Genomic DNA, 72089 nt, shown 5'->3' with positions numbered 1-72089 from the left:
ACAACTGCTGGAAATTGTGGATTTTATATAGTTATGAATGGATTTTTAAGGTTACTGATTTGAATTTGATTTTTTTTGCATAAACAAAAAGCGCTAGATCCGTTATCACCAGAATCATATTCAGTAGTTGTCCAATTTGCCCCATTTTGCCCTATTATCATAGAAAAATGGGATTTAAAATGTATTTATTAGAAACAGATACCGCCATGGAACGATGAAATTTGTTTTAGTTGCAATTGGAAGCTAACAGTTATCAAGCGCATATATGAAATATATTTTCCCTATTTTACCCTACATGCCCCTAAAACTGCTGGATAATTGTGCTCATTCTGCGAATGAAGTGACGTGAGAAAAGTCGGAGTCGTATATCGAGATGAGGAATACCGTCTCGAATGAAGTGACTCGCCGTGTAAATCAAATGGAGAGCCACCTCATTCGAGTCGAGATTGCTCACCTCGATATACGACTCCGACTTTTCTCACGTCACTCCATTCGCAGAATGAGCACAAATAACAAATTTTGTATGGTATGTTGCTGAATGCAAAACATGAAGTCCTGAAACATCTTGGATATATACAAATGTGGTTTATCGATTTATACTAGAATCATTTTCGGAATGGTATGAATAGCTGTCCATTTCACCCCAATTAGCCGTGATTTTTTGTCATGTAATGAATAAATTATTTTGCACTGATTTTTTGTCAGGTAATGAATAAATTAATTTCCCTTATTAGCATTGGTACTGAAACCAAAGTTATCAAAAAGACATATATATGATTTTTCTATATTTTCAGCTTTTGATGGGGAATTAAGGGCATAATAAGCATTTTACGAAATATGTCAAATATGCGCTAAATTGATTGATTGGGGCCCTTTGGTCTTAAAGCACCAAATTATTTATATTTGAGATGCTCGATCAAATCAGTTGTGTGCATATTTGCCACAAATTAGATTACCATTGATGCTTCTAATACCCTGAATTCCCCATTAGTTATATTTTTAACTGTCCTTTCGATTGCATTGGTTTCAGTACCAAAATTTCAGCAATTCGGACATAAGCAAATGCTGGAAATCAATCAATCAATTAAGGCGAAAACAAATCAGGGCAAATTGGGGTGAAATGGACAGCTATTTGTACCTCCCGAGAATGATTCTAAAGCTAATTGATAAACCGTATTTGTACATAAAAAAAATAACAGAACTTCATGTATTGCAACCAGTGACATCACAAAATAATACGAAAAATGTTATCATCCAGCAGTTTTAGGGGCATGTGGGGTAAAATAGGGAAAATATTTTTCATATACGCGCATGATAACTGTTAGCTTCCAATTGCAACTAAAACTAATTTCTACGTTCGATAGCAGTATCTGTTTCTTATAAATGCATTTTAAATCTCATTTTTCTATGATTATGGGGCAAAATGGGGCAAACTGGACAACTACAGAAGATGATTCTGGTGATAACTTATCCAGTGCTTTTTGTTTATGCAAAAAAAATCAAATTCAAATCAGTAACCTTAAAAATCCATTCATAACTATATAAAATCCACAATTTCCAGCAGTTGTTCGGGCATATGGGGCAAAATAAGCATTTCAAAGAATCTTTCATGAATTTTTTTGATTTATATTAACCTCTCATTACACCCGCAGCTATTTTCAACGATCTACGGTCGTGTTAGTTGTTTGAAAGTACATTTTGATTTTCTTTTTGTATGAAAAAAGGGCTAAATGGGGCAAAATGGACCACTTCCCGTGCCGTGCGGTGAATGAATTTAGCACCAATCGATTTCTCGTATTTTTTTACGTCAGAAATGGTCAACTTCACGTACCGAAACCAGCGGCGTTAAAAGATCCGTTTTTTGGGTCGATTTTTCCCACTGTGCACTGGCGATTTATTACAAGGCTGCTCATCTACCAGTGACGCCCCCCCCCCTTTCTACGATGGGCCACCGTCTGGCCCGAATCTGCCGTGAAATCATCATGCCAACGATCACCATGCCGGCAGAGGTCGGAAAGATACATCCGGCGTGCCTAACCTCAATTATCCCACCGGCAAAGGCTGGTCAGAGACCGCAGCGTACCATCCACCGGCCGCGAAAGATCCGGATCGGCCACAAACACCTACAAAATTCCGCAAGTATTATCACCCTAGCTAATGTGACGTCATAGATTAGAATAAACTATGTATTTGTAAAAAGTAATTAGCCTCAGCGGTAGTTAGGTTATTTATGAAAGTCGCCCTGGGTAATGTATATTTCACCAATCTTTATTCGTTTCCGTTCACGTTGTTACTTTCACCCCTCGCTGTTTAGTAGTTCATTTGTGTACATCGATAACACCCCCCCCCCCCCCCCACTTTGTAGTGTTTGTGCAGTTTGGATGACCACTGTTCCATTCAAACAGCATCTTTGGAAACCCAAGCAACACAACTTGTTACATTAATGTATATAATACATGTTTCATACAAACGTCCATGTTTTGTTCTAAATATGGAAAACGTATTTTCGTACACTTATATCACCGAAAAAGCGCAAAAAATGGCGGCTTATAAAACATCTTTGATGTTACCAAAGATGTTTTTCAATACATTATTATAACATAAAATTAAGTATTGAAGATGTTTTCATCAACATCGAAAAAACTTACTTTTTACCAGCAGATAACCGTAACTTATAAAACGCGCACTATGTAAATAAGTATCCCAACTATATTATGATATTTGATAATAACTCAAAAAAAAATCAAGCCTTACATTTTATATGTAACTAGCTGTACCCGGCAAACTTTGTCTTGCCTACTGCGTTTTTTGACGTTTCAAGTTTCCAGCCAAGACCAAGTCCCCGATCAAAATGTATGGAAGATCGATTTCCAAAAACTCTTAATTTTTCCATGTTTTTTGCCTCATAAACCTTCCTTGGGTGAAAACTAACAGAACAAAACTAAGACGGCCAAAATCGGTCCTTCCGTTCGCAAGTTATGCGCGGTCCCACGTATGCCACTGCATTTTTATATATATATATAGATTTTCCATTTTGATGTTTGGTCACTATGGCCGAATTCCATGTGCCATTCAAAATTGAAGGTGAAATAAACACATTCACTTACCCTGAATTCATTCGCTTTCCATCGGATTGAAAACAAAAAAAGAAATTATTTTCATCTCTCTGGTTTATGTGAGATTTCTGTACAAATTTTCAGACATTCAACATGGTGGCTGCTCGACACAGTATCGTCAGGAAGTTTTGGAATATCATTTTTAATTATGTTGCATTATTGACAGGTTTTAGATTAGAATTTGTATTTGTTATCAATTAGGAAAATGTATTACTTCAATAAATTTTTAGACTGTCCCAAATAAATAATTGTTGACAAAAAAAAAACGGCTGTACGTAATATAAAAAGTGCGATTTTTTCTAGCCGGTACTGTGATAAATTACAGTGCTCCAATAGAAATGAACTCAGAATATGAGAAAAAGGTTTAAATTACATATGTTGGACTTCTCAATAACATGTTCGCTCAGTACTACCACAGAGAACAGACGTCCAAGCTCATGTCGTGCAGTTGTGTAAAGCATTGCAACGGTTGTTTTGAAATAACTGGGAATGTGGCCATTACGCGGCGCTGTCAAATTTCGAATCGGGGTACAAATTTGCCGTTGTTTTACCTTTTGGCGCTAGTGTCACCAAGTGTGCACCCTAGTATAGTTGCACCTAAAGAGTGTGTTGGTTTTATTTGGAAAACAATAATTGAATTCTTGTTCAACTTGTTTCTTATTAAAAATAATGAATCTAATTATCAAGGAGTTGCTCAAATTTTGTTGCTGGATTAGTGAAATAATCATAAACATCTTGTTATTTATGCAAATACAGCTCAGAATCTGAGTAGGAAAATTTAAAGGTGCGCTAGTGAAATATTTCTTCAGAAAGCGCCATCATGTTGTCGAAACAAGTTTTTGAGTGGGAAAGTCACCGTCGATGTCGCTACTGAGCTTGTTTTTTCTTTACACAAGATTTTCAAGCAATTTGGTTCGAGCATGTTCGTCTGTTCTCTGTGCATAAAGTGATCACTATGTGATATCCCGCATAACAAATTACAGTTTGTCTGAAACTCCAAACAATACATGACCTTTATCTGTTGTGGCAAGTGTGTGGCAAACAGTTGCTTTAATGTTGAAGAATATGAAACTCAATTTGTTTGACTGTAAATCACGGTATATTTAATCCATACCAGGTGGTAACAATATATTATATTGTACAGACATTTTTAAACGATATGAGTTGTGAGGTATGGTTGCAATATGAAATCACCCTCTGACAAACGGTTTGCATTTATGTTAAGCTACACACTTACACACGTGAATTTCACCACATGTTACTGATGTTGAACAGTATGACATATTGTTGCATGCATCGGTATATGTGAGTGAACGAGAACTAGCCGATGAGATGCTTGCCGTGACAATTTCAATAACAAAGAAGTCTGAGCAAGCAGCGAAAACAAACGCGATTTGGTTTTTGTTTTTGATTTCGTTAATAAAAATCCTGTTTCACAGAGAATCGGTCATCGTTTCCAAGGCGGCCGTCAACGTCTTGTTAGGTAAGTTTTGGCCCAGCGTAAAACTAGTAAGAATCTGAAAAAAGTTTCTTCTAGCCATAGTAAACAACGTTTTCTACCCGAAGGAGTTAACGTCGTCGGAATTAGCTGCCAGCTGTCGAACCCGACGGCATTGCTACGCCGGTCATGGAACATGCATTCCCATCATTAGTCGTATCCACAACACTGTTTGTCCATCCACGGTGAGTAATTTCTACCCGATTTGACCAACGATATTTAACCTGCAACAAAAGGCTCCAGCTCGTGCTCCACTTAGACAACAAGCTGATATCGTCCATTTATGTCTTATAGGCATGTCCTGGAGCGGTTTCGGAGTTCATCCCTAACACGGTAGTGCTTCCAACGCTGGTATCATCATAGTGCAAATCAACCCACCATAGATTCGCGTTGGCCCAGCTCAAACTCTTCCAGAAGAATCCCGGATGCTTTTCTGCTAACCGCAGAAGGCAAGTTAGGAAACATCTAGCGATGATGTTGGAGAAGCTGTGGGACGACTGCGAGAAAAGACGTTTTCTAGCATATTTGATTTTGTTATTTTAATATTTACTTTTTTTCGAAATTAAGTAGAAATAGGAGAAAAACTAGTTGCTTTTTATTATCATATATAAGAAAATTACCAATTATTTCAACTGTAAGAGAACTATATACCAAAAGACTATGGAACCATAATGCACAGTAAAGCAATTATTACACATACAGTGCTTATTTTTATTCCGATTTTATGGGTCAACTATTTTAGAACTGTTTCCTTAACAGTGAATTGGGCAAAAAATGGATAGTATATCGACCTTTTGGCAAACTGTAAACGAAAAATTTTGTTCAAGAAAATGAGCGATTTCTTATTGTAACATAACTTAACCGCCTATTTCACATATTGTAATTTGCTCGAGAACCATCTATCACACTGTTGAAACCGTTTATGGTAGTGTTGACTTATTGTTGCTTTGGATGTTCTACCATACTATTGAGATACTGTAGTGCATAGTTCCGAACAGTATGGTTCATGGTTATGCGGGATGGAACCTGACATTTAAGTGAAGCTCAATGTTGGCTTCCTTCTTCGTAGCCATTCAAACCAAAAGTTAGTTCCGCAGTCGCCAAGCTTATTCCACAAAAAGCTCCATGTACCTCTATGATTATTATCTGTTTAGGAAATTCGTATCCTGGACGACAATGTCGAGTCCTGAGCATCAACAATCGTAAAGCAAAGAATATGTGCATGGGGAGCTGCCAAATTTGAATTGGATTGTATTTTTAAGCACAAGAGATAATACTTCAAGTGTGAGAAGAGACAACGAACATGTTGTACATTATCTATTTTATACATTCAAGAAACGTACTTATAACATACTTGAGATCAAAAGTTTCAACTATGTGCTGCTGATGTTTTGCTTATCATCCATACTTGAAAGGAACCTATCATACAGAAATCTTGTGTTATCAACGTTAAATTTAGGTTACTCTAACTTGAAGTGAGGATGATAAGATTTTTCGGTGGCTTGTTATTGTCGAACATGGTTAAGACTTGATTTCAACACAAGATGTGTAGATATACCATTATAATACTGTTCTACAACATCTTTTTTGAATTTAATTTTCAAAGATGTTTTCTGTGTTACTTGGGAAGGTTTTCACTTTCAGCAGTTCCTACTCATATTTATACGGCTCCGAGGATGGAGTATGAGGGAAAGTAAGCTTTGAACGACCCTGAAATCCTACCCTATGAGCTAGCACGTTACATATCCTTCAATCTATTTTCTCCCTCTTCTCTATGTCTACTAACCAACTCATGTATGTTGATGGATTTATAGCCATTACTTGAATCAGAAACAGGATCAATAGGCCGTTTCCCTTCCTTCCAACTCCACAGCAGAGTGTAAATTAATCTATTATTATAACGCCTACAAGTTCTGCAACCATGCGAACTGTGCCGCACCATCTTTAGAGTGATCAACACACAATCTATCACCTAATACGCCTGGCATCCACAGTGTGTGAACCCTCTGCCAAAAGCTATATCTCAACAACACTCAGACATCCGCATGAACTTGTGCAAATGCAGTAAACTCCATGATCTGTTGGCAACAAGCGATTGCAACTACCACTTTCCTCCCCATCCCCACATTGACCTGCAACCTGACGTAGCAGGCGCAATTTTTGTCTAAAAATGGAAATTCGGTCCCTACATGTTTTCAACGTGTTTTCAGAACACGTTGTTCGGCACGTGCGGTTGCAAGCACCTCCTAACAGGCATCAGAAGGCCACCTTCAGAGACACGTTATCCTCCGTTTGGGACGTTGCCGAAAAAATGGGATTGAGATCGAGACAGGTATACGTACAACTATGAAAAGTTATTTATCATCTATCATTCACCCATAGATTTACCCTAAAACCCGTATATATTATATGCACTTACACTCTATTATAATCCAGTCAACTGTGCACCTTTTAAGCCCCAACTACCGAACAACATTGACATTTGTACTTATTCTACGAATGGAGTGACGTGACGCAGCTCGACTCGCACTGGACTCGAATCAGGTGACTCTCCATTTGATTTACTCGGGCGAGTCCCCTCATTCGAATCGAGATTTCTCACCTCGATATGCAAGTCGAGCTGCGCCACGTCCCTCCACTCGTCGAATGAGTACAATCGACTTATTTGACACATTCAAAGCACTCCTACAGCCGCCACCTTAAAATACACTTCCACAAGGATTACCGGAATATCAACTCCGGGTCTGTACAACGATATGGACATCCGCCACAATCCGTGCGGTAGATAGGGTGGGAACATGTTCGAATCCAGAACCATATCGTTGAAATAGAATTCCATGGGTTGCACCGGACACTCTCCCACCTTGGGCAGATTCGATGAGTTCTCGAAGTATGGATAATATTCGCGCCAATCGTTGTTAAGGAAATCGCACATTTTTGTCCGGGCAATTTTCATCGGGTATTGGTTAAACTGGTTATTGCCCTTGGAACTGTAGGCGCACCTGATGCCCACCTGGACGTAGAAAACGATTTTTAATGAAATTTGATAAACAGCATAACGTCAAAGGCGAACCATTACCTCGAGGTTGTTGTCCGCCACCTCTTTGAGATCCATTATTCCGGCCAGCACCGATATGGTTCTGTTGTACTTCCGGACTCGTAACTTCACGCTGACAATCTCAGTTCCGTTGAGTTGTTCGAATTTTTCGAACATCACATCGAACGATGCCCAAATGGAGCCAATGCTGACTGCTAGGAGTAGGCCACCGAGGGCACTAGAGCTCAGCATGGCTGGTACTGCCGCAGCAAAACGATCAGGGCCCAGCTCAACTGTAGTAATAGAGCGACAGCGTTTGGTCGATTGGTATTTTATTAGATGTGCAGTATCTTGATAGGAGCTGTGCAGTTAATTTATGGTTCGTGACGCAAAGCTATTCTCATGGATATTGCAGTTTCATGCAAAGTTTTGGTATTTATTGGTTACTGAATGCACATGGCTTAGCTTATACAACGAGTTATCTTCTTCCGTGTTGATTAAATTGGCCAATTTGCCAGCTCCAGTCTCTAGAAAGCAATTTGTTAGTACTAAATGTTTTCGCCATTTAACGACCTTTGTTAGACGATAACTAACGCTCCCCATAGAATTGGAACTTGGAATGTACTAACCCTAGCCAAGAAGGGTAAACTTGCAAAACTAACCAATGAGGCATGCTGTATAAAGCTCGAGATCCTAAGACTGAGCAGAGTCCGTTGAACGAACTTTGGAGAACACAGATTGGCGTCGGGCCTAAATCTGCTATACCCTGGTCTACGTGGCGAACACGCTCCTCGTCACCGTGGAGTTGGTTTCCTACTCAGCCCTCACTGTTGTATTAACGAGAGTATAATTGTAGGCAGATTCAGAACACGGGGTTCGAAACCTTAGCATGATTCAATGCTACGTAGAAACCGATGCTGCCGAAGTGCAAGACAGAATAAAAAAACATTTACAGCCAACTTAATGCTGTCGGGGAAAAGATTCCGAAAGGTGATATCAAGATCCTCTTTGGCAACTTCAACGCGAAGGTTGGTTCCGACGAGTCGGACTATATGAGCTGTTTGCAGAGTTTAATGGACAAAAGGTGACGGCACTCGGAAATTCCGGAAAAGACCAAACACTTGGGAGGTTTCGTGCAGCTCTGTACCGTACGGCCATCACCTTTACATCACCTGCAATGCTTGGTCCTGTCTGGGCCTTTACAGACTTATGCCAAGGTTCGAAACACCTAACGCAAGCTTTCGGAGGCAGATAAATGCTCAAACCATCTTGAGCCTTACGGCTACCTCGAGGCTACCTGTACCCTTAAAAAGCCTTTTCGCAGGCTGACGACCGCGATGACCACCTGCACGTCGCACTGTTGTCGTAGTGCCGTGACAAGCTCCTGCACATCTGTGATCTCATCCAGATGTTTTACACTGGAGAGCTACTTCAGCGATAAGACCCCTCACATCAACTCCCTCGAACTTCCTCAGCCAGTGTCCTTCTGTTGCTTAATGATCAATTTACCGGTACGCCCAAGTAACAATCTTAATTCTGTTTGGTTTTATTTGTTTTTATGATAGTTTTATCGGAACATTGCATATTCTAGTTGATCTTATCGGAGTCTCAGCTGAGCACAACTATTCTTCGTCAATATGTGGTTTTAAAAACACCTCCAAGAATGCTTGAGGTTCAGTTCATAAAACCATAAACACAACAAGAACTGTTGAACTTATTTTCAGTTTTTTAAGGTTCTTGTAGTTATCTTCAATCATCCGTTCTTGATCAAGAGTAACTGTTCTCGGATAAGAACAGTTTGGTACATGAAAAATACAACAAAAAACTCAAGCATCAGATTTTGATTCTCATCGTTCCATTATTGCTGCCAATCAAGAACACCTATTCGGAAACCCAACCGCAACGCGGTGCAGTGCCAAGTTCCTCCGGTTGCAGCATTCGAAATGAGGTGGGTATGGTCATCTAGGACGTCGTTTCCCGTGCAATCGGGGTTCCAATCATCGATCTTCAAAATCAACAACTACTTACCTGTTGGAAGTGCTGACCGGAGGAATGAGGCACTGCACCGCATCAAGGCCGGTTATCGAAAAAGGTCTGCCTGGTTGGCAACGGTACCGGGCTGATAAATAAATTCATCGGACGAGATTCACAAAATCCACCGCGGTGCGATAATTTATTGTTTGTTTACAATTTGGCGTACATGTTTTATGACGTTCTTGGCGGAGTTTGCATAAACCTATATCAAGAACGTTATAAACCTGAGTACTCTTGAGTAATACTTCTTACCCTTGCATAAGATGAAATAAATTTAAGGCGTTCTGGATGGAGGCCATTGAGAACGTTATAAATCCTAGTATTCTTGAGTTATGCTTTTAGCTCTGGCATGAGTTGAAAGAAATTTAAGACGATCTTGTGGTGATGTTGATTAAAACCATCGATGATGGACCGACCACCGGCCTAGATTTCAATGGAAGCCATGTTGAGAAAACTCATGAGCAATGTTCGCATGACCAGGAATAATATTTTTAAATATTTTATTAGTGCGTTATAATGGAAGCGCGTTGCAATTTTTGGAAGTATCTTGCAACCTATATACGATGAATTTCGCTTGGCATTTGGCATCCTTGTTACACCACGGAAATATTTCCAATTTGTGTAATAAATTAATCCCAATTACAATAATGTGTCATTTTCATTGTGTTTTTAATTTCAATTTAATTCACCAAACTTTTCTGTCGACATAAAAGCTGCATCAGCAACAACACTGACAAATTTATTATCGTTTTATCGTGCACTTGAAGAATTCTACAAGGAGAGAGCAATTCGCCTTGAGGACAACTTGGGAAGTACAACAAGTTTTAAGAGAAATTTAAAAACAACTCTCCAAGAGCATCTTAGGATGGGCCTCTTTGGTCTTATGGCGGGTTTATGGTTGAGTTGATGTCGTGTTGCAGAGCAATTTGGTTTATGCATGGTTTTAAAGAACAGGAGTTGAAGAATACTTCAAAAGCATTATAAAATTAATTTTGTTACTTGGGCGAGTACGTCTGGCTCCCAGATCTGTGATATTGGCATCGCCTTATCGCTTTTAAAACCTTTGAGTACTTGGACTCATCAGTCTTGATGATAAAAACGTCGACTTTGTTCTTCATGCTGATAACGTCCTGTTTGTTTTGCTTCTTCTTCTTCTTCTTCTTCTTCTTCTTCTTCTTCTTTTTCTTCTTCTTCTTCTTCTTCTTCTTCTTCTTCTTCTTCTCTTTCTTCTTCTTCTTCATCATCTTCTTCTTCTAGTTCTACTTCTACTTATTTTGCTTCTTCGTCGTCAGCTTGCGCCCATACTCGACTTTCCCTCGTGCGCCTTAACCAGTAATGGCTGAGGACAACAAGGACACAAGGTCGCAACCGTTGGGACGTGTCAGCCTTCTCAGGCCCACCCTTCTGAGACACCTGGATGGGGTCCGCCTCACGGGCGTTGTTGCTCGTTCATTTCGAGGTTAGCTCAACTTCTGACCGCAGCCTCACACATTTGAAGCGTACGAGCCGGGAATGTAATGGGGTTCTTTAAACTTGCGCTACTCACAAATTGCAATGACTCCGATGCCTAAAAGGTCGTGGAGGTATCTACACCTTTCTTAGGTGTCCAACTTTTCTTCCTTATAATTCCATCCTTCAGCTTTCGCAAGTACGCAGCCAAAACAGTTCTCGACTATTGGAAGATTGCGTCAACCATATTTCGGTGGTACATACCGAAGTTGGTGATATATGGAAGCGGCTGCCCGGGGGCGTTTATAGGAGACCAGGAGGTCTCTGAGGCGCTTCAAGGGGTCTCAAAGCCGATTCAGGGAGTACCTAAAGGTCTTAGTAGTGTTTTAGGGGGGTATCCGTAGGTGTCAGGAGTGTTCCACACGGCCTTAGGGGGTTCGAAAGGCATTTTAGCGACCAGGTTTCTCTCAGAATCCTGACAGGGATTCTCTCAGAATCTTGACAGGGATTCTCTCAGACTCCTGACTAGGATTCTCCTAATCCTGGCTAGGATTCTTTCAGAATTCTGGCTAGGATTCTCTCAAAATCCTGGCTAGGATTCTCTAAGAATCCTGACTAGGATTCTCTAAGAATCCTGACTAGGATTCTCAGAATCCTGACTAGGATTCTCTCAGAATCCTGACTAGGATTATCTGAGAGAATCCTAGTCAGGATTCTGAAAGAATCCTAGTCAGGATTCTGAGAGAATCCTAGTCAAGATTCTGAGAGAATCCTAGTCAAGATTCTGAGAAAATCCTAGTCAAGATTCTGAGAGAATCCTAGTCAAGGAGCTGAGGCGCGTCAGGATTCTGAGAGAATCCTAGTCAGGATTCTGAGAGAATCCTAGTCAGGATTCTGAGAGAATCCTAGTCAGGATTCTGAGAGAATCCTAGTCAGGATTCTGAGAGAATCCTAGTCAGGATTCTGAGAGAATCCTAGTCAAGATTCTGAGCAGGCTTCCCAAAAGTACCGCATCATGATAGCATTTTGATGGCTGTCACACTCTTATTCCCATGACAGCCTTGTGAATGCATGGTTCATGACAGCCCACAGAATAAAACTCATGCGACCTACAACATCACTGTCGGGAACTGCTCACATCGTCTGCTTTCGCTGTGCGTTCGTTCGCCGATGACAACCTCGGCTCTAGCCCAAACCGTCTCTCGTTGGCTGGACACGAAGTGACGAAAATCGCTGCGCTCGGCCCGTGCATTTTACTTCTGTTGAACGTGTCGAGTATCGTGGTATATCCCACGGTCAAAATTATCGACTCGTTTCATGTATTATGTATTTTTTGAAATAGAGAATATGTACTTGTAAGTCTTATTCTAGTAGAGTATTTTGCATAGCATTATTTTTTATTGGCATGTGAAATGCACTGCCATGTTTTCAATATAAAAGAGAGTTGAATCTCACATCAGTGGTATATTTTAGCCAGATTACAATTTTGACAAACGCTGGCACAAACTTCTTTTCGCCCCTGCGGCATCTTGTGAAACATGTTTGTAAAAAAATATTTATTTAGCACATATTTTGTGAATAACTTTTAGCGTTAAGCCATGTGCTCCCGTGACAGCCTATGACACCCTTTACGCGACAGCCGGCTTGGTTAGCCGAAGATTGTCATCGCCATGCGGCCAACAATACTAACGACGTTTCCCATTCGGCTCGATACGACTCGAGTATGCAACTGTCAGGCAAGCAGCCGAAGCAGCGGCTGTTTCAATACATCTTTCGCTCATGCGTGTGCGTGCTGTTGGCGATACATTTCTCACTGATGGTGTTGCACACGGTAACGAGAGATGGTCTGCACACATAAGAGAGTGTCGATTCAGCCTTGCGCGGGCTGTTGCGAGAAGGCTGTACATTTGGAAAGCCTGATTCTGAGAGAATCCTAGTCAGGATTCTGAGAGAATCCTAGTCAAGATTCTGAGAGAATCCTAGTCAAGAAGCTGAGGTGCGTCAGGATTCTGAGAGAATCCTAGTCAGGATTCTGAGAGAATCTTAGTCAGGATTCTGAGAGAATCCTAGTCAGGATTCTGAGAGAGTCCTAGTCAGGATTCTGAGAGAATCCTAGTCAGGATTCTGAGAGAATCCTAGTCAGGATTCTGAGAGAATTCTAGTCAGGATCCTGAGAGAATCCTAGTCAGGATTCTGAGAGAATCCTAGTCAGAATTCTGAGAGAATCCTAGTCAGGATTCTGAGAGAATCCTAGTCAGGATTCTGAGAGAATCCTAGTCTGGATTCTGAGAGAATCCTAGTCAGGATTCTGAGAGAATCCTAGTCAGAATTCTGAGAGAATCCTAGTCAGGATTCTGAGAGAATCCTAGTCAGGATTCTGAGAGAATCCTAGTCAGGATTCTGAGAGAATCCTAGTCAGGATTCTGAGAGAATCCTAGTCAGGATTCTGAGAGAATCCTAGTCAGGATTCTGAGAGAATCCTAGTCAGGATTCTGAGAGAATCCTAGTCAGGATTCTGAGAGAATCCTAGTCAGGATTCTGAGAGAATCCTAGTCAGGATTCTGAGAGAATCCTAGTCAGGATTCTGAGAGAATCCTAGTCAGGATTCTGAGAGAATCCTAGTCAGGATTCTGAGAAAATCCTAGTCAGGATTCTGAGAGAATCCTAGTCAGGATTCTGAGAGAATCCTAGTCAGGATTCTGAGAGAATCCTAGTCAGGATTCTGAGAGAATCCTAGTCAGGATTCTGAGAGAATCCTAGTCAGGATTCTGAGAGAATCCTAGTCAGGATTCTGAGAGAATCCTAGTCAGAATTCTGAGAGAATCCTAGTCAGGATTCTGAGAGAATCCTAGTCAGGATTCTGACCAGGATTCTCTCAGAATCCTGACCAGAGTTCTCTCAGAATCCTGACCAGGATTCTCTCTTCAAACGGGTTCCAGGGTGGTACCTGGAGGCCTTAGGAGCGTTTTATAAAGTTTCAGGGGGTTTAAGGGGGTACCAGGAGGTCTCGGGAGCGGTTCAGGGGGTCTCAGGGATTTTTCAGGTGATCCCAGGGGTTTCTAAGGGGTTCCCGGGACGTTTCATGGGTACTTCATGGGATCTCATAGGCGTTCCAGAGAGCATAAGCGAGGTTAGGGAGTTTCAGGAGGATTCGAGATGGTCTCAGAGGCGCTTGGGGGGATCTCAGGGGGTCCCTGGAAGTCCTAGGAGCGTTTAAAGGGGTTTCATAGGGTTTCAGGAGGCCCAGGGCCTCTAAGGCGCTTCATACTATTAAAACTCTCCTGAAATCCCCGTAATCTCCTTGAGAGATTGCAGAACGTCTTCAAATTCCTGAGGTTCCTACAGAAATTAAAAAAAAAACTTAGAAACGCCCATGCCTTGAAACACCCCTTAAACCTCCATTATCCCATTGAAACGCTCTTGAAATCCCCTTAGTCCATTTGAAATGGCCCTGAAACTCCATAGAAAACCTTTAAAAGGTTACAGAAATCACTTAAACGCACCTGCATTCCCCTTGAAGCGCCCCTGAAATGATAACAAACGCCCCTAAAAACTCTCGGAACACCCTTAAGACTTTCCAAAAACCCCCTGAAACTCTCTTAGATGCCTTAACCCTTTGGAGCTGTATAAATTCACACATTCAATAAAATAGAATACTGTCTTCGGCAAATTTGTTGCATATTGAGTCCTATATTAATCAAAATTAGGAATATTTGTATTTGAGACTTTATTAATAACCTAGAACATGCTGAACACCATGAAATTTTGAAAAACGAAATAAATGGTAAGTCACCAGTTGTTCTTACAGCTGAACTTGAATATGGGTTACGTTCATATGTTTTCATTTAATCTTCGTCAAGAATATGTAATATGTTCTAGGTGTTCCAAACTGTCCTGTAGTAAAGTCCTTCAAATCTACAAGAATAATTTTATGTATTTTCGTCATAAATAATAGCATTGCAGACCCTACTGGAATCCGTAAAACTCTTGACATCTACAATGTCATTTATAGACACTATAGGGATATTCCAGGCAAGCCAAACTACCTTACGTAAGATCAGATATATCTGACATACTGAGAAACGTTTCATAATCAATCACGGTGACTGGACCAACCTGAGGTCTACTATATATTATTATGAACCTTTGCGACATTGGGGGTCGTCCAAACTATCCTGAAGTTAAGCTCTTGACAGTAACAGTAGTTATTCTCACAATGAACTTTAACATTATACATCTGTATCTGTAATCTGTAATCCCCTTGACATTTCATGAGTTATTCCAAGATTGTTTTGAGATATTCCAAATCAACAACACTACTCCAGAGACCATAGCTTCAGGTATTCACCTGTGATAATAGCTTTTGCCACTACGTTAAGTAGTGTTACATAATCCACTGTATTTGCCAAAGTAGTTCGAGGAACAATAAGCGTTGTCATATATTTTTGGGATAGTATGGGCCATTAGCGTGGTTCAAAAAATCGTTTTTGCTCCACACCGCTTATTCGATTCCTAACCAGATTATATGCCTTCTCACAAAATTTGAGCTCATTTGGTTGAAAATTGAGACTGCACAAGCCCGCCAAAGTTTGTATGGGAATTACTATGGGAAAACGATGTTTTTCATTCAATCAACCGTAGCATTTCCACAAGTGCCCTATTGCGTTAGTCGACCCTTGGTAAAACTAGGCTACTCTATCAGCTACAACTTTGCCGAAGACCGCATTCAAATCGGACGCCTCATTAATTAGTTATCGATTTGTATCCAACTGGGCAAACTTTAGCTATGATCCTCCAGCTTCCCAGCAGGCAACATTGCTGCATATGGCGCCAAAGATAGCACACTGAAATCATGGCTACTATGTTCCACTGCAGAATGCAGTGATGCCCACCGAATAGTTTAACCATCCTGAGTAAAGATTTCGATTCTGGATAAAAATCGGTAACTAATTAATGAGGCGTCCGATTTGAATGCGGTCTTCAGCAAAGTTGTAGCTGATAGAGTAGCCTAGGATTACCAAGGGTCGACTAACCCACTAGGGCACTTGGGGAAATGCTACGGTTGATTGAATGAAAAACATCGTTTTCCCATAGTAAATCCCATACAAACTTTGACGGGCTTGTGCAGTCTCAATTTTCAACCAAATGAGCTCAAATTTTGTAAGAAGGCATATAATCTGGTTTGGAATCGAATAAGCGGTGTGGAGCAAAAACGATTTTTTGAACCACGCTAATGGGCCATCCTTACTGTTTTGGAGCTAAGTTGATAAAAACAACCACTGTAACATGAAGTGATTTCGTTTTAAATAGTAACGTTACTCAACCAAATAGGACACATGAACCTTTCAACTCTCAAAGGTCACTTCATGGTAATTTTAAGTTAGTTTAGTTATAACTAAAGAAGTTACCGTTACACCCGTTAGAACCGTTAGGTTCTAAACTCAAGAACAGTTTGGATGTCCTAGGATATCCCGACTGATCTGATACTGTCTATTGAACTTTCAGAAGAGTTCGAGACATGATAGATAACAAATCGTAGCTTTGTATACTGAAAGAAGCTACCGTTACACTCGTAGACTCAAGGATCTAAACTCAAGAACAGTTTGGATGACCTAGGATATCCCGACTGATCAGATACTGTCTATTGAACTTTCAGAAGACTTACTGGACATGATAAATTACATATCGTAGCTTTGTATAATGGAAGAAGTTACACATACATCTGTATACTTTGAGATCTAAGCTCAAGAATAGTTTGGATGACCTTGGATATCCAGAAAAAATATCCTGCATCATATTATACCCTTTTTATGCTATTGAGCACCAAAACTACAGAAATACGTAGAAAAAAATCCATAATATCGCTTGGAAAAATTCCGGTTTCAAAGGGTTAAAACGCCCCTGAAACCCCTTAAATCCCGTAGAAAAATCCTGAAAACCTATTGAAACGACCCTGAAATTTCAGTTATCCCATTGAAACGTCAACAAAACCTGTCAGAGTACCCTTAAAAGGGTACTGCAATACCATGAAACAATTCCCTGGAACGTCCCTGAAGCCCCTAGGAATCCCCTTTCTATGGGCACTCCGGGAACTTCCTGGAACGCCACTTGGCCCCATCTCAAATACCCAGAACCAAGAGCTGTATTCACGAACTAAGTTTCCTCACTAGAACCTTGACTTAGTTCATGAACAAAACTCATTGCTTTTATGCTCTATTTAAGTTATGCACTCGCAACCCATGGCATAAAAAGAGGCTCCCGTGTATTCAATTCCGGAAAAAAACGGATTTGTAATTACTTAATTCCCTTAATTCATGTCATCGATACGAACGAATGCAAGAGAAAACATAGCCTGCTACATACTTCATTCATTGCTCACTCGGCATTCTTGTCCACAGTGACGGTCCAGTGATCAGGAAATCAACAGGTTGCTACGTTCAATGTACCGATGCGCATGTCCATCCAACCATAGCAACCTGTGTGCATCGTCGCATAGCAACGACTTGGGCCCAACAAATAATATTAATTTTCACTTTAAACTTGATTGAACAAACCCTAAATTTTACGAGCTGGAAAAACCCCTACTATTTCGTTCAAAATGACCGAAGATCTCAAACTGATTGTGCTCGAGGTGAACAAGCTGCTCGAAACGGACTACAATCTGATCACGTTCGATTCGCTGTCGCCGGAATCGTTGCTCCAGGTGCTGTGCGATGTGTTCCACGCGTTCGAAGCCATCGACAAGCTGGACGTGCGGGAAACCGACCCGGAAGACACCAATGCCCGGGTGATGGATGCCCTGCGGAAGATCCAGTACCGCCCGCCGGGGGACATTGATGATCCGGGCGCGTTCCGCCGTGGGCTGGTCCGTGGCGAGAAGAAACTGATCCATCCGATTCTGCGGTGGACGTTCGAGAACCGGGAAAGGGTTAAGAAGTCTTCTTATTTGGCGAAGTAAGTTTGAAAAGCAGTTGTATTGAACATGCTAAATACTATTTTCTATTACAACAGGTTCTTGATTCCATTGGATCTACCGCCGGAGGCGATGTCGATGCCCGATCTCAGTAGTCTATGGGCGCAGTACCTCCAAACAATGGACGATTTCAAAGACGCTCACAAGGCGTACGAACAATCGGTCCATGAAGGTGCTCAAACCCGGGAACTGCGCAGTGACATTGGAGCGATTGAAACCGAAATCGAGAACGTCAAAAAACGTATCGAGCGCACTCAAACTCGGCTGGATAAAGTTCCCCAACAGGAGCTGCTTCTCGAAGCAGCTAACAGCCTGCGTATCGAGAAGGAGCGCCAACGGGAGCTCTTATCGCAAATCGAAGAGCAAAAGCAGGGACTCACTCGAGCCAGCATGATACACGATCGACTGCAGAAGGATCTGCACAATGCAAAGATGTCCGTCCAAGGCGCCACTCCGCAAAATTTGATGGAGAGCATCATTGAAGAGACGCAAGTGCTGGAATTCATGGTTCAACAAAAGCTACCGCAAGAGCTGCTTCAACGTAGATCCGAGGTACAAATCCTTCAGGAGGTGATCGACGAACCCAATATCAGTCGATCCGATCTCGTCGAAACGCAAGGCAAGATCGAAGAACTCAATCGAGAGATTCAGAAACTGGTAGAGATTCGCATGTCCGAGTACAACACCCAAAACGACACGCTGGGACCGTTTCGGCAACAGGCGGCCATGGTTGCTCGCAACAAAGAAGCTGCCGCCGAGCAGCTCGACCAGATGACAAAAGAGCTGCGCGAAATCGACAAACAGCTGGTCGACAAGCAACGCAAGCTGCAGGACACCGTCGGAGAAGTCATCTTGCGCGGTGAGGAACTCAAACAGTTCGTCAACACGCTTCGCGCCAAAAGTAACGTCTACAAGCAACAACGGGCCGAGCTGGCATCGGTCAAGGCGGAAGTGACCGATCTCTCCCAGACCCTGGAGAACCTCAAAACTCAAGATCCGTCCCTGTCGAGCACCCTGTCCCAGGTGACTGACGAAGATTCCTCCTCTGTGGTCGGCGGTAGTAGTCTGACGGGGGGCAGTGGAGGTGAATTCGACAGCCGTCCGGGCTCGCCGGGCATCGCGTCCCGTGGTATGACCGAACTTACCCGGCTGGTCGATGGCCTCCAGCGGGCCGTCACGGCCGCGCGGGAACGTGTCACACCACTGTCGCAGCAGCTCCGCCCGCTCCGGGAACGGGTGATTGAGTTGAAGGACGAAATGGACTCGAAGAAGCAAGTAGGTGGATTGGGTACGGGAAGCATTTCGAGGCGAGGGCGAGGGCTTTGTCACAAGCGTTTAGATAATTATGTGTTGTTTCGCAGTTCCGTTAGGTGCCCTAGGCGGCAGGTAACGTTATAAAAAAATGTCTTAGAAAACGTAGTTAATTGCCTCCTTTGTAACGACGATCTGAGTTGGCAATCCAAGTAGGTAGAATATTCCGATACAAACACCAGAGTAGGCTGTTTGTTTTTAGCTATTGCGGTCAGTGAAGCAGCCAAAGGCCCGAACAACGCGATGGGTGCTTGGATATGGATAATTGCTTTATATCGTGCAAATAAAAACGCAAATCGTTTTGCAAAACAGAACATAAACTTATAATAGTGGGTAATATATCCTTTTATGAGTTAGAAATTTGTTGCGAATTATATTACCTAGAACGATAAAGAATAACTTAGGGAAAATGAGTCATGCTTGAAATAACGAAGGTCAATTACAGTACAGTCAACTTTCGGTCGTTGGGCTACGTTTAGGTGGGCTACGTTTTAACTGGGCGCCCGTTAGGTGGGCTATAGCCCAGTTAAAACGAAGTCAAACGTCACTTTTTGACGTGAAGCACGATTTGTCAAGGTTGGTAGCCCTGAATCTTTATTGTTAAAGGTTATTTGACAGCTCAAAACTCAGCCCACCTAGTGAAAGTCTTTCACTAACTGGGCTAAGAGCTTAGTGCAACGAACGAAAGTTGACTGTATATTACATTGAATAGTATTGGTGATGTCACAGCAAAACATTGATTTTTGCTGATTTCTAATGTCGTTTTCGTTTTTGTGGCGGTGCTACACCGCTTCGTGCTACACTTTTCACTGCAAAACCGAACATTTTCGGTGCAGTTGCATTGGTGTGCGTGAATAAAAACCAAAATATTTACAAATTTGGAAACGTTGATTGGTGGACACGGTGTACACCCGCTACACTCTCGAATTTTTGAGTGCTGCACTATCTTGAGCGGTGCAGAAAAAGTGCTACACCGGTGCAGCACGAAAATCAAAAACGAACACTTTCGGTGCAAAAGTGCTGCACCGGTGTAGCTCCACCGCAAAAACGAAAACGACATAAGTATTTTTCGCGCGTGATTTTGGCACATGCAAATGTTTATCAGTAGATCTATCTCCGTTTTCTTTGTGCCTTTAAGGTGTTCATCGTAGAGCTGTTTTTGAATCATACTTGATAAAACATATTGTTATCCAACTCACTGCTTGAAAATGCAAAATAAGCATAAAGCTGAATCTTCCCAGTCGACGAGTTAAAAATTGTATTGCTAATATTACTGTAGTGTAATTCATTAATTTATTTAGTATAGCATCAAATTCAAGATAATATTGAATCAGCAATTTTAAATCATAATACACAGTTCGTGGCTGACAATCTAGAACTTTGGTCATGCACATCATAGTAAAAATTTGGCAAAAGATTATCTCTTTCCATCTGATCCGCTCGTCTTGCACGCTTCTCTCTAGGTCTTCTCGTTACTTCCGAATCTCTAGCGAACAGTACTTTTGCAAGGTTGTTATCCGGAATTCTCACAACATGCCCTTCTTGAAAATCCCGTTAATAAACAAAAAACATGCTCTGCACATCGTATCATTCTCGCTTTTGTCGCCTTGCGGATACTAGGTTCGCCGCATGAGCAGGCATGAGGGTCCGTCAACTTGTTGTAACCCCTGGTGCGATTCGAACGAACTAGACAGATCGCCCGAAACCATTACGTAGTTTTTTACACCGACCATCGTCGCTTTGATCAGTCTGATGAGATTCCCGGAGAAGCCGTTACTGTCGTATGCTCCCTTGAAGTTGATGAACAGATGGTACCTGAAACCTGACATTCGCGGCATTTTTTGGAGGATTTGTCGCATGGTGAAGATCTGGTGTGCTGTTGAGCGGCGGTCAACGAAGCCGGATTGATAACTTCTCACAGAATCATTCCAATTCACAACTCCTCCGATGACTGTTTGGTCTCCCAGATCCGGAATATTGGCCAGTACAGGCAGGTGGCCAACTTTTCCGGCCTAATCTTGATGAGTTCAGCGTTGATATCATTCTTACCAGCTGACTTATTGTTCTTGAGCTGCTGGATAGCATCCAACTTAACTTCCCTCAACGAAAGTGTTGACTCGTTGTTTCTCCCTACTATTCTGACGTAATCATTTCTTCCGTTGCTCTGTATTGATCCTCTATGGTTGCATTACTCACACAATGCAAGTGTTTGTCGTAGAGCTGCTTCCACCTGTTGGTCACCTCTCGTTTGTCTGTCAAGATGCTCTTGTCTTTATTCCTGTAAATTTCGGCGCGCGGCACGAAGCCTTGCGGGATGCGTAGAACTTCCGTGTTTCTTGTGAACGGCATAGCACTTCCATTTGTTCGCACTCCGCTGCTTCCAGGCGGCGGAAGAGGCGGGTCTGCTGATTCCGAGTTCTTCTATATCGTTCCAAGCTCTGCCGAGTCCCGTGCTGCAGCACGACCGCTCTCGCTGTGCTCTTCTCTTCTATAATCTCTCAACATTCAGCGTCGAACCATTCGTTGCTTCGACTCTGTTACAAATAGCCGACGTTGCTGTCAGCTGCGTTGTTGATGGCTGCTCTTATCGTATTTCAGCAGTCCTCTAGAGAGGATTCAATGAGCTCGCCCTCGCCTGGCATCGCTGCTTCGAGATTCAACACGTATGTGTTTGCAACATCCTGTTGCTTCAGTCGCCCCAGATTATACCGAGATGGCCGTCGGTACCGTACGTTGTTAATCACGGAGAGTTATTGGCGCATTTTCACCATCATCGACGATCTCATGTACCGAGTTTCCAATCGCAAGTTCTTTATGTTTGCGGCGGTTGTTGGTCTCGGTACGTATTATTATGACTGGTTTTTTTACGGTTGGTTCGCAGGGCCAACCACCAACCCCATACTATCCGGAGGACCATAGTGCATAGTTGAGCTTAGAGCCCTTCCCTGGCACTTGGGCGTCGATCAGCCGCCCCTAATAGGGGGGACAGACGTTGTTGTGAGCCACTCCTTCTAAAGAATGGACGATCAGATTTACAGAAGCAACGCTCGAGCACCACAAGTAGTTGAAATGTTAATTAACAGTCGTAAGCTTTTGAGCAGCACAGCTAATGCTAATTCAAGACAGCTATGTATTCAAACTGCTTATGTAGGGCAGGAAGAAGTTGAAATGCTTATTTTCACCTGCTGTACGGCTAATTCAAATGCTTAGTGGTTACCTGGGATACTTCAACCCAATGATTCAACATCATTGGCGAATCTTGCTTTTTCTCACTCATCTTCCTTTAAAACTTGTGCTTGCTTAGGAGAGTAAGAAAAAAAAAGATAATTTCGTCAAATGTCCAGCATCGTTCGGGAAATGTCATTCCGGGAAATGTGATACTGCCACTTTAAACACTATTTTCAGTTATGGAGATCTTCCAATTTTGAGTAAGTTTGGTCAATACAGCTTTTATGTACACACAAAAATCATGCAAATTTGCGTCACTTGGATGCAAATCTGCAAGCAGCACGTAAATTTAAACACCCAAGTGACGTTATTATCTGTCACATTTAACTGAATATTCAGTCATATGAAACGTAATGATGCACGATTCACAAATTGATTACGTCACATTGAACTCAATTTTACAAGAATGACGTATTATCAAGTCAATTAACCGCCGACATCTTTGGAATGCAGTTTCTTCACTATCACATCCAGTTTTAATTCTGGTTGATATGAACTCACATGGAACTGGGTGGAGCGACCCATATGGGCCGGCCATTTTCTATTATTTATGCGACGATTTCAACTTGAATGAATTGTCTGTATACAGGTGAACGAATAGACACGTATTGCATGTGACGTCAAAGAAAGCCGTCTTGTCCTATCACTGGTATCAAGTTCACTATCATTTGATTGCTCGTGGAAGGTGATCGAAGATCCTCATGGTAGTGATAATTTGCCCATTATACTTACCTTACCAATCATGCTAAGGCCGAGGTGGCCTCTGCTGTACATAATAGCCGTCTCCATTCCACTCGGGCCATGGCTATTTGTCTCCAGTTCCGCACTCTGCGTAAGGTCCGCAGATCGTCCTTCCACTTGGTCGACCCACCGAGCTCGCTGCGCACCACGTCTTCTTGTACCGGTCGGATGACTCTCGAGAACCATTTTAGTCTTTTAGTGCCTCCCGATTTTCGCGGTATGGACGATGGTTAGTTCTCTCAGCAGCTGATGCAGCTAGTGGTTCATTCTCCAAGTCCCGTCTTCAATCTGCACTCCGCCGTAGATGGTACGCATCACCTTCCGTTCGAAAACTCCAAGGGCGCGTTGGTCCTCTGCACGTAGAGTCCATGTTTCGTGCCCATATAGGACGACCGGTCTAGTCAGCGTTTTGTAGATAGTTAACTTTGTGTTACGGCGAACTCTATTCGATCGTTGAGTTCTGCGGAGTCCAAAGTAAGCACGATTTCCTGCCACAATGTGCCTCTGAATTTCTCTGCTGGGGTGTCGTTGTCGGCGGACACCATTGAGCCCAAGTACACAAATTCTTTAACCGCCTCGATTTCATCACCGTCGATATAAATTCGGGGTAGCGGGCGCGGTGATTCTTCCCTGGAGCCTGGCAAACATGTACTTTGTCTTCGTCACATTAATGACTAATCCGATTCGCCTGGCTTCACTCTTCAATCGGATGTACGTTTCCGCCATCGTCTCAAATGTACGAGCAATAATACCAATGTCATCAGCGAAACCAAGCAGCTGAACGAAATTCGTGAAAATCGTTCCACTCGTGTTTATCCCCGCTCTCATAATTACACCCTCTAAAACAATGTTGAACAGCAAGCACGAAAGACCATCACCTTGCCGTAACCCTCTGCGAGATTGGAAGGGACTCGAGAGTGTCTCTGATACTCGAACTACGCACATCACTCGATCCATCGTCGCCTTGATCAATCGTATCAGTTTATTCGGGAATCCGTATTCGTGCATAATCTGCCATAGCTGTTCTCGATCGATTGTATCATACGCCGATTTGAAATCGATGAACAAGTGATGTGTGGACACGTTGTATTCGCGGCATTTCTGCAACACCTGGGTCCGTTGTAGCGCGTTCACCCATAAATCCAGCCTGATATTGGCCCACGAACTCTCTTGCAATCGGTGATAGACAGCGGCATAAAATTTGAGAGAGTATCTTGTAGGCAGCACTCAGTAGTGTGATCGCGCAATCCAACTTGTCGCCCTTTTTGTAGATGGGACACACGATACCTTCCATCCACTCCTCCGGTAATACTTCCTCCTCCCAAATCTTGGTAAAGACCCAGTGTAGTGCTCTCACCAGTGCTTCTCCACCGTATTTTAGAAGCTCGCTTGGTAGTTGATCTGCTCCAGCGGCTTTGTTGTTTTTCAACCGGCCAACCTCCTCCTTAATCTCTTGGAGGTCAGGGGCCGCAAGTCTTTCGTCCTGTGCACATATACTCCTAGACCTGTTACAACGCCATCTTCGGTTCTTGCAACGTCGCCATTGAGGTGCTCATCGTAATGCTGCCGCCACCTTTCAACCACCTCACGCTCGCTCGTGAGAATATTCCCGTGATTATCTCGGCACATGTCGGCTTGTGGCACAAAGCCTCTGCGCAAGCGGTTCAGCTTCTCGTAGAACTGTCGTGCGTCCTTAGCGCGGTACAGCTCTTCCATCGCTTCGCGATCTCGTTCTTCATGCTGGCGCTTCTTCATTCGGAAGACTGAGTTCTGTCTGTTCCGCGCCTGTCTGTCACGCGCCTCATTCGCTCTCGTACGGTGTTACAGCATTCTCGCCCATGCTGCATTCTTCTCGTTTTTCAACTGTTCACATTCGCCGTCGTACCAGTCGTTTCTGTGATTCGGAGTCGCAAAGCCTAGTGCTGTAGCCGAGATACTACCTATGGCAGATCGGATGTCCTTCCAGTCATCTTCAAGTGTAGCTGCGCCAAGCTGCTCTTCCGTTGGTAGGGCCACTGCTAACTGCTGCGCGTAGTCTTGAGCCACTTCTACGTTACGCAGTTGCTGCGTTACGCAGCCTTGCACAAATGCAACAGTGAAAGAATGCAGTAAATCCGTTGACCCGTTCCCGAGCCTTTTCGTGACATACAAACACCATTCAAGCCTAACTTTACCAAACTCCGTATCTAACTAAATCCACGAACGGAGGAAATCGAAGAAGAAGTTCGCTGTTTCCACAGAAACTCATACACTGAGCATTTCAGAAACGTGAAAAATCCGGATATTTTTTCACAAATCATCTCCAAAGGTGAGTGATACAAGTAGGGTAAGTGTATCGATTATGGCTATAGTACCAACTATTCGCTATAGGTTATTTTCACCCTTTAACGATGTAAATCAAAGAGAACAATTTTGTGATCAACAGATCACGTTCACAAAGGATGGTTGCACTCATTTAAACTCCACATTTTGCTCAAATTATAGTAGAAATAAATCGTTTTCCTTAAAATTTCAACTGCAACCTTTTTCGCCAAAGTGTGCCAGTTAGGCTAATCCCATAAGGAATGCATGCAAATAGTGCGAAAAGGAACCGAAGCTAAAAAAAATTAACCATAACTGGTACAAGGTTCCTATCATTGGCACACGCTGGAATAAATACTAAAAATAGTTTTGGCTCCGTTTCTATATTTTTCCTGTAAAGTATGGAAACTAAGCTATCTTTTAGCATATTGATGACATTTGTCGGTTTCTCGTTATTTTTGTACGAATTGGGTTCTTTAGGGGTATTCGGATTATTCTATAATCGGATTCTCCACCCAAAAATTAGTCGAAATCCAAAATTTCATAATTGTTGGAGTGCGCATTTAAAGTTTGTATGGGATTTTTTTTTATTTGGGTCAACCTGTCATTTTATCGATTGAACCTAGGATTGAGCTGTCATTCTGTCCACGAAAATTAAAACTGTTTTGTTATTTTAATCATCAAAACAAAGCATTTTGAAACCAATAAAATCACTTTATACTCAGAAAAATGAGCTGAATCGATTAGGCTATAGAAAATAGCAATATTTTATTCACTAAACAACCCAATTGTTTTCCTTAGGTAGTGCCATAATTGGTACAGGCACCCTAGTCCTTTATGGATTTCAGCGCCTCGTGTGAAAATCTCTTCTATGTTTACATAGGTTACATACGGTGTTTGGTAAAGTTAGGCTTGTATTCCATTCCATTTTTATTTATGTATATAGATGTTATTTGCCCATAGCCTCATAGACCGAAGGTGACGGCAGCATATATTTTAGAGCTTAGTTTACCCAAACTCCCCTACAAACTTATTTTTTATTGTTTTTAAATTAAACCAACTTTAACTTGAAACTTCTATGTACATATGATAAGAGTTAATATGGATTACTGCACGAATTTATTCTGGCCTGCTTACTCTCCCTCGGTGTCTGCACCTCTCAAACGTCAAATTTTCTGTGAGAGTAAGCAGACCAGCATAAATTCGTGCAGTGGACCATAGTCCATTTTACGAGCCGATTTTATGAATGAATTTTGACAGGAGGTAGTGTCCAATAACCCGTGAAAATCAATATCATCATCAACATTGTTGTCACTTCGTAAAATGGCTCATTGATGAAGAGTTAATCAGTAATGGCAAAAGCACAGAGAACAGACATCCAAGTCCAGTTCCGAAACTGTGTAAGGAATTTAACGGCCATTTGAAATCGGCAACACAAGTGGCAATAGCGTGGCGCTGCAATCGGTTATTTTCCCATACTAATTTAATTCACCACTTGAAATGTTTCAATTCACCACTGACTGTGGCAATATGGTGTTTGATGGCGTTAGTGTTGTCGTCGTGTATTGGTTTGCAACCTTACTCAAGTAAAGATTCAAATCCTTACACAACTTTCCGAATGAAATTTGTTCTAGCCTGGATGTCTGTTCTCTGTGGCAAAAGGTTATTGTGACCATAACAAATTACAAATGCTCCATAGAAAATCAAAAAGCGCTCCCTAAAGAACGAACATATGTTCCATGAAAATGTGCAATGTTACCCATACATAATTGAAAACGTTCCATACTTTATAGAAAATGTACCGCTGAAACATAAAATTTACTCATTAAAAGTTCAATTTTGTACCAATAAATAATACTGAAATGCTCCATACTAAAACACAAATGTTCCATACTAAAATGCAAATGCTCCATAGAAAATTAAAATTGTACCCATAGTAAATTGAATATTGCTCCATAGAAAAATTAAATTGCACCATAAAAAAATTGAAATTGCACCATAGAAAATAGATAAATGCTCCATAAGTATTATCAAACGCACCATATAAAATAGGATTTGCTCCATAAAAAATTGAAAATTCTCCATAACTTTAAACATCTGCACCACTAAAGTGGTGCTACGTAAAGCAATTCACCACTGCCGAATTTAAATTACGACAATATGCTATCTATGGAGAATTTTCAATTTCTCATGGAGCAATTCATATTTTGTATGGTGCAATTTGATAATACTTATGGAACATTTATTTATTTACTATGGTGCAATTTCAATTTTTTATGGTGCAATTTAATTTTTGCACTTTTAATGAGAACATTCTATGTTTTACCGGTACATTTTCTATAAAGTATGGAACGTTTTCAATTATTTATGGGTTACATTGTACATTTTCATGGAACATATGTTTTTTGTCTATGGAGCGCTTTTTGATTTTCTATGGAGCGTTTCTGTTTGTTTATGGGTGCAATAAATAGGCTGCCATCAGTAATACTTCTGCATTAGCATTAAGGTGAATATATAACGAAGCCACACCTCAAATTTTCAAGAACACAAATCTGAAGAACCGAATATCTGTTTGCCCTGAAAAGTTGATCGATTGGTCAGCACCAGCGGGTTACCAATCGATCAACTTTTCAGTGCAAACAGACTTTCGGTTCTTCAGATTTGTGCTCTTGAAAATTGTAGTCGCACAAGTTCGTAGGTGGTACAGTCCTAGACTGCTGTTATGAGGGTTGCCTCCTTCCCGTCCGAACCAAAGCACAAAGATTTGGGACTAAACTCTGACTCTTAGACAAGACTGACGCAATCCTCCAATGGTCGAGCACTGTCCTGGCCACGTCCTTGCGACTGCTGAGGGATGGGAAAGGATGGTTAGTTTTGGACACCTATGAAAAATGTAGACAACTCTACGATCTCTCAGGCCTAGGTGTCACGGGAATTTGGGTGTTGTTAGTGGAAGGGTAAACTCCAAAGGATACGCTTGGTCAACGATCAGGCACACCATTGTTAGTCTTCTTCGAATCAGTTGTCTGCGCGATTCATCCTGGTTTCCTCGTCGTCTTGATGGCATTTGGTTTAATTACTAGATTTTTCGGTTGATAATCTCAAACCTGCTGAAATAAAATGTTGATTAGCAGTACATTGAAACAAAATTAACTACAAAACACAAAAAAGCATCAAACTTTGATCTTAAAATATTTATAAATACGGTAAATATCAAGATCAAAATTTGATTTGGTAGATCTTACACCGCAACGCACCATTCTAAGGTGATCTACCCACGTTCGTTAATCAGTAATACTTCTGCATCCTATGAAATTTGGAAATTTAGGGTACAATGGGGTTAAATAAAAAAAAAATAAATAAATGTTTAAATGACCAATATAAGTTGACAAATAGCCTGTTTGATTTTGAATGCTGCCTACAAAGTGCTATCTCAGATCATCTTCCGTCGTCTGTCACCTAAAACGAAAGAGTTCGTGTGAAGTTGCCAAGCCGGCTTCATCGATGGCCGGTCGACAACGGACCAGATCTTCACCGTACGACAAATCCTCCAGAAATGCCGTGAATACCAGGTCCCAACGCATCACCTGTTCATCGACTTCAAAACGGCATACGAGAGTATCGACCGCGCAGAAAATCATGGACGAAAACGGCTTCCCTGAGAAGCTGACAAGTCTGATGAAAGCAACGATGGACGGTGTGCAAAACTGCGTAAGGGTTTCGGGTAAACTATCCAGTTCATTCCTGCGGGGCCTGCGACAAGGTGATGGACTCTCATGCCTACTCTTCAACATCGCTTTGGAAGGTGTGATGCGACGAGCTGGGCTCAACAGCCGGAGAACGATCTTCACAAAATCCGGTCAATTCGTGTGCTTTGCGGACGACATAGACATTATCGCCAGTACATTTGGAACGGTGACAGAGCTGTACACCCGTTTGAAACGCGAAGCAGCATAGGTTGGACTGGTGGTGAATGCCTCAAAAACAAAGTACATGCTGGTAGGCTGAACCGTACACGACCAGATCCGTCTAGGTAGTGATGTTACGATAGACGAGGATACCTTCGAGGTGATGGGGGAATTCGTCTACCTCGGATCCTTACTGACGGCTGACAACAACGTGAGTCGTGAAATTCGAAGGCGCATTATCAGTGGAAGTCGGGCCTACTACGGGCTCCAGAAGAAGCTGCAGTCTGATGAGATTCACCCACGCACCAAATACACCATATGCAAAACGCTAATGACGCCAGTGGTCCTCTACGAGCACGATACATGGACCATGCTCGAGGAGGACCTGCAAGCACTCGGAGTTTTCAGGCGACGCTTGCTAATGGCGATCTTTAGCGGTGTGTAGGAGAATGGTGTGTGGCGTAGAAGGATGAACCACGAGCCTGCTGCACTCTACGGCGAACCCATCATTCAGAAGGTGGCGAAAGCCGGAAGGATACGGTGGGCAGGGTATGTTGCAAGAATGCCGGATAACAACCCTGCAAAGTTGGTGTTCGCTACTGATCCGGTTGGTACAAGAAGGCGTGGAGCACAGAGAGCGACGGACGCGGAGCGAGGACGGATCAGGTGGTATTGTGGCGTCTTATCTTAAATGTGATGTTGAGCAAATAATTGTATGGTCAAATATTTTGCATAGGTTAAATAGTGAAATTCTAGCTTATCAAAATCAATTATTATTCAACTTGCTACTTGGTTGATTTGTCAAATGTTTGTATCTTGGGTGCTGGCATGTTCTTTCGGTAAATTTGCTTAGGTGAAAGTTGCTGTTGCACGTTCCCCTACAATCTATAGCAAATTCCAATGCATCTGGAACGGAAAAGCTACCTGCAGACCTTCCTATGTAAAGAAATGTATTGTGTCGATTTCCTTTTCTTTGTCGTTTTCGGGTAGAATAAAAAGCGTATTTTTTTTTGCATCAGCTAATTTTGGCAAATTGTGACCTTTACAACATCACGTAAATGCTTTTCGCTAAGTTCACTTCAATTCCAATTGTTGCTTTTGATCTTCTTCTTCTTCTTCTTATTTCTGGCGAGCCGACACCGTTCGGCATCAGCTCTAGTTTAACGTCCGCCTATTTCTGGTACTAAGCCTAAACACGGACGGTCAGGGAGACATCCACACACACCTGACACCCTACATATCGAACCCATCAACACATGGGCCGGGACCTACGGCTTTACTTCCTATCCGAGGGAAGGCGTGATCAGATATTTTTGTCTCAGAAATACCGACGGCGTCGACTAGGATTGAACCTAGACCGACTGGGGTGAGAGGCTTGCTTTTGATCAGATTTTGAATGCTATTAAAAATATTGCTTAGAATATGTACATCAACATGTGTCATTCCACTACCACCACCGTTTTGGTACCAATCATCCCGTCGATATTGAGGAAGACCGGTGTGCTACACCACCAGCTCAGCAGGTCAAAATCCATCGAACCCGAAAAAAGTACAGAATCGAAAGACAATAAAACCTATAGGGAACATGTGTTTCCCGACGACGACGACGACGAGCTGCAGGATATCTGCGTTTGCTTGCAATGATCCTTTTGGCTGCACGTTCTTCTTCGGTTCTCTTCCTCCCACGTATCCTCGTCAATAGAGGAAAAAAAAGTTTTTTCCCATTTTCCTTCGAGCAGAAGCAGGTCAAAATGCCTCCGTAGTCGAGTGTGTGCAGCCGGTCGGTGTGGTTGAAGACTTCTGAAAGAGCGTTTAGCTCTCGATGGAAGAAGGAACATTACCTCTCAGTCGGTGATCTCGATCGAGTTAGATAAGTGCAGCACCAACATGAAGACCAAACGCGGTGAATTCCCGAAAAAGATTAACAAATCGCTCAAGCGAATGGCCAAGTTGAATCTGTTGACGGTGTTGAACGAGAATGTCGCGAAACCCATTCAGAACTTTATACGTAACGAAGTTATCGATCACCAGAGGAATAAGATCAAACAGGAGTATCATTACTGTTCGAACTATACCGTTGCGGGGGATGCGAAGTCGAAAGGAAGAAGCAAAGCCAAGAAGACGATCAGATGCATAGAGTTTTCGTGCAAGGAGTTCAGTCCCGATAAACCAACGTTACGCGATCAGTTGAAAGAGTTTACCGTGAAATACAATCCTTCGGAGGAACTGGTGGGAGATTTGCTGTCGATCATGAAGGAAAACGGTGTTAGTATATCGAAGAACACAGAGGAATACTTGCAGCAGAAGCACAACTTCAAGATCGTTCCCATGTCCGTTGGGCGATACTTGAACTTCGGAGTGAAGCAATCGGTCGTGAGTTATCTACAGAAGTTCGTGGATGAATCGAATCACTGGTTCATGCAGATGCTCTTCATGGATCTTGCATTTTACGTCGTGAAATCGGAGAAGGTGGCAGGTATTCAGCTTCCGCAGTATATGATCATCATGGGGAAGCTCTCGGTGCAACTGGACGAACCCTTTGTAATAGGCATCTACCAGGGGACATTTCCAAATCCAACAATCGCAAACGAAATTCTTCAACCACTAGTAGATGAACTCAAGAGTTTGGAGAACCATAGATTTGACGTTGATGGAAGAATGTATTGCATCAATATCCGAGCTGTGCTGTGTGATCCGATTGCCAACAGCTTAGTCACTTGCACGTCACTGCCTAATTCACAATTCGGTTGTAGCAAGTGCAATCAACGAGGTCAACTGCAGTTCAACGCAGGAATCACCAGTTTTCCACCCACGGCCAACCTAGCGTCCATGCGAAGCGACGACGACTTCATCTACTGCTTGCAGAACGGGCACCACGTGGGTGTTCCAATACTTCGGGAGCTCAATCTGGAACTTAAATCCCAATTCGTCCTCGACTACAAATACGTCGTTTGCGAAGGTGTGATGAAACGACTCATGAACCTCTGGCTCACCGGTAAGCTCGACTACCGGTTGAACAAAGAAGCGGTTCGGCGGATCAGTGCCGACCTTGCAGTAATGGCCCATTGCTGCCCCAAGGAGTTCCGTCAGAAACCGAAAAGCCTGGACAATCTACCCGACTGGGATGCGTACGACTGGAGGCAGTTCCTGCTCTACTACTCTCCGATCGTCCTCAAGAACTATCTACCGCAAAAGTACTACATCCACTTCCTGTACCTCCATCTGGCGATGCGAATTCTGATCAGCACAGAACTCTACGTAGAATGCAGCACCTACGTTGCCGGACAGCTGCTCAACACTTTCGTAGCGGACTATTCCATCCTCTACGGATCGCACCTGATCGACTACAACGTACACAATCTTCTCCACTTCGAAGAAGTCAACATGAAGGCCGGACCGATGTGTCGCCTAAATGGCTACCGGTACGATCGCCATATGGACGCCATTTTGAAAGCAATCCAGTCAAGTTCCACGATCACCTTGGAGGAAATCGGCTCGCTAGTAGAAGAGAACACCTCCGCGATCGTGGAGAACCGCTTGAACGAATACCGACATCGGTATCCACGGCTAGAACAGTCAGACTCAGAAGAGCCCGTTCTGCTTATGAACGCCAACATTACGCTGACGACCAAAGATCCGGATAACTATGTAATCACCAAGGAAGGCGTTGTAGTGATCGAAGCGATCTGCGTGGACGAAAGCGGCAGTTCGGAGATTATAATTATGGGACGGCAGTTCAACGAGGTCACGGTGCTGTACCAAGCTCCAGTTACGGAGCAGAAGCTGCTGCTGGTGGCGGACCTGTCGCCGGTGTACGCGTTCAAGGCCAGTGAAGTGCAGCTGAAGGCGGTGAAGTTCGACACCACCAGGGGTGTTTGCGTGTTGCCACTGATTGTATAACGGATAAGGAGGGAGAGTGAAAGACTGAACTATTACTAATGTGATATAATTGTACAATATTTTAATAATAATTTAAAGTTGTAAATACATTGAATGATTGTTTGCCTGCCAGAATTTCGCAAAACTTACCTATCTGAACACCTGAATGGCTACAGCAGAGTAGCTTCACAGCGGAATCGGATATATCGAAAATATTTTGTATCTTGTTGGTCTTGTACAATATTCCTCCACATCCCCGAGTCATTCATCGACCTCTTTTGTTGTGGACAATAGACTGCTCCTCTTAAAATTTCTTATGAAATCCTTGATCATCGTTTGCGGATAAATTGGCGATCTCGTTTTATTTTGCTTTCTTTTCTTTAGTATCATTTTATCATACCTAGTCCTAATTTCATTTATTTTCATCACAAAAGAAAGGTTTCAGAGCTGCTGAAGTCAACGGCTTTAACGGATTTAAATTACTATATATTTGTTTAGAGCAATCTTTTTCCTCGTCAGAGGCATGCGACTGAGGTTCAGATATAGGCATTTGACTTTTAAAACACTTCACATATGTAGGCTATAATTTTTTTAACAGGCGTTGGATCTCTTTGCGGTCTTCGACAAAGTTTTATGGCATAAAGCCACCCACAAGAATGCCAAAGGATTTAATTATTGCACGCTTACAGCACCACCTAGTAATAAAAGTCGAAAATAAAGATTTTCTTCGTACATCAAGTTTTCTCATACAAACTTCAAGCTCGTTGAGCGCAAACTAGACTTAATGACTTCACTCAAATTTCGAACGTAGCTTCCTCCTCTTCTTGGCGTAACGTCCTCACTGGGACAAAGCCTGCTTCTCAGCTTAGTGTTCTATGAGCACTTCCACAGTTATTAACTGAGAGCTTCCTCTGCCAATGACCATTTTGCATGTGTATATCGTGTGGCAGGCACGAAGATACTCTATGCCCAAGGAAGTCAAGGAAATTTCCTTTACGAAAAGATCCTGGACCGACCGGGAATCGAACCCGTCACCCTCAGCATGGTCATGCTGAATACCCGTGCGTTTACCGCCTCGGCTATATGGGCCCGTATGGACGTAGCTTCTGGGAGCTTAAAACAACAGATTCAGCAGGTAAGACTTGGCAGTACCTAAACTGTTAGCACAGACAAACAGACGTAACACTCTAATCATTCTCATCGTACATCGATTAAACGACCAATTTTAAAATGTGATAGTTGGCCGACGGGCCACCCGTGGCGCTTCCATCGGTTTTGTTCGAGTTTGACGTTTGCGCACTACCGCCACCTAGTTCATGGTTGGCCAAACTCAGTCTTTTTAGTATTGGGCGAAAAAGTAATCGTGACCTAGATCGTGACTATTTTTCGAATCGGAAAGTGTTCGAAGTGTTACGTCTGTTTGTCTGTGCTGTTAGCATGACTGGTATATTTTTATCGATTTCAGAGGCCCCCAGTTTTAGGGGTAATCCAAATGATCTCTGAGGAATTCAAAGGGTTTCAGGGGCGCTTCAGTATGTTTCTCGAAGTTAAAATGGGCTTTTCAGGGGTCGTTGAAGGGGCTTCTAGAGCGTGCAAGACGTTTTCAAGGAAGTTTCAAGAGTGTGCCAGGAATTTTCAAGGGGTTTCATGCATGTTTCAGGAGATTTCAAGAACGTTCCAGGGGTTTTCAAAGGGTATCAAGGGCGTTTCACGGGGCTGAAAGAGGTTTCAGGGGCGTTCCAATGGTTTTCAAGAGGATTTTAGGGGCGTTTCAGGGGCTTCAAGAGGGAGTCCGTCCGGCCATTTGGCCGAATGCCGTTTGGTCGAATGTCGTTTGACCGAATCGTCATCAACAGAATTCAGAAGATTTCGACATCCTGACTCCCAACATGATTATCAGAAATATTTCCTTGTTTTAATCATAGGCTAGTCTGTCTAGTTTTGATAGGGATTAGTTGGCGTTGAATCTGCCTATATTTTATCATAGATTTTTCCTTCTTTGAATCATACTGACCTTACCGATCAGGCTAAGGCCGGGGTGGCCTCTGCTGTACATAGTAGCTGTCTCCATTCTACTCGGTCCATGGCTGTTTGTCTCCAGTTCCGCACTCTGCGTAGGGTCCGCAGATCGTCCTCCACTTGGTCGACCCACCTAGCTCGCTGCGCACCACGTCTTCTTGTACCGGTCGGATGACTCTCGAGAACCATTTTAGTCGGGTTGCTATCCGACATCCTGATGACGTGACCCGCCCACCGTAGCCTCCCGATTTTCGCGGTATGGACGATGGTTGCTTCTCTCAGCAGCTGATGCAGCTCGTGGTTCATTCGCCTTCTCCAAGTCCCGTCGTTCCATCTGTGAATTTCTCTGCTGGTGTCGTTGTCGGCGGTCATCAGTGAGCCCAAGTACACGAATTCTTCAACCTCGATTTCATCACCGTCGATATAAATTCGGGGTGGCGGGCGCGGTGATTCCTCCCTGGAGCCCTTTGCCATCATATACTTTGTCTTCGACACATTAATGACTAATCCGATTCGCCTGACTTCACTCTTTAGTCGGATGTACGTTTCCGCCATCGTCTCAAATTTTCGAGCAATAATATCAATATCATCAGCAAAACCACAGAGAACAGACGTCCAAGCTCATGTCGTGCAGTTGTGTAAAGCATTGCAACGGTTGTTTTGAAATAACTGGGAATGTGGCCATTACGCGGCGCTGTCAAATTTCGAATCGGGGTACAAATTTGCCGCTGTTTCACCTTTTGGCGCTAGTGTCACCAAGTGTGCACCCTAGTATAGTTCCACCTAAAGAGTGTGTTGGTTTTATTTGGAAAACAATAATTGAATTCTTGTTCAACTTGTTTCTTATTAAAAATAATGAAATTAATTATCAAGGAGTTGCTCAAATTTTGTTGCTGGGTTAGTGAAATAATCATAAACATCTTGTTATTTACGCAAATACAGCTCAGAATCTGAGTAGGAAAATTTAAAGGTGCGCTAGTGAAATATTTCTTCAGAAAGCGCCATCGTGTTGTCGAAACAAGTTTTTGAGTGGGAAAGTCACCGTCGATGTCGCTACTGAGCTTGTTTTTTCTTTACACAAGATTTTCAAGCAATTTGGTTCGAGCATGTTCGTCTGTTCTCTGTGGCAAAACCAAGCAGCTGAACGGACATCGTGAAAATCGTTCCACTCGTGTTTATCCCCGCTCTCCTAATTACACCCTCTAAAGCAATGTTGAACAGCAAGCACGAAAGACCATCACCTTGCCGTAACCCTCTGCGAGTTTCGAAGGGACTCGAGAGTGTCCCTGATACTCGAACCACCGACGAACCGACGTGACAGCTAGAACAAACAAATTCAAATTTGTTGTCCGCGACGCCATGATGAAAAATAGCCGAACACTATCGCCACCTCTATAACGGCCCGCGTTGGTATGCTCAGGGATGAGAAATGTACTGGAAAAAACGGTTACCGGCTGTACATTTGACATTTTTCCACACGAACATCATAGGCCCAGCCAAACTCAAACTGTTCGAAAAATAAATGTCATAACATTTTTTTTCCTGCAGCCTTCTTCCTCGAAACGGTTTCCAATCGGGAGAGCGCCAGTACTCGAGCACAACGACGACAGAAATTTCTGTCTCTCCCGTTTTCGCATTTTTCTGCGTTTCAAACCGCTTCTAGACAAACTTCTTTACATGCATCACAAAGCTAGGAGTGTGCTCTAGCTATTTGTGCAAATCGATTTGAATTATTTATTAAAACAAGTGAGTTATTAGCAGTTGAAAATATTTGACATTTTTCGCAATCACCCGCCTCAGCATGACTGCTCATAAATATTTTCGTGGGGAAGCGAAAACCATCAAGCGCCTGCTTGACTGCCGTCGGCGCGGCGTCTGATGGTATTAGTGCTGCCGTTGTTTTGTTTTTATTTTACTTCCAGTATCGATGAACGGAAAAGAGAAAAAAGTATTTTTGCCATCCCTGGGTATGCTAGCTTGATATCAAACCCCCGTGTGTTAACATAGGAAGAGGTTCGCGTCTACGCTGATTTGACAGAAGGGTTCGCTCGCTTTGCTGGTCGACCGTTAAATTGAGGGGGGACAGTTTTGAAACACCACTGTCACGTCGGTTCGTCGGTGCTCGAACTACGCACATCCTCGATCCATCGTCGCCTTGATCAATCGTATCAGTTTATCCGGGAATCCGTATTTGTGCATAATCTGCCATAGCTGTTCTCGATCGATTGTATCATACGCCGATTTGAAATCGATGAACAAGTGATGTGTGGGTACGTTGTATTCGCGGCATTTCTGCAACACCTGGCGGATGGCGAACATCTGGTCTGTTGTAGCGCGTTCACCCATAAATCCAGCCTGATATTGCCCCACGAACTCTCTTGCAATCGGTGATAGACGGCGGCATAAAATTTGAGAGAGTATCTTGTAGGCAGCGCTCAGTAGTGTGATCGCGCGGTAGCTCCCGCAATACAACTTGTCGCCCTTTTTGTAGATGGGACACACGATACCTTCCGTCCATTCCTCCGGTAATACTTCCTCCTCCCAAATCTTGGTAATGACCCAGTGTAGTGCTCTCACCAGTGCTTCTCCACCGTATTTTAGAAGCTCGCTTGGTAGTTGATCTGCCTCAGCGGCTTTGTTGTTTTTCAACCGGCTAACCTACTCCTCAATCTCTTGGAGGTCAGGGGCCGAAAGTCTTTGGTCCTGTGCACATACTCCTAGATCTGTGCACATACTCCTAGATTTGTTACCACGCCACCTTCGGTACTTGCAACGTCGCCACTGAGGTGCTCATCGTAATGCTGCCGCCACCTCTCGACCACCTCACGCTCGCTCGTGAGAATATTCCCGTGATTATCTCGGCACATGTCGGCTTGTGGCACAAAGCCTCTGTGCGAGCGGTTCAGCTTCTCGTAGAACTTTCGTGTGTCCTTAGCGCGGTACAGCTCTTCCATCGCTTCGCGATCTCGTTCTTCCTGCTGGCGCTTCTTCATCCGGAAGACTGAGTTCTGCCTGTTCCGCGCCTGTTTATAACGTGCCTCATTCGCTCTCGTACGGTGTTGCAGCATTCTTCTCGTTTTTCAACTGTTCACATTCGCCGTCGTACCAGTCGTTTCTGTGATTCGAAGTAGCGAAGCCTAGTGCTGTAGCCATAGTACCTATGGCGGATCGGATGTCCCTCCAGCCATCTTCAAGTGTAGCTGCGCCCAATGATGCAAATGATCACCTCACTAGTGCTCATCACAACTCATCAACTGTTTATTTATCGCGTGCGATTGAACTGTGCACTGATCAGCGATTACCAGCAGCCAGGGTGCAAAATGTTCATAGACATTGACTGAAAACAGCACGAATTTGAATGATTCTGCACTGAATATTCAAAACAAACAAATTCATTTTCGCTCTCCCTCTTCACACAGTCAGTCAATTCGTAGTCATTGAATATGAAGCCGATCGAGAAACATCTCCATAACTACCTACGTTTATGGCTACGATTCCTTCCACTCTCTAAAATAAAAGCTCTCATTTTTGAGTAACGCCCATGCCGCACAGGGACTGTGTTGGAAACACACATTTTTTTAAATTGCTCGTACGCTCACATTTTTGCAAAATATCAATATTGTTCGGTATTTGAAGGTGGTTTATAAACCCAGTGAGGTTGCCATGTCGAAATTATTGCAAAATACATGCTCATGTGAGCGTACGAGCAATTTTAAAAAAATGTGTGTTTCCAACACAGTCATGTGCGGCATGGATGTTTACTAAAAATGTGCAGGCCGAACACATTTTTGAGCGTAGCCGTTTTTGCGTGCAAAAACACTCCACAACAATCAAATGGTAAAAGATCTGTGTAAAGCATCGTTAAATATAATCGAAACGTTAATATTTTATCAGCAATTTAACACTTTGTAAGATGTTTACAAATATTCATTGGCTTTCATTCAGTTGACAAACGAGTATCGAGCAGGTGAATATGAATATGCAGGCAAGTGAATGAAAATTGCCGCACGGTGAACTTCAGCTCGTCTGCTCGAAAATTTTGCGCCCTGCCAGCAGCAAAGAGGTGGCAAAACGAACATGATGTAAATCACAAACGATTTTGCACACATCTGACTGTGCCGTCACACGCTCGCCCGAACAGCCGAACCATACCGAATAGGTTGGTTTGCGAAGCTACGGCACGAACGCTCGACACGCACACAGAAGCAACATTCGCATGTACCGATACCATACTAATAAAGCTTCCAGCCAACGATGCTTCGCGATAAGCTGTCGAAAAGCATCGAAAGCGATGAAAAGAGATGCTTGGAGAACGCAACGGCTCAACGGCGAAAAGGAAGAGTCAACTATGCTGATCAGTGTTGAGTCCGTTCGTGTGCTACTCGTATGGGAGGTTGATTGAATAAAGCGAGGATGGGTGAAAACGTATTCGTTGTCGAAAGCAAATCGCATCATTTCGCGAATGTTTTCATCAAATAGCAAGCTTGGCTGCGCCAAGCTGCTCTTCCGTTGTTAGGGCCACTGCTAACTGCTGCGCGTAGTCTTGAGCCACTTCTACGTTACGCAGCTGCTCGATGTTGAGTCGCGGCGTTCGACTTCGACGCGTGGTGATAACTGTCGAAAGTTTTGAGCGCATGCATACAGCGACTAAATAGTGATCCGAATCTATATTCGCACTGCGGTATGTGCGGACGCTGGTTATATCTGAGAAGAATTTACCGTCGATTAGAACGTGGTCGATTTGGTTTTCTGTTTGATGGTCGGGTGATCTCCAGGTGGCTTTGTGGATATCTTTGCGGGGGAAGAAGGTGCTTCGGACTACCATACCACGAGAGGCTGCAAAGTTTACGCATCGCTGGCCGTTATCATTCGATACGGCGTGCAGGCTGTTTCGCCCGATTACCGGTCGGTACATTTCCTCCCTTCCTACCTGCGGGTTCATGTCGCCGACAACGATTTTCACGTCACGCGGCGAGCAACCATCGTATGTTTGCACTAGCTGCGCGTAAAACGCTTCTTTCTCGTCATCAGGTCTCCCTTCGTGTGGGCAGTGGACGTTTATGATGCTGTAGTTGAAAAAACGGCCCTTAACTCTCAACATGCACATTAGGGTGGCCCTCACTTATATGAAAAACAAAAAATTCGAAAAATACCAAGTCTTACCTCCTAAATCAGTTGTTTTGGACTCCCAGAAGCTACCTTCAAAATTTGAGCAAAATCGGTTGAGCCTAAGGGGGCGCTCAAAACGCTTGAAGTTTGTATGGGAAAACTTGGCCAAGTGTATGCAGAAATTTTAAGTTTTCGAATTTTGCCGCTAGGTGGCGCTGTAAGTATTCAATAATCAAACCCTTTGGTATTATTGTAGATGATTATATGCCAGAGAACTTTGTCGAAGACCGCGAAGTGATCCGACGGCTGTGAAAAAAGTTATACCCTAGGCAAAGTGAGGTAAAGTATTGAGATTTCATTATTGATATTATTCCTTTACATGTATTAGAAAAATAACAATAAAGTTTATCCTCACTTTTCCTAGGGTATAACTTTTTTCGCAGACGTTGGATCACTTTGCGGTCTTCGACAAAGTTGTTTGGCATATAGTCACCTACAATAATACCGAAGGGTTTGATTATTGAACGCTTACAGCGTCACCTAGCGGCAAAATTCGAAAATTTAAGATTTCTGCATACATTTGGCCAAGTTTCCCCATACAAACTTCAAGCGTTTTGAGCGCCCCCTTAGGCTTAATTGATTTTGCTCAAATTTTGAACGTAGCTTCTGGGAGTCCAAACGAACTGTTTTAGGAGGTAAGACTTGGCATTTTTCGAAATTTTTGTTTTTCATATAACTGTGGGCCACCTTAATGCACATCCTTGCGTTGATCGGCTGCCACCCGATCACACGTTGTCGCATCTTGCCCAACACTATAAATCCTGTTCCCAGTTCATTGGTGGTGCCACAGCTTTGGTAGAAGGTAGCCGTTCGATGCCCGCTTTTCCACACTTTCTGTCCAGTCCAACAAAGTTCCTGCAACGCCACGATGTCAAAGTTGCGGGGATGTGGTTCGTCGTAAATCATCCTGTCACATCCTGCGAAACCTAGTGACTTGCAATTCCATGTTCCAAGTTTCCAATCGTAGTCCTTATTTCGTCGCGTGGGTATTTGCCGATTGTATCGAGTCGTATTTTCACCTATATTATTCGCAATAGGAATTTTAAAGCGTGGCTTATTGGGCCAGTTCTGTTTAACGTCCCAACCAACACTAGGACGACTACGCTGATGGGGCTAGCACCTTGGATCTAGCTGGGCGTGGTGCAGCATTTCTTACTCAGCCGCTGGATGCCAGAACAGACGCTGTTTGAGCCGCACCTCCTTGGTGAACAGACGATCGGTGAACAGACTCCAGTTAGTCATGGAAGACATAATGTAGACATTTTCAAAAAAAAATCCTCGGACGGGTTTCCAGTATGCTCTACTGGAGAAAATGTGGAAGGAAATCGTGATGAAAATTCTAGGTTAATCCTAACACCACGCTGATTTGTGTAGAACAGGGAACCTTTTTTCAAAACACAATAGCGTGACTGCTGAAGAGTTAACCTTAGTAGGATGTTGGGGACAATACGACCCAGAAAGGCTCGTTGAACGTACACTTCGCTATCGTGATGCGCCTACCATAACATTTTAGGAGGGTTGCTTTTATAATATGATATTACCAGATATTGTTTTTCGGCTGTGTAGTCTTGAATGAAAGCGTTGATTCTACATAATCTTGGCGACGTTTCGGTCCTTGGATCGGACCTTCTTCAGCCTGAAAATCGAGCCCTGAAGAAGGTCTGGCCTAGTACGTATAAATTGTCCAAGAGTGCTCTCCCACCCACCCCAACCGAAAAGGAGGTAACGACTTTGATTGCGAGATATAGGTATGAAACATTTGCTAGAAGTAAAATAGTAGAGAATTCATTTAAAAATTTCGTGATGGGTCTTGGTGAGGTGTGAAATTTATTTTAAAAATATGGGGAAGGGAAGGTTGCTTCACTTTGTCTACGTCAAAATTTAAGACATTTCTTAAATTGACTTAATTTGATCATAATTGCAGGATTTCCACGTTAAGAAATAATTATAAGGTAGTAGACTCTCTGTATGCACATATTTTCTCTCAACATGACTTATTTGTTTCTGCAGTAATTCTCGAGGTAATTCTGCAGATGCAAGATCGAAACGTGCTGATCTCACCTGTACGGTAGAACAATAAAAGCTTCAAAAATAGAAGAAAAAAATCTTCGCATTTTCTTTGCTATCGATCAACCGAAAGAATCTTTACCTATAGAACTGATTTCCAAACATCCCTGAGCTGAGCATTGATAGTTTGCGCACCGGTTCCAAACGTGTGGGTGTTTTCTCATTCTCTCATCCTTCGGTGCTCCGTCTGTTGTCGGCACACCTATCCATTCATGATGCATCCTGATTAAAGGCCAACAAAACAGAATCCTTAACAATAAATTATACTTTCCGTTTCTTCTCCTCTCTCTCACCTTCTTTGCAGTCCTACGACGCACTGGTCGCCACCCTGAACGCCGAATCGGCCGTAATGCAGAGCAAGATTACCGAAGCGGACAAGTCGATCAAATGGCTGGAATCGCAGTGGCAGGAGCTGCAGCTGGAGTTCGAACGTTCCGAACTGCTACTGGAAAAAGCCAACGAGGAAATCGCCAATCTGGCAGCGCTCGATGGATCCACCGGGAAGACGGCACGTGTTTCGTTGAAGGAAACATTGGCACAGCAAATTTTCGAACAGGAAACCGTTGGGAAGCGATTGGCCGAGGAAAGGGCGACACTGCAGGGGAGCAAAGTGGAACGCCAGAGGCAGCAGGAGATGTGGGGTGATTTGAAGCGGCTGTTCGAGGTGAAGATTAGATGTTTCCACGAGAATAAGCAACGAGGGCCTGGGGGGACGCTCAGCGTCAGTCGTGGCGGAGCGGAGACTTTCACTTTGCAATGAGTTGGGTAAAATGTGGTAAAATTCTTTTTCGTTAACCTTTTTCCTTTTGGCAACATATGGGAGAACAATTCAGATAAGTCAGGGCTTTGACTTATTGATTTCACATTATAATTAAAAGTTTTACGGTTTTGTTTGCAGGAATAATCGAGTTTGAGTACATCAAATACCAACAAAAGAGTTGTAGCCAGACGCATGACATTCTAATAGGAAATATTCACACAAAGAACACAGAAAAAGATTAAGATTTAGAACGTCTTATAATTGTATGCTTTCATCACATAAAAATAATAAAGTTAAACAAAATTACCTCGACTCATTTCACGTCCGGTTGTCGTCCCTGTGGAGTCGCATCCTCCTTCATGCCCAGGTTCGGATACAACTTGGCCACCTGGCCGTGTGGTGTGCACAGTCGCCCGCTAAAGTCTATCCGCTTCTGACTCTGCGTTCGTTCCGCCGTGGCCAATATGTCGAACAGTGACTTGGTCCCACTTCCAAGAAGCTTTTTGCCGCTTCGACTGGAACCGGCGAGGAGCGCCGCCACCGAACTGTCCACCACTGCCGCCGTCATGGTGTGCGGCGGGGACATTGGCGAATCCGTTGTGGCCCGAATGACGGAAGCTCGATGCGCTTCGGCTGCTGCCGCAGCTGCGTCGTCCTTGTCAGAGATTTCGATCGGGGCCCGACTGCGGCAGTCCCGGATGCACTTTAGGACCGCTTTGTGGCCCGGGGATGTTCCACTATTACTGACGTAGAGTTCGAGCTCGGCCCAAAGCAGTCGGTACTGTTCTTCGCGTTTGTTGCCTTTTAGGCGATGTCCCATGTTTGGTAGGGCCAGGGACTCCTGGCGCCCTTCTAGGGTGGCCAGTTGAAAGATCGTTTTCTGACACTGGAGGACGTCCTCTTCGGTGAGTTCTGGCTTGTGCGTTAGCACTAGAATCGGTTCTACAAACTGCCGCACGTTGTAGAGAATGGTGGTACCGAGGGTCAGAGGCCAGTACCGAGAATTTTTGCCTAATTTCGCTCGCATCTTCATCAAATTCTCATCCATCGTACGCTCTGGAATAGGCTTTAGCGGAACGATCCGGTGCATCTGCATCAGTTGACCGAAGTCGTTGATCCGATAATCGGTGACCCGGCCTCCTCCACCTTCGGAGATGGAAGGCGGTTCCTCCAGGCAACTTCGGGCCGTGTTCAACGAATGGATGAAGATTTCTCCACCGTGGGCCGACAAAAGATGGCTGGTAATCTTGCCACCGGACTTTTTCGGCATCTCCAATAGTACGGACCGGCCATTGAGGAGGAAGTTGATCAAACACGAGCTGGGTCGGGAGGTTACATCCACCTAAAATCGAAAGTAGAACAAAATGCTTTAGAAGTTTGTCTTGAATTCTTTGATTCTTTTTTCTTTGAAGTGGTCTCGTAGGTAAGTACCTCTTTAGATTGTTTTTTTTTTCTAAATTTACCTACAAGTAAAAGTAAACAAAGGTAGGTACTTACGGGTGTAACACGGCACTGCGCCAGGCACGGCTGCATTTCCGATGATCCACAACTTCTCGGCGTGCACCACTTCAGTGTCACTGTTTCATAATCCGACCCGTCCTTGATACTGTGCGGCAGTACCAACTCCGTACCCAAAAACACCGAATGTGCCTTACTTCCGTGGAATATCTCCACGTCGTAGTTTGCGCTAGAACTGGCGTTCTGTTCTTCCTTCATCGGAATGCCCGTCACCGTCGTGCTTGCCAGATCAAAGTGTGGCAAAATCAGATGCGTCAGCTTGTTGGAGATCCTGTTTGCCTTGTTGGAATGAATTTCCGACTTCAGAATCGGTGAAATGTCGATCAAGCTTCGATTGTTGACCATCGATTCCATGTTGGCCGGGTAGAGATTGATGATTACCAGGTGACACCGGTCAATGTTTAGGTAGTCCTTGTGATTCGCTGAAAAATACAAAACAAATCAATTAGGCACCTGAACAGATTTAATCCCACATTATCACTTACCCGAAATCGTATTCTGCTGTACCAGCACGGTCCGAAAAATGTCCTCCAAGCTCTTCATGCTGGCATCGTCACGCGCCGATGTGATGCAAATAACCCGCCCCAAATTGTACACTGCGTGCTCCTTCCCGGCCAGTTGTTCCTTCTGGAAATCCGTAGGCTCGGCCAGCGCTTCGATGGCCGCCCTCAGCCCGTGAATAACAGAATAATCATTCGCCTGTGTCTGCCTCGGCGGAACCCCAACCATCGACATGGCATTCATGACGTGGGTCAAACTCTGCGTGCTAACGTTCCAGGTGTTCACAATATGCGCCGCCGTGTCGCTGACCACGAACCGAATCAATTTCCCCGACGGGAACAGGTCCCACGCAATCCGGCAGTACTCGACCGATGCCTCCACCGCACATGTCCACAGGCTTTTACTGATGGGGGGAATCGGCGCTTTGCTCTTGATGAAATCGCAATCGATAGGCGATTCGCACGAGATGCCAAAGTACGGCGTATGGTCCAACACGAACACCGTTTTGTGGTTGAATTCATTCATTTCGTCTGAAATCAATTGAAAGACTGATGAGGCGCTAACTTAAATTTTTCTTAAATACTGGTAAATGTACCAAAATTATGTACCTACCGGTAGAAATCAAGAAAAAACTTACCCGAAATTTATGAGCAAATTTCAAACTGTTGTTGTTTATACCTAATCGGGATGCATGTTTTGACAGATTGAACCGGTGTTCGAAATATTCGAAAACAGATGTTCGAAGCGTGTTGAGAAAAAACTCGACCCAGCAAAGACAAAAACCTCAGCTTCGAAACCACTTTGAAAAAATTGCACTCATAACTGAATCAAAGTGGAAATGAATTCTAGATTGAGTTTAAATAAGGGCGAAAGTAACATGAGAGAGTTCTCTTCATCGACTTTCTCTTCTTCAAATTAAAGTGACAAGATGTAAGTATGATTGAACTTTTTGGCCATAAATCGCAAGGTTGCGATGCAATCTAGCGTCTAAATGTAAAAAAGTTCGATTGAATTTGCATCTTGTCACTGTAATTTGCAGAAGAGAGAGTCGATGAAGAGAACTCTCTCATGTTACTTTCGCCCTCATTTAAACTCAATCTAGAATTCCTTAACAACTCTAGTTTTAAGATGGTTTAATGAAATTTTACCCGACTGTATAAAACATGGCAGTGATTGAATTTACAAAAATGAACTCAAAAGAGGATGCAACCACAGAGAACAGACATCCAAGCCCAGTTCCGAAACTGTGTAAGGAATTTAACGACCATTTGAAATCGACAACACAAGTGGCAATAGCGTGGCGCTGCAATCGGTTAATTTCCCATACTAATTTAATTCACCCCTTTAAATGTTTCAATTCACCACTGACTGTGGCAATATGGTGTTTGGTGGCGTTAGTGTTGTCATCGTGTATTGGTTTGCAACCTTACTCAAGTAAAGATTCAAATCCTTACACAACTTTCCGAATGAAATTTGTTCTAGCCTGGATGTCTGTTCTCTGTGATGCAACCAAGTTCATACCAGATCATTGAACAGATCTAATCGACAATGCTTTTCATAATGGCCTATCTGACTTGATCGATTTCTCTTCGTCGACTCTCTCTTTCGCTAATAACTGTGCTAATAACTAGATCAAAACAAACAAAATCATTCTTCTTTTTGTTTCTATTGCAACATGTCTAGATTGAGTTTAAGTAAGGGCGAAAGTAACATGAGAGAGTTCTCTTCATCGACTCTCTCTTCTGCAAATTACAGTGACAAGATGCAAATTCAATCGAACTTTTTTACATTTAGACGCTAGATTGCATCGCAACCTTGCGATTTATGGCCAAAAAGTTCAATCATACTTACATCTTGTCACTTTAATTTGAAGAAGAGAAAGTCGATGAAGAGAACTCTCTCATGTTACTTTCGCCCTTATTTAAACTCAATCTAGATGTAGTCGTCTTCTTCGCGTTTCAACCAAAAAAATTTCTTTGGAAAACTCAAAACACATTCTGTGATAACACAAAGAGAGGATCGATGAAGAGAACTCGAAAATGTCAGATAGGCCCAAATGAAAAATCAGTGTCGTAATATTTTTTCCACATTTGCTTGGTAGATTACAGCTAGCGTGTTGTGTTGCGCAAATAGTTCAACCTTGTTGCCCGTAGATGGCAGGATATACATCCGAAAGAATTTACACAGTAAATTGCCTATCGGTAGGCGTTTAATTAATGTCGTTTTCGTTTTTGCGGCGGTGCTACACCGCTTCGTGCTACACTTTTCACTGCAAAAACGAACATTTTCGGTGCAGTTGCATTGGTGTGCGTGAGTAAGAACCAAAATATTTACAACTTTGCGAACGTTGATTGGTGGATACGGTGTACACTCGCTACACTCTCGATTTTTTGAGTGCTGCACTATCTTCAGCAGTGCAGAAAAAGTGCTACACCGGTGTAGCACGAAAATCAAAAACGAACACTTTCGGTGCAAAAGTGCTACACCGGTGTAGCACCACCGCAAAAACGAAAACGACATAATGTCACCGGTGTAGCACTTTTGCACCGAAAGTGTTCGTTTTTGATTTTCGTGCTACACCGGTGTAGCACTTTTTCTGCACTGCTGAAGATAGTGCAGCACTCAAAAAATCGAGAGTGTAGCGAGTGTACACCGTATCCACCAATCAACGTTCGCAAAGTTGTAAATATTTTGGTTCTTACTCACGCACACCAATGCAACTGCACCGAAAATGTTCGTTTTTGCAGTGAAAAGTGTAGCACGAAGCGGTGTAGCACCGCCGCAAAAACGAAAACGACATAAGTATTGTCGGGCCGCCACCAAACCGGACTTCGCACAATCAAGTCGCGACGCGACCCAACTCGCGACGTTTTATAATCATGTCAAAAGTAGTGCGCATCCTTCCCGTCGTTGTCAGCAACACAGCGCACTAGATGCGAAACAGTTGCGACACTTGTGGACCAAGAAAATAACAATTTTTGATTAAATGTCTGTCTTGATTCCAACCGGATAGACAATATCACAAATATTTCGCGCGGGAACAGTTTGTTGTTGGTGCTTGCGCGGGCGCGAAGAACCGGGAGAACCGCCGGTAGTTTTCCGGAAATAATTCGTGAGTCGTGGCCACGGTCGCAGTGGCAGGTGACAAATAAAGAATCGCGTAGTATTGTCCGTTCCGTGGTTATACAAATACTGTGCAAATACCTAGTTGTGAGTTTAAATGAATGCTTAATCACAGAGAACAGACGAACATGCTCGAACAAAATTGCTTGAAAATCTTGTGTAAAGAAAAAACAAGCTCAGTAGCGACCTCGACGGTGACTTTCCCACTCAAAAACTTGTTTCGACACCATGATGGCGCTTTCTGAAGAAACATTTCACTAGCGCACCTTTAAATTTTCCTACTTAGATTCTGAGCTGTATTTGCTTAAATAACAAGATGTGTATGATTATTTCACTAACCCAGTAACAAAATTTGAGCAACTCATTGATAATTAGTTTCATTCTCTTCAATAAGAAACAAGTTGAACAAGAATTCAATTATTGTTTTCCAAGTAAAACCAAACCATTCTTTAGGTGGAACTATATTAGGGTGCACACTTGGTGACACTAGCGCCAAAAGGTAAAACAACGGCAAATTTGTACCCCGATTCGAAATTTGACAGCACCGCGTAATGGCCACATTCCCAGTTATTTCAAAACAACCGTTGCAATGCTTTACACAATAGCACTACATGAGCTTGGACGTCTGTTCTCTGTGGCTTAATGTTGGTTTTGCCGTTGACTATTCTGGTTATGTTTGATTCGGATCGTTACAGTGATCAGTGATTAGCAAGGGGTCAGCTAGTTTACTAAAACTTGAATACCCATAAAATTTTGAGAAAATTTTCATTCATTTTTTCGTGAAAAACAATATGTAGAATGTATTGTTTATTTATAAGACATTTTATTAAGGGCGTTTTCCAAAATAAAACATATCCTAAAAACATTCATTGTTCTTACAATGATTTTTCTACTGCTTTTTATAGTAAACTGAAAAAATCTAATCTAATGAATAGTTAACTACCATTAATAACAATACCTGCAAATACAATTAATTGCATGACGTCAATTGTTATAATAAAAATACATTAATATATGTTGTTATTTGTAAGCCCTGGCCACCCTAGGCAGCCTTTTAAGATTTTTCCAGTAGTTACTCAGGAATTCTTTCAGGATTTCATCAGGAATTCCTCTAGAAATTCATTGAAGAGTCTCTCGGGAATTCTTCCAGATGTTCCTCGGAAATTCCTCTCGAAGCTCCTCGTAAATTCCGCCTGGAGTTTCTCGAGAATTCCTCCAGTAACTTTCCGAGAATTTCTTCAGCAGATCGCCAGGGAGTTCTTCGGGAGTTCCTTTTGAAGGGAGAGACGAACCAGCCAAGGGAGAGACTTTCATCTTTAATAAAGACAAATCAATCAATCAATCCTTTTGAAGATCCATGTGAATTCTTTCACGAGTTCCTAGAAAATTCCTCTAGGGGCTGTCCATTAATTACGTAAGGGTTTATAAAGTGATACGGCCAGAGGAATTTCGGAACAACGGTTAGAAACGCGATAAAACCGATTTAATTATTAGCGATCAAAATACACGTCAGCACATTTGCTTTATTCAAGATGGAGTTAGTCGTACGTACAGTCAATGTGAATAGAGTGGTGTTAGTGGAATGACAGATGGTCATGATATAAACGAGGGGCGCATCAATGTGGATGCATGGATTGCAGAGATTGTAATTCTCAACACGCCCGCTCAAGAGCTGCAATCTAGAACTCCGATGCTCGACCGCAGCTTCAGGAACGCCGGTGCAGGAAGACCTTTGGTTAGCATGTCCGCCTGCTGTTCCGCTGATTCGATTTTGATGCTTCCGTTCTGTACCAGATCCCGCACGTAGAAGTACTTAACGTCGATGTGCTTAAGCCTTCCAGTATCCTTGGGATTGGACACTATCTTCATTGTAGATAGGTTATCCTCTCGAAACAGTACAGGCACAGAGAACAGACATTTAAGCTCGAACAAAAATACGTCGAAATCGTGTGTAAAGGATTTAAGTGCACCTCAACGCCACCAACGGAGACTGTCCCACATATAAAGTCGATTTGACCCCACGATGGCAGTGTTCATCGTTAAAACACACTAGCCCACAAAGCGACACGAGCGCCAAACGGCCAAAAACGGCGAGCACTGGAAACAAAAATGACAACACAACAATGTAAGTGATGGGACGCTAGCGCCGCGCAACGGGAGCATAACCACATACTCTGAAATGACCGTTACAAAGTTTTACACAAGGCAGAAAGCGAAGATAGACGTCTGTTCTCTGTGGTACAGGGTTGTCCGAGCTACATCCAAGTTCCTTCAGCACTCGTACCAACCACTGGCTATGGCACGCTGCAGCACACAGAGCAACGAGTTCGGCCTCCGGGGCTGTCCATAAAACACGTGGTCATTTTTTGGGACTTTTCAAACCCCCCCCCCCCCCTCCCCGTGGTCTTTTGTCCATACAAAAATTTTAATTTGTCCATACAAAATGATCATTGGCCGAACCCCCCCCATGACCACGTGGTTTATGGACAGCCCCTCCGTAGACGAGAGCGTTACGGTGGGTTGCTTCCTCGCGAACCAGCATACAGTTGCGCCGAACACCTTGAATACCGTTCCAGAAATAGAGCGACGATCCGTAATATCGTTTCCTCAGTCCGCGTCCGAGAAAACTTCTAGCAGCTGTCCTTCGTTATCCGCTCGGTACACAAGTCCAACGTCCAAGGTTCCCTTAATGTACCTTAACACCCTTCGCAAGTGAATCCAGTGTTCTTCGTTGAAGCATGTTTGAAACTGACTAAAGTAGTTTGCCGCTGCAGCCAGATCCGGCCTCGATGTCATCGAAACCACAGAGAACAGACATTTAAGCTCGAACAAAAATACGTCGAAATCGTGTGTAAAGGATTTAAGTGCACCTCAACGCCACCAACGGAGACTGTCCCACATATAAAGTCGATTTGACCCCACGATGGCAGTGTTCATCGTTAAAACACACTAGCCCACAAAGCGACACGAGCGCCAAACGGCCAAAAACGGCGAGCACTGGAAACAAAAATGACAACACAACAATGTAAGTGATGGGACGCTAGCGCCGCGCAACGGGAGCATAACCACATACTCTGAAATGACCGTTACAAAGTTTTACACAAGGCAGAAAGCGAAGATAGACGTCTGTTCTCTGTGGTACAGGGTTGTCCGAGCTACATCCAAGTTCCTTCAGCACTCGTACCAACCACTGGCTATGGCACGCTGCAGCACACAGAGCAACGAGTTCGGCCTCCGGGGCTGTCCATAAAACACGTGGTCATTTTTTGGGACTTTTCAAACCCCCCCCCCCCCCCCCCCCCCGCGTGGTCTTTTGTCCATACAAAAATTTTAATTTGTCCATACAAAATGATCATTGGCCGAACCCCCCCCATGACCACGTGGTTTATGGACAGCCCCTCCGTAGACGAGAGCGTTACGGTGGGTTGCTTCCTCGCGAACCAGCATACAGTTGCGCCGAACACCTTGAATACCGTTCCAGAAATAGAGCGACGATCCGTAATATCGTTTCCTCAGTCCGCGTCCGAGAAAACTTCTAGCAGCTGTCCTTCGTTATCCGCTCGGTACACAAGTCCAACGTCCAAGGTTCCCTTAATGTACCTTAACCACAGAGAACAGACGAACATGCTCGAACAAAATTGCTTGAAAATCTTGTGTAAAGAAAAAACAAGCTCAGTAGCGACCTCGACGGTGACTTTCCCACTCAAAAACTTGTTTCGACACCATGATGGCGCTTTCTGAAGAAACATTTCACTAGCGCACCTTTAAATTTTCCTACTTAGATTCTGAGCTGTATTTGCTTAAATAACAAGATGTGTATGATTATTTCACTAACCCAGTAACAAAATTTGAGCAACTCATTGATAATTAGTTTCATTCTCTTCAATAAGAAACAAGTTGAACAAGAATTCAATTATTGTTTTCCAAGTAAAACCAAACCATTCTTTAGGTGGAACTATATTAGGGTGCACACTTGGTGACACTAGCGCCAAAAGGTAAAACAACGGCAAATTTGTACCCCGATTCGAAATTTGACAGCACCGCGTAATGGCCACATTCCCAGTTATTTCAAAACAACCGTTGCAATGCTTTACACAATAGCACTACATGAGCTTGGACGTCTGTTCTCTGTGCCTTAACACCCTTCGCAAGTGAATCCAGTGTTCTTCGTTGAAGCATGTTTGAAACTGACTAAAGTAGTTTGCCGCTGCAGCCAGATCCGGCCTCGATGTCATCGAAACCACAGAGAACAGACATTTAAGCTCGAACAAAAATACGTCGAAATCGTGTGTAAAGGATTTAAGTGCACCTCAACGCCACCAACGGAGACTGTCCCACATATAAAGTCGATTTGACCCCACGATGGCAGTGTTCATCGTTAAAACACACTAGCCCACAAAGCGACACGAGCGCCAAACGGCCAAAAACGGCGAGCACTGGAAACAAAAATGACAACACAACAATGTAAGTGATGGGACGCTAGCGCCGCGCAACGGGAGCATAACCACATACTCTGAAATGACCGTTACAAAGTTTTACACAAGGCAGAAAGCGAAGATAGACGTCTGTTCTCTGTGGTACAGGGTTGTCCGAGCTACATCCAAGTTCCTTCAGCACTCGTACCAACCACTGGCTATGGCACGCTGCAGCACACAGAGCAACGAGTTCGGCCTCCGGGGCTGTCCATAAAACACGTGGTCATTTTTTGGGACTTTTCAAACCCCCCCCCCCCCCCCCCCCCCGCGTGGTCTTTTGTCCATACAAAAATTTTAATTTGTCCATACAAAATGATCATTGGCCGAACCCCCCCCCCATGACCACGTGGTTTATGGACAGCCCCTCCGTAGACGAGAGCGTTACGGTGGGTTGCTTCCTCGCGAACCAGCATACAGTTGCGCCGAACACCTTGAATACCGTTCCAGAAATAGAGCGACGATCCGTAATATCGTTTCCTCAGTCCGCGTCCGAGAAAACTTCTAGCAGCTGTCCTTCGTTATCCGCTCGGTACACAAGTCCAACGTCCAAGGTTCCCTTAATGTACCTTAACACCCTTCGCAAGTGAATCCAGTGTTCTTCGTTGAAGCATGTTTGAAACTGACTAAAGTAGTTTGCCGCTGCAGCCAGATCCGGCCTCGATGTCATCGAAACGTACATGATACAGCCCACGAGCTCACGGTAGGGCGTATCAATCCGCTTGGCTTCATCGCCTTTTTCGAGTCGCAGCCTGTGCTCCATTGGCGTGGAGACAGGACGACAGTCCTCCATGCCGAAACGAGTCAGCAGACTCTCCAAATAGCTTCTCTGACTTATGCGCATAACCTTCTTCTCAATGTCGCGTTCTATCTTCATCCCAAGGAAACACTTGACCGGACCCACGTCGGTCATCTCGAATTCCCTGGACAATGCTTGCTTTATCTCCAGGACGATCTTCTCCGAAGGACTCACCAGTAGAACATCGTCGACATACAATATCAGGATCACTTGATTCTTCCCTGTTCCTCGGATGTACAGACAAAGGTCGTTTGCACTGCGCTTGAAGCCCAACTTCTCCATAAATGAATGAAACCGATCGTTCCATGTTCTGGACGCCTGTTTTAGGCCATAAATAGACTTGTGGAGACGACATACAAGATCATCCTTACGGCTGCATCTCTCAGGCTGTTGCATGTAAAGTTCCTCTGACAACGTTCCGTTGAGGAACGCCGTCTTGACATCCATCTGATGTACGGCCATTCCCTCCTTGTTCGCCAACGCCAAAACAGCACGCAACGTATCCAGTCGGGCCACCGGCGAGTATGTCTCCTCATAATCGAATCCACGTCGTTGGCTGAAGCCTCTTGCCACGAGCCGAGCCTTGTAGCGCGGTGGCTGTCCATCTTCCGCTCGTTTGATCTTAAAGATCCATTTGCAAGAAATCGCGTTCCGACCCGCCGGCAGCTAGACCAGACTCCACGTTTCGTTTTTCACCTGTGAATCGATCTCGTCCTGCATGGCCTGCCGCCATTGCGGCCAGTCGTCTCTCTTCCGCATTTCAGCGACCGATTCCGGCAAGTCTTCCACATATCCCAACGCGTTCAGTGCGAAATTGGCATAATCCACCTCATAATCCTTGTGCCAGGTAGGCGCACTACGATTACGAGTTGGCCTTCCGCCGGGAGCAACCACAGGTTGCTCGGCCTCTTCACTTTCTTCGCCATCATTTCCGGTTGCATAGTTTTCTTCGGGCTCACTGCCAGCATCACTCACTAAATCTTCACCGTCGTTTTCCTCAAAGTCATTGTCTATCGGACGGACTCGGATCACTTCACTTTTCGGCTTCTTCTTTGTACCGCTTCCAGCGTCGAACGATTCCACGAAATCGACGTCTCGAGCAGCTACTATCGTGTTGGTCTCCGGATTCCAAACACGATATCCGTTCGGCGAATATCCGACCAGCACACCCTTCCATGCTTTGGCGTCCAGCTTCCTGCGCCGTTCTGCCGGCACATGTACAAATACGGTGGACCCAAATACGCGAAGTCGAGAGACATCCGGCTTCTTGCCCTCCCAACGTTCCGAAGGAGTAACGTCTTCGTCGATTGCACCCGTTGGACACCTGTTTACAAGAAATGCGGCTGTCTGCACAGCCTGTGCCCAGAACGACTTGTCGATCTTCGAATCCTCCAACATCGCTCTAGCTCGCTCGACAACGGTACGGTTCATCCTCTCACTAGTACCGTTCTGCTCCGGCGTATAGGGAACCGTCCAATTGATTTGGATTCCCTTCTCACGCCAGAAAGATTCGAACGCTTTGTTCCGGTATTCCCTCCCATTATCACACTTGAGACGGGAAATCCGAACCCCAAACTTCGCGGTTACCACAGCCTCGTAGTATTGGAACCACTCAAGAACTTCGCTCTTCGACTTCATCGGGAAAATCATAACGAAATGCGACCAATCGTCTATGAACGTTACAAAATACTGTTCACCGCCACGACCGATCGGTGTTACGGGTCCGCGCACGTCGGAATGGACGACCTCCAACACTCGCGACGAACGCTTGCCTTCGCGCACGGAAAAAGGCTTTCGGGTTTGTTTACCCACTACGCAAGGTTCACAAATGATTTCACTTCGGTCCAGGTTTTTACCGGGCGACAACCCAACGACCATTCGCTTACCGATCAGCTGTTCCAGTTGGTGCATGTTCAGATGCCCGAATCTACGATGCCACAGTTCAAGTTCTTTCGTAATTCGTCCGCACGTTATACTCAGAAAAATTAGCTCTTTCGATTAGTATATAGAAAATAGCAATATTTTATTCACTTAACAACCCAATTCCTCCAGGAATTGCTCCTGGAGTTCTTCGGGAATTGCTCGAGAAGTTCTACGGGAATTGCTCGAGAAGTTCTACGGGAATTGCTCGAGAAGTTCTACGGGGATTCTTCCAGGAATTCCACGGAAATCTCTTCGAGAGATTCTCGCGTATACCTCTAGGAGCTCCGCGCAAATTCCTCCAGGAGCTCCTCTGGAATTCCTCCAGGAGTTTGCCGAGAATTTCTTCAGGAGTTCCTCAGGCATTCCTCCATGTATTCCAGGAGTTTCTCGGGAATTCCCCAAAAAGATCCTTGTTTTGCTGCCTCACTAACATTTCGTCTTCGCTCTCATTCTTTTTTCAACGATGACAGCAGAAGGCCGCATCAAAAAACGAGGTAGTTTGTGCAAAAGTGGCAGCAAGGAGACATCAAATTGACGAGGTTCGTAGAAAAGGACGTTTGAAATAGGGTGTCGAATCCAGTGGCCAAGGGAACTCACAATATTTGGAAGGAAGTTTCAAGATTTCGGAGAAGAAAGTGCTGGTTCTTGCTGTTGCTGTTGGAGAGTGTTGCTAGTTGCTGTTGCTGAGCAAATTATACCCTATACGGTTACGCTTTGGGAGCGTCGTCAGGTGATAAAATAAGTAATAAGTGATCGGTATTGCAAGTTGTGCGGCGTCGTAGAAAATACCTTAAATTGGGGCAAAAAATCGACGGTGAAAAGCAAGTAGCATTAGGATGAAATCGTGGAAAAGTGATCAAAAGGATTTGTGAAGCTTGAGAAAAAGGAATAGTAGTGAGAAAAGTGAGGTTACGCCAAAGGAAAAGGTAATTTTGAGAAGTGTGAGAAATAGTATATGATACCAAGGACCTGGCGTCAAATTTCCAAGGCCGTCATTGGAATTCGAAGGATCTACGAAACGTTGGAGCAATAGAGGTACGTGTTTGTTTGTGGACATTTTTATTTATAAATTCGCTTTTTTTCAATTTCCTTTCATACATTGGAAGCTGCTTCAGTTTTGATACTCCTAGAGTATCAATTCAACAGTCGAAAAGTAGTTAGCTTCAGTTTTGGGTTCTTTCTAAGTTGATGATTGGTTTAAAATAAAAATGCTTGCAAGGACTTGGCCAGGTGTGTGGAGCTGAGTGGGACTATGACATTGTAGGTAGTAGCGACTTCAGAAATGTTAATGGATATACTCAACTTTGCAACTCCATCCAGGATTTATGCAAGTATTCATCCTATGCTATGCTATGCTAGGTTATGGATACTAGGTATTTTGAAGGACCTTGATGGTGTGTTATACTATATTGACGTGCTTGTCGCGGGAAAGGGTTTTTACGATTGCTATAGGAAGTTGATGATTGTCTTAGATCGTTTGGATAAAGCCAATATAAAGGTCAATCATAAGAAATGTAAAGTTTTCGTTGAGGAGAAAGTTCAAGCTATTTATAAAGCCAAAACTCCAACTATCGTAACCGAATTGAAGGCATGTCTAGAGATTCTAAACTTTTATTGTAAATTTCTTCAAAATCTATCATCAGTCCTAAATCCGTTGTGCCACCTCTATTGCAAAAATATACAAAACTCGTGTGGAATCAACATATGTAATGCAGCCTTTTGACAATGCAAAGAAATACTTCTAAATGCAAGCATTTTAACCTTTTATAATCCTGTGAAGCCAATAGTGGTTGTTGTTGGCAGTTGCTCCTCTCTGGAGCCACCAAATGTTGGTGTCGTCAGCACAAGCTTCCAATTGGCAGCACGATTGGTATGGTGTTCCTCTTGCAGTGGGACTAGACCAAATACTTACTGATTCCAGAATCACTCATGTCATGTTGGTGTAGCAGGGATTACAGCCTGACGACCTTTCCTCTCCCGACTTTGCAAGTCAGCCGCGTAGTCGCCGGCTAAGCATAGGACTACTAACCCCATTTCAAGGTGTCAAGCGACCCGTTCCAAGGAATGAACGACCAAAGCGGTGGAAAAGATGCTCGGTCGTTAAGAGAAACTGTGGGGTACCTGGGCACCTCACCCCTCCCACGGTATTACATCCCTTCCCGCATTAATAGTAATGACGAGGTCTCCGTTTAGGAGAAGTGAGGACGTCGGTGCGGGAAGCTTCGCACGCAGCTCCAGCGAGGGAGCTCCGATCCACGCCCCGGCAAGCCAGCCGGTGGAGATATTGGTCGGAGCGTGGTTGTTGAGGGCCATCATATATTAGGAGTCATATATTATAATTGAAAAAAGAGTCATATATTATAATAAAGAGTCATATATTATAAGGTAAATAATATCCTTTTGATTACATTGGTTTCAGTACCAGAAGTCGATTAATTCGGACATAAGCAAACACGAGAAATCAATTTATTCTTGAGACGACAAAAAATCTGGGCGAATTGGGGTAAAATGGACACCTGTTTGTACCATCCTGTGATTCTAAAGCCAATCGATAAACCGTATGTGTACGTATCAAAAATGACTTCATGTTGCAACCATGATGTAGAGTGATGTTACAAAACCTTACAAAAAACGTTATCATCCAGCAGTTTTTGGGGCATGTAGGGTAAAATAGGGAAAAGATCTTTCATATACGAGTATGATTACCGTTAGCTGCCCATTCGCACCAAAAACTAATTTTAACGTTCCTTAGCAGTATCTGTTTCTCATAAATCCACTTATCCGCGAGCGGTAATGGCGGCGGCGGGCATATCTAACCGGTTCGGATTTTGACGTTTCTTGGGGGAAAGTCAAAACAGTTGCATTCCCCTCCTCACCCCTTCACTCACCGTTTGGTGGCGCCAACCGATTGCGATCCCCAAGAAACGTCAAAATTCGAATCGGTTATTTGTGCCCGCCGCCGCCATTACCGCTCGCGGATAAGTGGATACGTTTTAAATCTCCTTTTTCTATGAAAATAGGACAAAATGGGGCAAATTGGACAACTCCCGAAGATGATTCTGGTGATAATAGGTTTAGCGCTTTTTGTTGATGCCAAAAAAAAAACAACTTCAAATCAGTAACATTAAAAATCCCTTCATAATTTGGTAAGAGTGTGAATTTCCAGCAGTTGTGGGGGCATAGGGGGCAAAATAAGCATTTGAAAGGATCTTTAATGTATTTTTATGATTGCTATGAATCTCTGATTATACCTGCAGCTATTTTCAACGATCTACAGTCGTGCTTGTTGTTTGAAAGTACATTTTGACTCTCTTCTTGTATGAAAAAAGGGCAAAATGGGGCAAAATGGACCACTTCCCGTGCCGTGCGGTGAATGAATTTAGCACCAATCGATTTCTCGTATTTTTTTACGTCAGAAATGGTCAACTTCACGTACCGAACCCAGCGGCGTTAAAAGATCCGTTTTTTGGGTCGATTTTTCCCACCGTGCATGGGGTGATTCGTACAGGATCATGATGGCCAAAACAAGAGGTGTAATGGCTAATACAGAGCAGTCTCCAGAGATGTTGAAGAGGATCATCAAGGGGCTTTTTTCCGCGTTATGAACCTAGTTCTAGACCTCCTTTTGTAGAACAGATGGGGACTGGGGCTGGAGAGGAAAAAGGTTCATCGATGAGGATCTTGCGGTAATAGCAAAGTCCCTTAAAGTAGGTGAGGCCCCAGGTCCGGAGGGAGTCCCGAACTTGATCTCAATTGTAGCTATTGCTGCATGAACTCCCGGGATGTTCAGGAAACGTCCGGACGAAAGAGTTTTCCCAGCGGTTTGGAAGTGGCAGAAGCTGGTTCTATTGTCATAGGCGGGGAAACCACCCGGAGACCCGTCGATATATAGACCAACATGTTTGATCGACACGGCGAGGAATGTGCTCGAAAAGATCATTCACAACTGAATGTTGAGGCACACTGAGTGCACAGACCAACAGACGTAACTCTTAAAGGAAATGCATAAAAAATTTTGCCCGATGTCTTTTTTTCATGAGCATACTGCCACCTGTTGGTAGAACCGTGCGAAACACTGTCGGTCATGATGGATTTCAATTTGACGTTTATCTAATACGCAAACTACTACACAAATCACCTGTAATTTTTGTTTGTATCATTCGGCAACGTGTACACTGGCGAATGTCAAAGCGATCGAACCTTAGCGCCTCTGGTGGAAGGATCGCGGAAATAAAATGAAATTTGAAATGATCGTTGAATGTACATGTCAAGCCGCTTAGAGGAGTGTTACGTCTGTTTGTGCTGAGTGTGTAAATGGTCTCTCGACTCGAGCAATCTGTTCGGCTTCCCAAAGGGGAGGTCGACGCTCCAGCGTAAGAAGAGGGGGATTCGTGGGACCCTGGACTCCTATGCATCGTGCAAGTGCATGCATTTGAATGTGATATATCACAAACCGAGTAAAACAAGTCAAAACGTTTTTTTTTTGAAGCAATCAGTAATTAAAAATACGTTTTCTTTATTATTCATTCTTTTTTGATTCAGTAAAAAATAGATAAAAAATTAAACTACAATATAGGAATACAAGAGTTTTTTTCATCTCTACGTTGAACTACTTCTGTGTGTCTGTTTTCCTCTTCGCCGCCATTTTACTTATTTTTTCACGCATCACCCACACTAGCGTCCATTCTTTTTTTTTCTTTTTCGTCTTCTGGAGTGCGTACGTGTGTGTGTGAGTGAGTGAGCGTGTTTATTTTTTCTCATTTTCATTTAATAATTTCTCGTTTAAAAACTACTCAAAGACTGGTTTTTTATTTATTCTTTTTTTTATAATATTCTCCCACCCGCGCGCGTAATGACCCGCGCGCGGTTTCTTCTGGTTTTAAGTTGCTTTTTTGTTTGATGATTCTAAAAAATCGTACTACATATTCGCTACCAAAATGGTACAAAAACAGTTTTCTCACATATTTTTTTTTTTCTTTATCTGTTTACCTTCCGGTTGTTGAGTTTTACATTTTTCAATTACTCAGTTGAAAATATTCTATAGCCGACTCAGGGATGGGGGGTTGTGTAATGTTTCTATTTTTTTACTGTGTATGTGTGACAGTGTGTGGATGTGTGGTTGACGGTCGGATAGTTTAAAAAAATCGTTACAGCGCGGTTGAGATTTTTTCTCTTACGGAATCGGAAAACTGAACCAGAAATCTGATCCTAAGCGATCTTACATGTAAAAATTTGTCCTACAAAAATAAAAACGAAAGTTTTACTTTGGCTACTACGGACAAAAAAGTTCTAGAAAAAAAAAACGTTAACGATATTTGTAAACGAGACTAAAAATATGTATTTTGTATATTTTGCTAGTTCATTTCAGTGTGATAATATAGCGCGTTTTAGACCTGTTCGAACTAATACTATTCAGATTGATAACGACAACGATCGATCGACAAACGTGTGGTCGTCGTGTAGGATGTTTTGTTTCCATTAAAATTAGTTTTAAAACAATATTATGTTTTGCTAGCATTGTAGTAACTGGAATACAGTAAAAATTAGTTAACAAAGAAAACCGCTAGAAAAGAACAGCGAAACAAACTAGAGGAGGCACGTGATTCGTGCCCATGGCAGGGGGTGAGAGATGTTATTACTTTCATCTGCTATGTTTTTTTTTTTTCTTGTTTACACAAAAGAGGGACAACTGGAAAGAGTTTGTTTTTTTCTTATTTTGGATAGAGCCGAAAATTTCCACCTTTTATGTTTTGCTTAGCATTGTAGTAACTGGAATACAGCATTGTAGTAACTGGAATACAGTAAAAATTAGTTAACAAAGAAAACCGCTAGAGAAGAACAGCGAAACAAACTAGAGGAGGCACGTGATTCGTGCCCATGGCAGGGGGTGAGAGATGTTATTACTTTCATCTGCTATGTTTTTTTTTCTTGTTTACACAAAAGAGGGACAACTGGAAAGAGTTTGTTTTTTTCTTATTTTGGATAGAGCCGAAAATTTCCACCTTTTGACAACACTTTTTTGCTCTTGTTTTCTTTCTCAAGTGTCTTCAGTGGTATAATATATACTTTTTCATATAATTATTTTTTTTGGTAATATTTGTTGTCTCAAAAATTAGTATTTTCACAATTTTTGCATTTCTGATTTTAAAAAATTTCAGCTACAAGTATAAAAACATTCCATTCACCTAAAGTTCATTACTTTACTTTTTTTTATTTATAATCTTATTACTTTGTTTACTTAATTTTTTTCGTCATTTTTTTCATTACTTTTTCTGTGAAAAAATTGTTCTAAAATTATAATAAAATTCTACTAAAAAGTATCTCTTTTTTGTTTTCATTTTCTCCTTTAATGTTTTATTAATATACTTTTATATGTTCATTTACTACAATCTCTTTCTCCTCGTTTGCTTCCTTGTGTGTATGTGTGTTTGTGTGTCTGCGTGACACGAGAGTGAATCTACCTAGTCCGGTCACAAGCGCAATTCAACTCGGTGTCCAAGAGTCAGTGTGTTCGTGTTACAGAGTTCACCCAAATTCATTTGTGTTCATCAGCCAAACGTTTTTTTTTTCTTTGTTTGTGTTTGTGTTGTCTAAATGGTCCATATCGTTTTTTTTCTTTTAAATTTTGCATAGTATTTTTCGAGCAATTTTGGGGAAAACAAAAGCAGCACGCACAAGGTGACCGGTTCTTGTTCGCATACCGCGATTTTTCCGTATTTTCAAGGTTGTTTGGGTTTGTTTTTGCTTGCAAAGAGGGGAAAAGAGCAATCAGTATTTATGTGTGTGTGTGTGTTTTGTTTCTTCTATGTTCCGGTTTGCTTCTTCTTCGTATTTGGTGGATACTTTTGGTTAATATTTCTTGATTTGGGTTTGCTTCAAATACAATCTTGCGTTATCTTTCGTTCAAAAACAGCTATTCGTTCTGAAGTTTTGTTAATTTCACATTGAGAATCGATATTGCAGTGTTTATTTTTTTTGCTTTAATTTTTGTTTTGTCTATTTGTTTTTATTTTTTTTTCTTACCTAGCTGCCGATATGAGATGCGTAGCTGTGTATCTTTTCTTAGTATATATTGGTTTAACTACTTTTATAAGTTTTTAGTTATTAGATAACTGCGGTTATACAAAAAATAGAGAAACAATAGCAATAGTCAAACAATGAACGTCTTTTCATATTTGTGTGTTTTGGTTTTTTGTTTAATATTCGATTCAAGCATTATTTCGTGATTATTTAGTGCTGGGAGAGACTTATCGGAGGGGCTTCTTCGAGAGGAGTGGTAGGACGAGGAGATAATGTACAGCATTATAGATTTTCTGCTTATGCTAAGAGTTAGAGGTTGTGGTTCATTAGTGTATTTCTGTCATGAATGAGTGTTCATGCGCTCATTTGAACTTTGACCGTGAACGGCAGGGAACTCCATTCAAGTGGCTTGTCAAAAAATAACTTCATACATCCATGAGCTACATAGATAAAATCCCTGTAACTGTTTGACAGAATTGAAGTGCAGTAGACGTTCGATCGGTGCAAACGGTTTAACTGCAATGCGTACATCTTCAAATTCAATTAGTGCAACAAATATGCAGTTATCACAACGCCATTCGTGAAAATGGTACGGCAAGTTAGCCAGTTAGCCAAGTTAGAGGAATGAACGTTCATTTAACATCTATCGTTGGGTTGTCGTCTGTCGGACGCTGCAGTTCGTTCGTCAAGTGAAACGAAAACATGTTGGAGTTATCGAACGTCTACAGTACTTTGACGTTTGAGCAGTTCGGGCATAACTTTTAAAAAGGACGTAACCCGCCAAAGAATACAAATCCAGGTTTCCAGCTACATGTGTGTTTCGCAGAGCAAACTAATGAATCTTCATTGATTATTGATGAATTATTGCTTTAAATGTTTTATAAAGCATATTTTTTTCAAAACGACGTATCCAACTTTTTTATGTTTACAACTTTGTTGATAGATACACCGTTTTCCTATATGGGGAAACCAAACGACGTATCTAGCCAAAAATCCAAATCACCAAACCAAATCATGTGTATTTTGGTTAAAGTTCATCGAGAAAACAGTATGGAATGAGTAGTTTTTGTTTCTTACCTAGTGCATTAATTTATGTTTTCTTATCTACACGCAGGGAAATGGCGCTTGTTTAAAACAATAAAACGCATGGTTGATTTTCAAACTGAGAATTTACTTATTCCAAAGTTATATTTAATTGTTTTCATTTAGAGTTTATCGATAAAAACCGATTACCATCATTTCATATAATATCAATAATTTCATTTGATGATTACACTATTCATTTATTTATTTATTTAAATAAATAAATAATTTCATTTGTTTCAACACAATAAAAACCATAAACATGGTCCGAAAGCACTCACACATCTATAAAATGCTTACCCCAACATCGCCACAACGAAGAAGGTGTAGCAAATCCATCACGCCAACTTCCAAGTGCAGCTTTGGCCGTGATGGATAACGCGCAGGTACTCACGACAGCATCCACAAAAAGTTGATCGGTTTTGTCCTTTTTTTTAGTCGTTCTCCTCCCCATCCGCTTACCGACGGTCTAAAAATAGATTTTCGAGCTGCCGCCGTTGCTGCCGTCACCACCACAATCACATTCCAGGTTTTTTAGTGGCAAAAGTGCAGTCGTTTGAATCAATCCATTATTTCATGTTGAAAATACCATATCTCTGTTTGTTTTAACAAACTGTCAAAAATTTCGACAAATGAAAATATTTGTATTATCAAACAATAGAACAGTTCAGTTTAAACTAGACATCAGTTTGTCGCTATAGTAAACTGAAAAATCGGTTGATTTAAACTAGAATTTAATTGTGTTTACAATTTATTTTTCTGCCTGTAGTGCATCCTACATTCCTGGTGCTGTGCAGCGCGAAAAACTTTCAGAAATTCTTGTTAGATGAAAACTCTATTAGTGAAATGGCCATTAACATTTACCATGGATTTTCTTGTAAAAGCTAGATATTCACGTCGTATTGAAAAGTTATGCTTGAATTATTTGATGAAAATGAACTCGTTATCCGCCCGCATAACCCGGAACTGCATTTCATAGAGCCTCTATGAAAAGAAAAAATGGTTTTGACGTTTGATTCATCTTAGATGAACCAAAATAAATATAGACGAGTGCACCGATGAGCTGAATTCATCGCGGTCCGAGAATTTTGACACTAGAGCGGGGCCGCTTCCAATCAGAAGTGAACGATTTCCAATCAGAATTGAACAATTCTGATTGGGAATGGCCCCGCTCTAGTGTCAAAATTCTCGGACCGCGATGAATTCAGTTCATTGGTGCACTCGTCTATTAGATTTGACGTTTGGTTCACCGTGGGTGAACCTCTTCCACTTAGATTTTACGTTTTGCAAGGTGACGCCACAAAAGAACGTTCGGTTGGTTCTCGTTCGTCCCTTCCTTTTCCCTCCCACACGAGTTTTGACATTTTCCGGTGGTTTGTTTTGATTCCTATTCGTTGCCGTTCTTTCCTCTCGCAAGGAGAAAGCTGCCCGCATGAACAATCAAATCAAGCATAATTTTTCAAATCGACGTATCTAACTTTTTCACTGATCTGAGTAAATTCATGGTCAATGTTGACGACCATTTCACTAAAATAGTTTTTTATAAAAAGACTTTTCATAAGTTTTTTCGTGCTTAACATCACCAGGGATATAGCACGCACTAGGTAAGAAACAAACCTACTCATTCCATATCATTTTCACAATGAATTTTGACAAAAATACACATACACCGGGTTGGTTAGAGATACGTCATGCCAGATACGTCGCTTTTGTATGGTGCCAGTTTGGTGTATCTGTTACTTTTGATTTTGGCTAGATACGTCGTTTGGTTTTCTCATATATCAAAACGGTGTATCTATCAGTAAAGTTGTAAACATCAAAATAGTTAGATACGTCGTTTCGAAAAATATGCTTAGTTAAACAAATTAAGCAATAAATCATCAAACAGTGATGTGGATTCTTCAATTTGCTTTATGAATCATGCATGCAGCAGTTAACCCGGATTTGTTTACATTCTCGAGTTACGTCGGATTGAAAAGTTATGCTTGAAATGACTATAAATAATCATCGCTGGCGCTATAGCTAATACAGCTGTGCCAATCCTAATGCTCTGGTTTGACAGCTGCGCAGTCAGAGAGAAGAAGAGGAAAGTTGAGTTTAGATTTCTATGTCAAAATCAATAAACTTGTCCACAATGACGTCACACATTTACCCAAAAAACCCCGCTAATAATGCTGTCAAATTACCGGGGTAAACTTTTAATTCTACAAACTGGTCACCGTGGTGTAGGGTGCTCATTGAAAATTGGGAACTCTATTTTTGCTTCTGTTTTTATTGTCAGATTTGTTATTGAACACAAATCCAACAGATATTGTGCAGGTGCGAATTGAAAGCTTATTCTTTCTACGATTGTTGGCTTCCGAGGTTCATTCCGACTGATTTTCATGTGGTTCAGGTGTCGGATAGCACTAACTCTGAACGTCCGAAAGAGGCAGTTGCAAGAGGAGCTGCTGCGGGAGCGAGTATAAGCACAACATCGGATCGTTTCGCATTTACAGTGTACATCGTTGTGACATTTAATCATTTTTTTAATTTCGACAAATGTCGAATGAGCGGGTACGAGTTGAAAAGTGTCGAATAAGCGGGATAAGACGGTAACAGTAAGATGTGCAACGGTATTGAGCTCTTGCAGCTCGGTGTCACAAACACTAATGCAAATCCACTGGTGGAAAATATGCCCATTTGATTTTGCCGGGAACAGCTGATTTTTGTTTACTATTTTCCACCAGTAACTCAAGTGGTGTTCGTGTAATGCAACTTAAGGCTCAATTGAGAATGGCGAATGATTCAGAACTAAAAAAGCACTTTTTCCCAAAATGATCCACAAATCGAAGAAAATAAGAATGTCCGATTATTTGTTTCGTCAATTATGACAATCGGACACGCTGGTCTTGTTTGCTTTTTTGTCTTTCTGGAGAAAAGTGCTTTTTCAGTTTTCGATGATATGCGATTCTCATTTGAGCCTTAATGCAACTGTACACGAGACACCACTTGAAGCAGAAAACACTATATAAGCCTACGTACAATGGTTACGTTTGCGTTGCGTTGATAGAAGTTTGACAGATAACCCATGGGAAAACTGTCAGATTAACGCAAACCCAAGCGCGACGTACCAATTCTGCTCCGGCCTTAACTGCGGGTCGTGTTTACCAAAAATCACTCCTCGCATCTTATATTTATCCGTCGAGATCCGGTGAACATCCAGTGAACTTTCGGTCGCTGGATGTTCATGCATAATTCATTTTGTGTAAACAGAGTGCATTTGTAGAAGGAAAAAGCTGAAAAAAGGAGACCATGGATTAGTCCATGGACCAATGCTCGTGTTCACTCGTTTGATTTTTGAGCGGAGCCGTGTTATCTAGGTGTCTCCATGGAAACGAGTTCATTTTCTGTAATCACGGCCTTGCTCAAACATTAAATGAGTAAACTCGTGCAAAAGTTCATTGATCAACGAGTGTGTTCATTCGTTAGGTTACTGAGCGGAACTGTGTTATTTAGATGGTTATAGGCTAGAGGAAGTGGTTCACCTAGGATGAGCAAACGTCAGCGGCGAGCGCCCTTGGATGAACCAAATGTCAAAACCATCATTTTCATAGAGCTTCAGGCCAAAGTCTACGGTTCTTACAAATTTCAAAAATTTCCAAAAAAAAATGAACAAAAGTCTACGGAGGGGGAGGATGGTCTGAGATGACCAAAAATGATTCTACGTAGTTTATGGACAGCGCCCTATTAGAAAAACTGTTTGGAAATTATTCATGAATAAACGCCTCTTTGAAAGTCCCAAACGTTCTACCTGGCTCAACATGGATTTACATCGGATTTTGATATGTCTCCGAAGATTGTTCAATGTGAAATGAATCATTAGCTTCGATTCCTTTTCTATTAAGTTCTCGATGTCATAACGAGTCCACTGCCAAATTAACCCTATCAACCATTGGAAGTTTCGACGATTCCGATCACTGGAGTGAAGTTTTAGCCCTTTGGAGGATCAAAGTTCGAGTAAAACCTGAACAAAACTATTGTTCTAGCACAGACAAACAGACGTAACACTCTGATAATTCCCATCGTACGCCGATTTAACAGTATATTTAAAAAAAAATATAGTTGGTAAACTGCCCACCCGTGGCGCTCGCATTGTTTTTGTTCGAGTTTGACGTTTGTCCACTACCGCCACCTAGTTGATGGTCGGCCAAACTTTGACCTTTTAGCATTGGGTGAACATCTATCCGTGATTATGATTTGAATCGAAAACGTTCGAAGTGTTACGTCTGTTTGTCTGTGGTTCTAGCCCATTTCGACGTTTCGAACTCATTCCACCCGCCTTCATGAAGACACACCACCATTTGAACCATTTCCATTAACTATTGTTAAGAACTTCGGTTTCGGTTAAGATTCCCGTTTTTTTGGTATTTAAAAACTATGTCCTCACCGACAGCTGCTGAGAGTTTGACCCTATTACATCCTATGTGGTACTTCTGATTTTCGTTAGAAAGAATGTTTGTTTGCTTCTTTAACATTACTATGTCGTCGTCTTCGGTTACTGACTGATAACTGTCACGGTTCGGGATTCGGGTTGTTTAAAAATTCCGCCGTTTTTAAATGGCTGAATCGAACACTACAGTATTATTTTCTTTTTCTTTTGTTTTATCGCTAAGTAGTACAATATTTCTCCCCTTTTTGTTTTTGTTTATGCTTTATATATTACAAACGCCTAGTGTTTATTAAATAGTTTTATCTTGACTTCTAGTTGTATCTTACACATTTTGCCAGATTCGTACATGGATGCCAAAAATTTGTTTTATTAGAAAAGTAGTTTCTTGGTTAAGGGCTGGCGACGATGCGATGCCCTTAAGTCCTACAGTGCTGCTGCTAATTACAATTGTTCGTGAAGTATAAAACCGAGACAACTGTAACGTCATCCAAACTTTTTTTTCCGCATTCCCGAGTTACAAATTTTGCCATAAAAATATACAAAACCAATGTAGAAAAAAAACGCAAATATAAAAAATCTCTTACCTTGTAATTACTTGCTTTGTATCAATCTTTCAGTTTGCAGGATTTGCAGGGTTTAACACACCAATTGATGGGCTGAGAACTTAAATTAGTAGGATTATTTTTCCCATATTTCTCTTCAAGATATTGAGACGAAATTATATATGATACGCCTCGTCGTTTCTTCCGTTGATTTCGATATCATCCATGTTGTGTTTAGATAACAGTTTTTTACATACAAATAGTAGAAAAAAGAGTGTAAAACTGTAACGCTCTATTTTTGTTACTTGTTTATTCATAATGTCCTCTTAATTTTAGCTACGGTTCGCATCGCATATTTTGCTTGTCGATTTATGTCAAAGATTTATTTGTTTACATCCACGATCTTCGTCTCGTCTCGTTCTGGATTGCTTACTGAATGATGTGGTTTGTTTTGATGATTTTATTTTTCATTGTGACGGACGTCAAACGAGTGTTCTTGCGCGAACGACAGTCAAACTGTCAGCGATGACGTGTGTCGCATTCGCCCTTCATACGAGTGAGTGAGTGTTTTCCGTTTTACAAAAATATAATCTTTCCTGGCTTACTTCGGCTTTTCGGTTTTCTTTGCCTTTATTTTCATTTCGGTCGGTCGTTTTTATTCCTCAGGTACGAAAGCATTTTCCCATTGTTTATCGGTTTTCGTTCGTGCTTTTGCTTTTCGACTGTTTGTTAGCTTTCACTCACGGTTGTTTGTGTTTTTCCCTTCGTTCAACTGACGTTTGTCACCTTCTCAGGAAACCAAAGTATACACATCGATCAACATAAAACGTCACTGGCGGCAATAAATACACTGTTAAAAATTGAATTTACCTACTTGTATGCCCTTTTCGCTTCCTTATTTCTGGTTACTCTTTTTTTTTTTTTTGGTTTGTACCACAATTACTACGGTTGTTTCAAATTTGTCTATTATAGATTGCATAAAAGGTTCTCTTTGTTTCAATTATATTACGATACAACGATGTTTCAAATTTTCACTTAATATTCTCTTGTTTTGTTGTGAAAGTGTGCCGGTTTTGCAAGTTTCTTGTTTTGGAAATTTCGAAATAGCTACTCGATGAACACATGTCAGAAAATTTGTCTCTATTAGAAATTGTTCTAATGATAGTTGTTTATTTTAAAATTATTTGCCTTTTAGTTTTACCTTCGAGAAAAATATCGCTACTGTATAATTGTTGTTTGCTCTCTTGTTTACTTGTAGGTATATGCTTGAATTGATACAATCGATTCGTCGAAAGATTGGAAACGTAATTACCTTTCCTAGCCAAAAAGATATAAGATCTTTTTGTTTAGTTGGCGAAACCTTGAAACACTGTTTTTCCTTCATTTAAGTCGTCCTGCATATCGTTCGAAGAAAAGTTCCATCGACATTACCTAGTACAAAAAATCAACTGCTGCGCGACATCTTTGAAAAAGGCTACTCATGATTCATACCGATCTCTCTACAGGTTTGTGGTTTGCTTTTTATCGCACTAGAAACTGGAAGATAACGTTTGCAAAATGGTTCCATCTGTAATGTATTTTTTTCCTTGCGCACACTTTTCCTCGTTTGTGAAATTGGATATTCCCTTCTTTTCCTATGTAGGGGGTTTATATTTTTACAAAAATAATCACTATCTCCTGCTTATTGTTGATGGTGGTGGTTGTGGGAGAGGGAGTGACATTCTAATTTTCCGACCGAAATTGGAATTTTAGGGGCATTTCTACTGATCGGCTGTTGGTCGTGAAGTAGGTTTGATAGTGGTCATGAATTTGTTAAGGACAGGGACGAATTTAGTACAAAAATAGAGATTATTGATTTCTAACAGTACAGTTGTTTGTTGTTGTTTTATTTTTGGTATTCTTATAATAATTTAAAAGGGTTTCTTTCTTTCTCGTATCAATGGGGTATTTGTTTTTGGTTATTATTTTGATCTAAATTCTGATTCGACTATCTAGTTATTTTTTGTTGTTACTTTATATTTATTCCTGTTGTCTGATTTAACGATTTTTTTAATGGAATGTAATCTCTTTCGTGGGGTTTTGTTTATTAACAGTTGATAATTTCGACTTTTTAAAAGTAGCGCAGACAAACAGACATAAAACTCTTCTAAAGGGTATGCATTCAAACTTTGCAGAGGTACAGAGAACAAACATTTAAGCTCGAACAAAAATACGTTGAAAACTTGTGTAAAGGATTTAAGTGTACCTCAACGCCGCCAACGGAGACTGCCCACGCAACAGGAGCATAACGACATACTCTGATATGACCGTTACAAAGTTTTACACAAGGCAGAAAGCGAAGACAGACGTATGTTCTCTGTGGTAGAGGTCCGATAACTGCAGCATGTTTACGTTCCACTAATCGAATGAAATTCGATAACTTCAAAAACTGACAGGCGTTACAGAACTGTCAGTTGCTACAAAATGCCAATGCAGTCAAAAAAGGCCTAATCAGAAGACGTTTAAAATCAGCTGATTTTGGGGGCCTTCGACATTTCTCCTATGAAAATGACAGTTCAGCGTTTGCGCCTTTGTTCGGCAGTTGTAAATAGTGGCATACACGGACCTGTCAACTGAAAAGGCCTATATCCATTCGGAAAACATCGCATACATTTCCAATGAGAGTTATGGCTGTCTGTCTATAAATATAGTTTCAGGGTCTATTTTGTAAATCGTCTACATTAGATTACTAGAACATAACAGGCACCGAAACGTCAAATGTGTTATACCATTATCATTATAGCGTTTTTCAACATGTATACCTATGTATACCATTTTTCGTTGTCGTGAAGTAAAACAAAGTCTACACCGATCTAGACTGGCAACCCGTGAAAATTAAGAATAATTATAAGTTGGAAACTTTGTAAACTTGGGTCTAGAATACGTTTTTCTAGCCTCAATTAAAAGCGGAGACCGATATGTGGATCATGGATGTGTTATTCCGTAGATTTCAATCATTTTATGACTAAATGAGTAAGTGGGTTGGGAGCAGCAACTTTTGCGCATGTCCCAGCTGCCAATCTTCGTATCTGTTGTCTTTGTTCAAACCGGACTACTGCTTGGATCAGATGTTTTTTTGTTTACCAATATCAGAGACAGTTCGATGCCTTCTATACTACCATCTACCCCCGTTGGTTTGACCGGATC

The 72089-nt window shown here is 42.4% G+C and overlaps 3 protein-coding genes and 1 long non-coding RNA gene across 5 annotated transcripts; 2 read left to right on the top strand and 2 right to left on the bottom strand.

Moving 5' to 3' along the window:
- The first annotated feature begins 4308 nt into the window (after positions 1 to 4308).
- Positions 4309 to 7392, top strand: LOC134285733 (uncharacterized). The gene is made up of 4 exons (XR_009996580.1): positions 4309 to 4599; positions 4654 to 4799; positions 4909 to 7118; positions 7266 to 7392. It is a non-coding gene; the product is annotated as an uncharacterized LOC134285733 (long non-coding RNA).
- LOC109415309 (uncharacterized) lies at positions 7098 to 8073 on the bottom strand. The gene is made up of 2 exons (XM_029877872.2): positions 7694 to 8073; positions 7098 to 7627 (listed from the first exon to the last, which is right to left on the bottom strand). Exons 1-2 carry the CDS (start codon positions 7901 to 7903, stop codon positions 7289 to 7291), a joined length of 549 nt encoding a protein of 182 aa, XP_029733732.1. The 5' UTR covers positions 7904 to 8073; the 3' UTR covers positions 7098 to 7288.
- A 9613-nt stretch (positions 8074 to 17686) lies between these two features.
- Positions 17687 to 43765, top strand: LOC115269309 (intraflagellar transport protein 81 homolog). 2 transcript variants are annotated; one of them, XM_062847081.1, is made up of 4 exons: positions 17687 to 18088; positions 18146 to 19382; positions 43035 to 43505; positions 43629 to 43765. In XM_062847081.1, exons 1-3 carry the CDS (start codon positions 17733 to 17735, stop codon positions 43488 to 43490), a joined length of 2049 nt encoding a protein of 682 aa, XP_062703065.1. In that variant the 5' UTR covers positions 17687 to 17732; the 3' UTR covers positions 43491 to 43505; positions 43629 to 43765. The 2 variants fall into 2 exon arrangements, with proteins under 2 accessions (XP_062703065.1, XP_029733752.1); XM_029877892.2 differs by lacking the exon at positions 43629 to 43765 and having other exon boundaries at positions 43035 to 43594.
- On the bottom strand, positions 43729 to 46196 carry LOC109622592 (protein asunder). The gene is made up of 4 exons (XM_020076989.3): positions 46147 to 46196; positions 45494 to 46039; positions 44988 to 45430; positions 43729 to 44832 (listed from the first exon to the last, which is right to left on the bottom strand). Exons 2-4 carry the CDS (start codon positions 46032 to 46034, stop codon positions 43804 to 43806), a joined length of 2013 nt encoding a protein of 670 aa, XP_019932548.3. The 5' UTR covers positions 46035 to 46039; positions 46147 to 46196; the 3' UTR covers positions 43729 to 43803.
- Between the last annotated feature and the right edge of the window lie 25893 nt (positions 46197 to 72089).

This window comes from Aedes albopictus, chromosome 1 (assembly GCF_035046485.1).
Source record: "Aedes albopictus strain Foshan chromosome 1, AalbF5, whole genome shotgun sequence".
NCBI lineage: Eukaryota > Metazoa > Arthropoda > Insecta > Diptera > Culicidae > Aedes > Aedes albopictus.
The sequence above is the reverse complement of the archived record's forward strand: the minus strand, read 5'-3'. Positions and strand labels throughout refer to the sequence as shown.

What these genes read in the sequence shown, in the direction of transcription:
- LOC109622592 (XM_020076989.3), bottom strand. Translation starts at nt 46,034, where the DNA reads ATGAATGAATTCAACCACAAAACGGTGTTCGTGTTGGACCATACGCCG. An exon ending in ACAGCAGAATACGATTTCGG is followed by an intron (nt 45,431 to 45,493) that starts GTAAGTGATAAT and finishes TGTATTTTTCAG; the next exon opens with CGAATCACAAGGACTACCTA. An exon ending in CGCAGTGCCGTGTTACACCC is followed by an intron (nt 44,833 to 44,987) that starts GTAAGTACCTAC and finishes TTTCGATTTTAG; the next exon opens with GTGGATGTAACCTCCCGACC.
- LOC109415309 (XM_029877872.2), bottom strand. Translation starts at nt 7,903, where the DNA reads ATGCTGAGCTCTAGTGCCCTCGGTGGCCTACTCCTAGCAGTCAGCATT. An exon ending in TGGCGGACAACAACCTCGAG is followed by an intron (nt 7,628 to 7,693) that starts GTAATGGTTCGC and finishes TTCTACGTCCAG; the next exon opens with GTGGGCATCAGGTGCGCCTA.
- LOC115269309 (XM_062847081.1), top strand. Translation starts at nt 17,733, where the DNA reads ATGACCGAAGATCTCAAACTGATTGTGCTCGAGGTGAACAAGCTGCTC. An exon ending in AAGTCTTCTTATTTGGCGAA is followed by an intron (nt 18,089 to 18,145) that starts GTAAGTTTGAAA and finishes CTATTACAACAG; the next exon opens with GTTCTTGATTCCATTGGATC. An exon ending in AAATGGACTCGAAGAAGCAA is followed by an intron (nt 19,383 to 43,034) that starts GTAGGTGGATTG and finishes CCTTCTTTGCAG; the next exon opens with TCCTACGACGCACTGGTCGC.